This window comes from Lepisosteus oculatus, unplaced genomic scaffold (genome assembly GCF_040954835.1).
Source record: "Lepisosteus oculatus isolate fLepOcu1 unplaced genomic scaffold, fLepOcu1.hap2 HAP2_SCAFFOLD_78, whole genome shotgun sequence".
Taxonomy (NCBI): domain Eukaryota; kingdom Metazoa; phylum Chordata; class Actinopteri; order Semionotiformes; family Lepisosteidae; genus Lepisosteus; species Lepisosteus oculatus.
In genome coordinates, this window is record NW_027168341.1 from 467,402 (window position 1) to 538,666 (window position 71,265).

Sequence of the window (71,265 nt, forward strand, 5' to 3'; positions counted from 1 at the left end):
GCACCACGTCGCACTTGAAATAGCTCTTACATTAGTGGTAGACGCAGGAATCGCTTTTTTATTTACGCTCTTACCAACGCGATGGAAAGCAAAACAAAGCAAAGCAGAGCAAAACAAAACGAACAAACGAAAACCTTCCGTATAACGCCGTTACGTGCCCAAGCGGTATTGTACATCATCCTAGCACTGCACCCCGGGGCATACGGTATATGGGAACGAGCACACGCCACGAATCGTCTCGAATCACTCCCTACAGCTGTAAGGCGCCTTGAAGCGTGCACCCCCAACATTCTTCTTTGCGCATGTGTGAAAGGTAAACTCTTGAGCAGACTCTGAACCAGCTCTAAGGAAACTAATCCGATTAGACGTTACTTTGACTCATCTTTTTACGCTCAGTGCTGGATTGCTCAAACTCCAGCTAGGGTTAGGGTTAGCATTCCCACGCTACTTAGACACTTTGTTTACGCTCAGTGCTGGATTTTGGGAACTTCAGGATGAGTGGGAATTTTCTCCTATCTGTCAATTCTGTTTTGTTTTGGAGACTCTTGGCTGCCTATGTTGTACAGTGCAGCGTGAAGGAAACATTTTCCAAAACTGTGTCAGCTCAAAAGTTGTAAGAAAACCTCTCCAGCTGCTTTAACTCTCTTCATTTTTGTCATTTAATGTGACACTCGATGTATAACTGGAGCCTCACATATGCAAATGGTGAGGCTCCAGTTCGACACCCAGTTCGACACCACTTTACAGTATATGACAAAAGCATGGCAGACTGTGCCGGACCGGCAGATAACTTCCGCTTATTTTTACCATATTAAACATTGGAAATCCTCCCACTTGTATTTGTGACACTTGATTTTGGCTCCACCTAAGACACTCTTAAATCTTCAAACACTTTTCTCTTCTCCCGCAACACTCTTGTCTGTCGGCACTATGTGGCAGCGTTGCATGACAACCCCTCTCACCACGGAAAGGAACCTAACAGCTTTGTTAAGAGAGGAGAAAAGGACCTAGCCAGTACGGGGCTCGAACCCGTGACCTTGGCGTTATTAGCACCACGCTCGAACCAACTGAGCTAACCGGCCTCACAACAGCGCTCCTCTCTGTGCTGCAAAAAATCGAACTCAGGGAATTTCTTTTGTCCTCCTTTGAATAGAAAGCCGTGTAATTCAGTGTACGGGCTTTCTCATGCGGTTTCATGGTTTCACAGCATTATTCAGCTGATTTTAAATGTACCTAAAGGAGAAACATTATTGAAGACCATCAATTACCAAGAGCTTTTGTCAAAGGTTTTGGTGGTCATTTTTAATGACCACAGAGCACTATGACCTCGGTTTTACATCTCATCCAAAAGACAGCGCCCTTTTACAACACAGCTTCTCCGTCACTATATTGGGAGATTGGGACCCGCACAGACCTCAGGGTGAGCGCCTCCCCGCTGGCCCCATTAACACCACTTCCAGCTGGAAGCTTTGTTTTTCCCTGTAGCTCACCCTCATCCAGGTACTGACCTGGCTCACACCTGCTTAGCTTCAGTGGGTTTTCAGTTGCGAGTTGCAAAAGTTGGGATGCAAGTGATGGAGCCGTTCGCTGCAAAAGCCACTGCATTGGCCAGGAATCGAAACCAAGCCTCCTGCGTGGCAGGCGAGAGTTCTAACAATGAACCACCAATGCTCAATGCCTGTACCTTCAAAAAAGACGCTTTTTTGGTGCTGTGTGCAAAAAGCGTCTACATCTACTTCCAGCTGTAAAATGCCATCCGCGGACGCTGTGAATTTATTTATTTAGACACCGCTCAGAATCCCCTGTAAGATTCTCCTTCAATTCCGTTTTGCAGTGCTTTAGCTCTTTCAAAAGGCTTTGCTTTGCTAGTCACAATCCAAGGCTTGTGACAGCATTTGAAAACACTTGCCACTGCATTGGCCAGGAATCGAACCCGGGTCAACTGCTTGGAAGGTAGCTATGCTCACCACTATACCACCAACACATGCCCGGGGGAGCCCTCCAGGACACCACCAGAGAATGCTCACGATTTCAGAAGCTGTCTCCGGGACGTGCTGGTTCCACACATCCTGAATAAATCATGTTATTGTTAGTTGCTGTAGCTAGACGTTCAAATGAGTTTCATGGCCAGATGGACTGTTTCCTCAAGTGGTATAGTATTGCAGTAAGACAGCAAGATGCCTGCAAGACTATGTCACGCTAAACGCCACAGATTGTGTTTGTCCGATCGTGTCAGTCGTCCTGCAGCCACGGGAAGTGGGACACAAACATGCTGCAATGCTTTCAAGACATTAGGATTTGTTTGTGCAACATCCGAGAAGAGTACTTGTGGCTTGAATGTGACTGAGCAAGGTGTTTAAAGACAGAGACTGAAAACTGTTAAAGGATGAGTCAAAGTAACGTCTAATCGGATTAGTTTCCTTAGAGCTGGTTCAGAGTTTGCTCAAGAGTTTACCTTTCACAGATGCGCAAAGAAGAATGTTGGGGGTGCACGCTTCAAGGCGCCTTACAGCTGTAGGGAGTGATTTCAGACGATTCGTGGCGTGTGCTCATTCCCATATACCGTACGCCCCGGGGTGCAGTGATAGGATGACGTACAATACCGCTTGGGCACGTAACGGCGTTATATGCAAGTGCGGGACGTGAGGGTTTTGTGTTTGTTCGTTTTGTTTTGCTCTGCTTTGCTTTGTTTTGCTTTCCATCGCGTTGGTAAGAGCGTAAATAAAAAGGCGATTCCTGTGTCGACCACTAATGTAAGAGCTATTTCAAGTGCGCCGTGGTGCGGCTTTTCAAATGCTTAACAGGATGATTTTGCATGCACGCGTGCTTTCATGCAGTCGTGTGTGCAACCATGTCTGCTTACATGCAAACGGGCGTGGTTTCATGTATGCAAAAAACTTTCCTGGGCTCTTCTGAAGCACATACAATTATTTGGAGATATACATTTGTCTTAGTTTCCTCTTAGGCTCTAGAATTGATAACTTTTTTTTCATTTTTGGCATTTTTCATCATTTTCCAGAAAGTGGTTGCAAGCCCGATATCATGCGAAGAAACTTCAGGATTCGGGGATCAGTCAATGGATTTTCTTCAAAGTTGGATTTTTGCACTCTGTGGACCAAGAGATGTTGTTCTATAATGTTGTTTTTTTTTTCAAATTTAAAAATATCATTTTTTCATGGAGCTTTGAATGGGATGGATTCACCCTCCTTTAGCTAGGACAGAGCTCCAGGAGCCTGGGTAGGATTCTAGCTTTCTCCCCTTGCAGGCACCTGGCACAGAAGACAATATTTTTTTCCTTAAAATCTTTTTTTTTGTGTTCCTTGTTGTTCCAAACTTAATTTTAATCACTTTTAATTAGAGATTTTATTAAAAATAGTGCAATAAATGACTAATTTCACAAAAATTAATGTAATATAAAACGGATGTTTTCAACTTTATTGTAGTGTTTTAGAAACTAATATGTCTTCAAAAATGGTTGTTTTTCACACCTATGAATGAAAACTGTTGTTATATGATGTTTTTTTTTTCAAATTTTAAATGATCATTTTTTCATGGAGCTTTGAAGGGGATGGATTCACCCTCCTTTAGCCAGGACAGAGCTCCAGGAGCCTGGGTAGGATTCTAGCTTTCTCCCCTTGCAGGCACCTGGCACAGAAGACATCATTTTTTTCCTTAAAATCTTTTTTTTTTGTGTTCCTTGTTGCTCCAAACTTAATTCTATTCACTTTTAATTAGAGATTATATTAAAAATAGTGCAATAAATGACTAATTTCACTAAAAATACTAAAAGTAATATAAAACGGATGTTTTTAACTTTATTGTAGTGTTTTAGAAACTAATATGTCTTCATAAATTGTTATTTTTCACTCCTAGGAATGAAAGCTGTTGTTATATGATGTTTATTTTCAAATTTTGAAAAAGCAAAGGATTCTAGCTTTCTCCCCTTGCAGGCATCGGACACAGAGAACCTCATGGTTTTCCTAAAAATCATTTTTTATGTTCCGTGGTGTTCCAAACTTAGTTTTAATCAATTTTAATTTGTTATGTTACAAACAGGGTAATAAAGTCTTAATTGGACTATAACTAATGTCATATTGTCTGCTACAAAACTGATATTTTCAGCTCTATTGTAGAGATTCTAGAATCAACTAATAAAGAATTGAAATAAAAAAAGGGCATAAGAAGACATTACCAACAACGACCACAAGATGGAGATATTTTCCAAAGAGGCAAGAGGGGCAAAGCTGCGATAAGGTAAAATCATTTTTTGAAAGAGATTGTTGTCAGAATGCACATCCGTATCCCAAACAGAATCTCTAGTAAAATATGATCATTTGTGAAACAGGCAAATGAGTGTCAGCTACAATATGATTGCTACATATCTGCATTTGTTGGTATTTAAGGAGTAAGAGTGCAGGTTTAAACCTGCGATCCAGTGTGTTGAAGAATTTCACAACACTACCTCTAGCACATATGGAAATAAATCCTCATAATGATTATTGCCCTGGGCATGTACCAAAAAATCAGTGAGCATATATATATATATCACTGGGTTGAAGCTAGAAACACAGAATAACTGCAAACACATCCTAAATACAGTGTTCCAGCACCTTTGACCTCATCCAGAACGTATCATTTCTTGAAAAGGATTGCTGTCCGAATGCACATCTGAATCCCAAACAGAATCTCTAGTAAAATACGATCATTTGTGAAACAGGCAAATGACTGTCTCAGGGGCCCATTTCTCATTGTCAGACACATGTATGCAATGCTTTCACTGTGCATTGAGCAATAGGGATCAAAAACACCGCAGGTAAGGTTAGAAGTCATGTTCTATGATCATTTCTTTCAGCATTAGGGACTAAATATACTAAACGTATGATGCTAAAATGTTATTTTTACATATATTAATGTAATAAATGATTGCTTATGCTTTATAAACAAATCTAATTATAATAAAAGCTTAAGTTTTGTATTTATCTTGTACCATAGAACATGATTTTCTTTGTATTTCAAGCCCACAAAGTGTCCAAATGATGCACCTTTGATGCTCCAGATGATCTTTTTCTTTTTTTTCCCTCGTACTCGAGGGTCAATTTCCTGTTCCACACGCGATTTCAACATTTTCCTTGGGAGATGTCAAGCCAGCAAGCCACTGCTGTGGTTCAGTGGCCAGCGTGGAGTTCAGTGGCCCTGTTGTACACAGAAAGCACATTGAGCTCCTTGGACATGAAAAGTTCCAGATAAAAGCCATTTGTCATCCTTTCTCTTGGTGTCGATGTTGCTATTGTATGTAAAGGTGGCAACTTGCTCAGCGAGCAGGCAGAGCACACACCGAATGCAGATGTGTCTGAGTGGTGTGTCCAAGTGGCTGCAAAAGGACAGCACTCCTGGGGCGCTGCGGCTTAGTTGGTTAAAGCGCCTGTCTAGTAAACAGGAGGCCCTGGGTCTGAATCCCAGTGGATAACCGCCTACGGCTAGACTTAATTAAATGCAAGTATTCATTTCCTGTCTTTAACGCGACTTGTTTTTCTTAAAATTGATGGAATTTGCAAAACATGAAATACAAACATTGCTAATCAGCGCTAGCGGCTGGCAAAAAAAAAGAAGTCAGCAATGTTTTTTTTCTTTAACCTTAACCCTGCTAATGGAGAAGAGTTAAACGACCGAGTCTATGCAGCTTAAACGGTGCTCATGTCGCGTTCTTAGCTGAAAGGGTGGTAAATCACGCTCACCCCAGTCCTTAATCTTTTAAAGAGGATACAAAATTGAACCTAGTCGCCACATCACATACATCCTGTTCAACGATAAAAAGGTGACATCTATCCTCGATCCAGAGTAAATCCCACGTTGAGGGCATCTTTTTTTTCACTTTACCGTGAATCGGGCTCGGCTGCACAGAGGAGAGAGCAGAGCAATGAGGTCACGGGGACAGGGGAGTCACACGCTGGCGGTTTAAACACGCGGAAGAAAACTGAGGGATCCACAGTATGTGGACCCTCCGTGCGCCATCAGTCCACACTCTGGACTCTGAATCCTGCCATCCAAGTTAAGATCTCGGCGGAACCTGAGGCGCAGTTCCTTCTTAAAACGTAATCTGGTGAGCATTTCTAGAATCGTACTTGTATAGATGCAGCCTTTAATGTGTTGCTAGGTTAAAATTGATGACTTCTTGAACTTCAGTAGGCAACTGCCCTCTTGATTTCGGATTTAATTTCTTTATTACAGGGGCGCTGTTATGAAGACAGAGTCATGTTCAGGTACTTTGCTTGATGGAGGAAGCATATTTCGGACTCTGTGATCTGCTCACCTGGAAAGGTCTGCTGTACTACTACAAGAGAGAAGTAGAGTCTGGAAGAATGGACAATTTTATGATGCTTTGGAAGATAATGTTTTTTTTTTCTTTGAAATCGAAATGAATCAGAATATCAGTGCAAAAGACAAACTCTTGGTTTGGTTTAAAGAGATATGGTTTTAAAACAGACAAGATGTAGAAAACAGGTGTTTCTCACTTTTGGAAAAGAATGGACCGGGGGTAATATTTTACTAGTTGCAGTGCTGATCTCACTGGGTTACAGTCCTGCAGTGTCACACCAGGGCCAGTGGCGCAATGGATAACGTGTCTGACTACGAATCAGGAGATTGCAGGTTCGACTCCTGCCTGGCTCGGGTCGTTTTTAAACGCATCGGGCTACTCCCTAAGTAGTCTGTGCTACTTACTGCATTGTAATCGTACCCAGTAAGATATTTCCTTCATGTAAATGAACTGCAACTGACAGCTTTAGAAAAACACCTGGGCTCAGTACGGTGCTGAGAGCTCAGCGTTGCTGTTCTAATTAGCACGCACTGCATCGGCTATGAGCCCGAACCTTTCAATTATTCCGATCAGTAAGTCAACACGTAGTCCACATGAACGGTAGAAATATTCTCTTGTCTGTCTCTTGTTTGTATAGAACTGAATGTCCCTGACAATGTACTGTTAGTTTTAATTGAAGAACGGCATTTGTGTTCAAATATACCAGACAAGTTTACGTAACTGCTCATGCGACACTCAGTTGTAATTAGTCAAGAAATAAAGTCGAACAACAGCTGCGGGTTTGATTCTGAACGTATGAGATTGCAGCGCCTTTTACTTTCATTGACAAATGATAGAGATTCGAAGAGAGATCCTTCAGACCAGCAAGCAAACCCACGGCTATTTCGGTTTTCTATCTAGGCAACGTTGGTGTCTGCAATAGCATACATGAAAGCGTGATGCAATTTCTGTGGCTACATTTGTTGCACGTCATGCACAGTAAGAGTGTTTCTAACACCAAATAAAAAGTCAACAATTAGCGATCACGCCTTCTCCTCAGTTAACCCACTGAAACCCTTGCTGTTAACAGTTCTTTACTGCCTGCTTTACCAGCACCTACATATCGTGTCGGTTCTTTCAGCTTTATTCATTAGGTTTTCAAAGGCATAAGTAGAGCACCAGAGGTGCGAACGCAAAATGCGTGGTTATCTGAAGAATTGATTTCCACGGCAGCGGGTCCAAACGATTTCGCGTTTTTATAGTACCAGGAAAGGAGAAGCGGCACTTCGCCTCTGCCGCGCAGGCACAAGGCGACGTGCGGCAGACGCCGGAGTCGGCAGGTTTCGAACCTGCGCGGGGAAGCCCCAACGCATTTCGAGCCCATCACCTTAACCACTCGAGCACGACAAATGCGAGCTCAATGCCGCCGCATTCCTCCTATAATCAAACACGGACTGCGAGGTGGCTGCGGAAACCTTTTTAAAGTTGGTCTTCGTTAAAAAAAATACCTTTCCAAGATTCGTGCCGGCAGACAGACACGCCTCAGAGGGTTTAAGGCTGGCTTCACGTTCAAATGGTAAAGTCCCCCAGTCCGGATGTCAAAATGCAACTTTGGCAGACAGAAAAAACATCAACAAACCAAAAATGTGGACAAGGATTTTACAAGCTGCACCACACTGCACTTTCAAAAGCATTTACATTCGTGTTAGACGCAGGAATTGCCTTTGATTTGCGCGCTTACGATCGCCATGGAAAACGAAACAAAACTAAAGCCCTCAGCTCCTGCACTTGATTATAATCCCGTTACGTGTCGAAGCAGGAATTTACGTCATCCTACCACTGCAACACGGGGAATAGAGGGAAATGAGCACAAGCTACGAATTGTCTCTAATCAGTCCCTACAGTTGTAAGATGCCTGGAAGCGTGCACCCCCATCATTAATCTTTGCGCATCTGTGCAAGGTAAACTCTGGAGCAGTCTCTGAAACGGCTCAAAGGAAACACGTGATTGATTCCATGTGCATCTGGGGTTCATTTCTTATTTACATTTAATTCAAGGGAAAGGCTTGGGTCAGTTTCAGACGGCCTCCAACAGCGAGATTCAAGCGCCCCACCTTCAGCCTAATCTGCGCCGCCAGAACGCCAACGGCTCCTCTGGTCTCCGGGGTGCGGTTGTGACCCCGTAACCTAAAGTGTTGGTGGCAGACAAATGGAGACTAACAGGTGATGTCCTAGGACATGACTACATTGTGACACTCGGTGGGGATGGTGACCATTGCTTGGAAAAGAGTGCAAGGCCCCTTTAGAAAAACATTTTGTTAACAGGCATTCTGCCTCAGCCTAAACACCTATAGCTTGCAAAGCGCATGCTATTAGACAGGCACCTCTGCAAGACCTTAAGAGTCTCTTAAACTAGTGATAGTAAGGTGTTCCCAATGGGCGATGTTTGGCTTTCAAATCATCTCTCTGTGGAAGCGCCGCGATGCAGCTGTTTAAGGCTTAGAAGCAGCTGACTGTTTCACTACCTAGCTGATTACTGTCAGTCAGGGAGCTCAGAGGTGAAAAGCCTGTCTGAGAGACAATTCGCCGTCGATCAGTTCAATATGTTCCGTACCAACTCGGCGCACCTGAGATCATCTTGGTAGCTGTGTAGCTCAGATGAGTGAGAGCGTGTGTGTGTGTGTGTACCACCGTGATTGGATGCCGGTCCTTCTCAGGTCACAGTAAACCTTCTGCTGCCTAACTTTCCCCAGTGTGCCCCAGTGGCCTAATGGATAAGGCACTGGCTTCCTAAGCCAGGGATTGTGGGTTCGAGTCCCATCTGGGGTGCTCCTGTCCCATTTTGAGCGTACAAATGTCCTTGTGATTTGCAAAGCTGCAACCCCACCTTACTCAGTGAGCGTCTCTGCTTTTCTCTCACATACAGTTGGGAGAAAGACTTTTGTAAACAGCCCTTCGGAATGATGTGGATTTCTGCATGAATGGCTCCTAACATGTGATCTTATCTTTATCTAAGTCATAATAATTAATAAAGAGAGTCTGATTTAACAAACAACACACGCCCAACATTTGACATTGCTGTTTCTTTATTGACCAAATGGTTAAAACAATCAAGGTCATTGATGGAAAAAGTACGTGAACCCTTATATTAAGGAGCTAGTGGAACCTCCTTTATGACAAAAACCTCAACCCCTACTTTCTGTAGCGGCTGGTCAGACCTGAGCAGCGGTTAGGATGTATTTTGGCCTATTCCTCTATGAAAAACTGTTTCAGTCATGTATATTTTTGGGATGTCTTGCGCTGAACGGCCTGCTTCAGATCACGCCACAGTACTTCAATGGGATTGGGGTCAGGACTCTTACTTGGCCATCCCAAAATACGGAATTTCTTCTGTTTCAGCCACTCTGTTGTTGATGTACTCCTTTGTTTTTGTCATGCTGCATGACCCAGCGTCTTTCGAGTTTTAGATCACAGGCAGACACCCTGACATTCTGCTGTAGATTTTCCTGATACATCTTGGAATTCATCGGTCCCTCGATGATTGCAAGCCGTACAGCCTCCGCCATGCTTCCCAGGTGGGATGAGGTTTTGGAGTTGGTATGCAGTGTTTTGTTATCTCCAAACATAACGCTGTGCACATTTACCAACAAGTTCAACTTTTGTCACGTCTGTCCACAGAACATTGTTCCAGGAGTTGCTGTGGAACATCCATGTGGTCTTTAGCAAACTTGAGAGGGGCAGTGGTGGTTTTTTTGGGGGGGAGAGCAGTGGTTTCCTCCATGGTGACCTCGCATGATCACCACTCCTGTTCAGATTTCTTCTTATGGTGGACTCATAAACACAGACATAAGACAAAGTCAACCACCTGTTCGCTAGATCCCATCCCCACTCAGCTAGTCAAAGATTCCCTCGAAGGACTGGCAGGACCTATAATTAGTATGATGAATGCATCGCTTGCGTCAGGCGTTGTACCTGATCAATTTAAGGTAGCGGTTGTTAGACCGCTCCTTAAGAAGTCAAATTTGGATCCACAAGTTCTTAACAACTACAGGCCTGTCTCAAAGGTCCCATTTCAATCTAAAAGTCTTGGGAGAATAGTTGTTGCCCAACGTCAATCGTATCTGGATTCAAATAATATACTTGAGAAATTTCAGTCTGGTTTCTGAAACTGCATTAACAAGAGTCGTAAATGATATTCTCTTAGCTACTGATGCGGGGAATGCAACAGTGCTTGTGCTTCTAGATCTTAGAGCTGCCTTTGACACGGTTGACCTCTCTGTTTTGTTACACAGGCTTGAGTTTGAGGTTGGCTTATCTGGAACCGTCCTTCAGTGGTTTACTTCACATTTTACTCATCGTTTTCATTATGTTCAAATATCTAATAATTGTACTGCTTCATCAATGTCACCAGTTCAATTTGGGGTACCAGAAGATCAGTGCTGGGACCAATATTGCTCTCTCTCTCTACATGCTGCTGCTAGGTAGGATAATCCGAAAAAATAATATGAACTTTCATTCATATGCTGATTGCACTCAAATAAACATTTTGTTTACACCAAACGACAGCTCTTCTATTATCACTTTAGTTAAATGCATTAATGAAGGAAATACTTGGATGTGTGAAAACTTTTTGTTACTCAACTCTGAGAAAACTGAGGATCTGTTGATCGGAGGCAACAATACTGATAGGACTACTATAACTTCAGCACTTAACTCAGAGGATTTAAACATTTGCCTCAAAGAGACAGCACGTTACCTAGGTGGAATATTAGACACAAGGTTCTTAACAACTTGCATTGTTAAGTGCCTTGGGAAGCCCTTGTTGTGAAAGGCGCTATATAGAAATACATTGATTTGAACTGAATTGACAATGTAAAATGTTGTGTGTGTTGTTTGTTAAACAAGACTGTCTTTATTTATAAAAAAATAAAAGGAATTTGCTAGGAATGCAAACGTTAGGTTGCGCTTCTTCATGCTGCATCGTCGGCATGAGTGGAGCTTTTTAAACGTCTGTACTTACTGCGCCCCATAAGAAATCGTTTGTCCCCGTTCAAAAGCGATTGTGCGATGTCCTGCAGTGTTCGCAAAGCAAACCTTTGACAGTTTGAAAAGAGGAATTTATTCTGCTTCCTGTGCGTGCGTGCAGTAGTTACAAAGTTGAACGTCTTTACATGATCTGCTGCAGTTTTCAGTGGGAGGGCTTTGTCAGATGGCTTGGAAAAACGCACTGTGTTTCGGCTCGGGAAACATCATGAGAAGTGTCCTGCATGTTTTCTGTGTATAGCTGTCTTTTAACGCATACAGAATTCATTCGAAATCATTGGATTCTCCAATTAACAAGGGTCCCTTAAAGGATGAGTCAAAGTAACGTCTAATCGGATTAGTTTCCTTAGAGCTGGTTCAGAGTTTGCTCAAGAGTTTACCTTTCACAGATGCGCAAAGAAGAATGTTGGGGGTGCACGCTTCAAGGTGCCTTTCAGCTGTAGGGAGTGATTCGAGACGATTCGTGGCGTGTGCTCGTTCCCATATACCATACGCCCCGGGGTGCAGTGCTAGGATGACGTACAATACCGCTTGGGCACGTAACGGCGTTATATGCAAGTGCGGGACGTGAGGGTTTTCGTTTGTTCGTTTTGTTTTGCTCTGCTTTGCTTTGTTTCATGGTCAAGAGGCGTAAGGTAAGTCGTAATCCAGGGAGAACACTGGTGGCAAACAGTCCGAGGTGAGAGGCGAGGTCCAAAGTCGAAAAGGCAGAAGGGGAGTCCAATATCCAGAATAAACGAGGTAATGGAAAAAACGCCAGGTAGAGCTCTCAAGGAGTAGACTCAATACCAGCGGGAAGCAGGTAAAGATGGTAAAAATAGCACTGCGTACCGCACGGTGGAGTGTGTGCAGGTGGGTTAACTCGTGCGGCGGCGTTTGTTAATAATCACCCACTGCTGGTGCTGATTAGATCGCTTAAGAGTTGGTCTTAACTGCCTGGCGGTCATGACAAGCTCCTCTTTAAGCTGTGGTTTAGTTTTGCATTCATGTGTTTCTAGAGCAGTTATTTATGGGGGTGGGTGGGTCTTTCACAGAGGCTCAGGACAAATCCCCTGCATGAAAGTCTACTGTGTGCGTTCAAACAGGTCAAGAGCCAGGCAGGAGGACAATGGACAGAAGCAGCAACGAACTAAAAATAAAAGAACGAATATGAAAAAGCCACCATCTTTTTCTTTTTGACATTTTCCGACTTTCATGCAAGCCAGGACAAAGTTGCTCGTAGCTACTTGTGGATTCAAATACTCTATCGAGTGCTTTGATGAGTTTTTGCAATTTGATTGTCGTCCTGTCAGCCTGTTTCTGTTTTTTTTTTCAATCTAGTGATGGAAAGTAAGAGGGAAATGATGGAGCAATCAATAACCGCTCCGGAAAAATGGCAGAAAGAAATGGCCCGTCACTAAGGACATTTGTGAAGCAGAGGAGTGACATCACCACAAAGGCGACTTATTCTGCTGATCGTTTTGGTGAATAATGATTGAGGCACGTTAAGAGAAAGGTAGCTGCGTCAGCATGCTTAGGCTGCAAAGGATAAAGCAAAGGTTTACTCCATGCTGAAAAGAGAAGAAAAGAAGCACAACGTTTCGGCTGTGGAGCCTTCTGCTCCATCTTCTTTAGCGATGGTGATGATGTTTACATTGGAAAAACTGAGACACGCATACTGGAGGGGCTTGAACCACCAACTTTTCAGTTAACAGCCAAATGTACTAACCGATTGCACCACAGAGTCTGACGGTCTTTTGTGCTCCCTACATTTGCAGGTTTATGGTCAAAGAAAACAATCGTTTGCGCTTCTTGTAGCCAGCAATATTTTTTCACTGACAACCAAGAAATTGATTTCATCTTTCACAAAATGTATGGATTTCTTCAAAAACAAGTTATTCCAGAAAGGAAATGAATTCTTGCATTAAACTGAACAAAGCTGTACATGTTTGTCTGAAATGATACATTTGGCACAACAAGACACGGAGAGAGGCACCGCTGGTATTCAGACCCAGGATCGCCTGCTTACTAGGCAGGCACTTTAAGCCACTAGGGAGCACCGCACTTTTACAGACACTTGGACACATCTGCGCTCGGTGTGCACTTAACATAATCTCTGAGCCCGTTGCCTCTTTCCCGTTTAATAGCAGAACTGACGCCAAGAGAAATGATGAGAAATGGCATTTATCGAGCACTTTTCATGTCCAAGGAGCTCAATGCCCTTGACACCTCCCCAAGGCGACGGAGCTGTGCATTCTTTGGCGACACCATTTTTTCTTTTGTTTAATTTCTATACTTATTGGTAGAATAAAAACGATATGTCATGTACTGTAAGGTAAATGTCTCTTTTCATGGGGAAAGCTAGCACCAGAAAATGTTGTGTTTAGAAGAAGTGATTTAACATGACACGTGACCTAATTTACCGGAGCAAAAGCTCACCCAGCAAGCCCTGCTTTACTTCTACAGGAGAGAAGTACTGTAGAGTCTGCAAGATGTTCAGCTGGGTAGCTACGTCAGCATGCCTCGGCTGCAAAGGAACAAGTAATAGGTTTATTGCATGCTGAAAAGAGAAGAACGGAAACACAGCGTTTCAGCTGTGAGGTCTTCTCACACCTGAAGAAGCCTCACACCTGTAAAAGGCTCCATGGTTTTCTTTCTTCTCTTTTCAACATGGAATACACCTATTGTCTGCAAGATGTGACAATTTAATGGTGTTTTGGAAGAAAACCTTTTTTCTTTGAATTCAAAATCAATCGGAATTTCAGCACGACACAACACTTTTTCTGTTTTAAGGAGATGATATTTTAAACCTGATAAAAATAGTAGGAAACACAAGTTTCTTGCTGTGAAAATTTAGATGGGGAAGTGTACTACTAGTAGCAGTGTAGAGCTCTCTGTGGTGGAGTCCAAGCGCATGTTCTATGGGCCAGTGGCGTAATGAATAACGCGCCTGACTTTGGATCAGAAGATTGTAGGTCTGAGTCCTGCCTGGCTCGTAAGGCTTTTAAACCTCTCAGGTTCCTCGGTAACAGGTTGCCGTCATGTATATGAACTATAGAAAAGCATTTGCCACAACCCATAAATTAGCACGCAAGTGCGGGCTAGTTAACACAGAACTGTATGGAGATCATCTCCAGCTCCGAGCTCAATTGCAATGAAAAAACATGCAGAACAGAACTGGAGAGCAGCTGAATTTGTGCTCAGTAGGGTGGGGAGGACTCAGCATTGCTATTGTTCTAATTGGCATGAACTGCAGGGGATCTGAATCAGAACATGTCAGTTAGTTCGATCATTGCGTCAATATGTAGGCCACGTTAATACAGAATTATTACTTTGTCTGTCTCGTCTTTGTATATAGCTGAATGTCCCTGACAATTTCATGTTAGTTTTTAAGAACGACATTGGTGCTAATATATACATATATAGCATATAAGGAACACATAAACGTTTAGTCCATGCTGAAAAGATAAGAAAATCGCCACAACGTTTCATCTTGGAATAAATCTTTACTTGTTGTTTTGCAGCCTACCCATTCTGACCTAACTCCTCCCTTGAAATTCCCTAACAGATAAGGGTACGTAACGGCTCATGCCATGCTCAGTTGCAATTTGTCCCAAAACAAACAAGAACAGCAGCTGAGGGTTTGAGTTTGAACATGCACTGTATTAAAGCAGCTTTTATTTCCATTGATAAATGCTAGATATTCCTACAGAGATTCTCCAGGTGAGTAAGCGATTCCTGTTTCTGTTTCTATTTCTGTTTCATATATATATACAGTATATATATATGTTACATGTGTCTCTGCAATAGTATAAATGTGTTATACACTATCAGGGGCTGCTTTTTTGTGCACCTCATCTAGAACAAGGGTTTTTTTCATTTATGTTTGTGGACCTTCACCATTTGAGGAAGTTACAGGTATGGTGAGCAATGACTGACAATGGCACGTACTGCGTATTCCTCACAGAAGTGTAAGCAATTTGTTCTAAAAAACACCGGCTAAACTCCAACATCGTTAGCAATCTTATTACTTAAACAGAATTAACATCAATAAACTGTAAGGTGCTGGTACATGCGAGTAGATTTGATTTTCTATTAAACAAAAATGCAATTACAGCTCTAAAAAGGTCAACCTAGACTTCTGTAACAGATCTGTTCAGGTCATCGCTGTTCCTCTGACCTTGTGAGTCTTTGGAATTTTAAAAGTGTATTTTGCTTGCCTTTCATGTGGTCTGTGTACAAGTCACTGTGGCGTATGCGGTCCTACACAGCCTTGCTATAGACGTGACGAGCCTCCGCTATGTTGCAATGGAGAACAGGTTCAGTATGGAGCTGCCGAGAAAATTCAGCTGGAAAGCTCGTTGCAGAAAAGCATCGTTATCTGCGTCCAGCTGCAAAGCGTCACTAGTGGGTGCTGAAGAATCGATTTCACAGGCTGCGGGTCCAGGCGATTTAGAGTGTTAAAGGTCCCAGCGAAAACAAAACAGCGCTGGTCCTTTTACACGCACGCACGAGAGCAAATGCAAAGGACACCGTAGTCGGCAGGATTTGAACCTGCGCAGGGAGACCCAAACAGATTGCAGGTTTGTTGCCTTAACCACTCGGCCACGATTACAGCGAATACTGCAGCTGTTGGCGTCTTGCTACAATCGAACAGGGAGTGCGAGGCGGCGGCGGCGGCAACTTTTTTCAAGTTCGCTCTCCGTTTAAGAAACCTTTTACGCCATACGTGTAAGCAGACACACACACCTCAGAGGACTTAAGGGTGGCTTCAAGTTGGAATGATAAAGTCTCCCCGTTCGGACATGAAAATAGAACTTTCTTAGACAGAAAGAAATCAACAACGGAGACATGTGGACGACGATTTCAGTCACTGCACTTTGAATAGCATTTTTACTCGAGTTACAGGAGATGCACGAATGGCCCTTGACCTACGCTCTTACGAATGCCTTGGAACATTCAAAGAGAACAGCCCTCAAGTCTTGCGGTTTATTATAATGCTGTTGCGTGTCGAGGCAGTATTTGACTTCGTCCTACCGTTGAGACACGGGGCGTACTGTAAATGAACTGCACCTGACAGCTTTAGAAAAACACCTGGGCTCAGTACGGTGCTGAGAGCTCAGCGTTGCTGTTGTTCTAATTAGCACGCACTGCATCGGCTATGACCCGAACTTTTCAATTATTCTGATCAGTAAGTCAACACGTAGTCCACATGAAAGGTAGAAATATTCTCTTGTCTGTCTCTTGTTTTTATAGAACTGAATGTCCCTGACAATGTACTGTTAGTTTTAATTGAAGAACGGCATCTGTGTTCAAATATACCAGACAAGTTTACGTAACTGCTCATGCAACACTCAGTTGTAATTAGTCAAGAAATAAAGTCGAACAACAGCTGCGAGTTTGATTCTGAACGTATGAGATTGCAGCGCCTTTTACTTCCATTGACAAATGATAGATATTCGAAGAGAGATCCTTCAGACCAGCAAGCAAACCCACGGCTATTTCGGTTTTCTATCTAGGCAACGTTGGTGTCTGCAATAGCAGACATGAAAGCGTGATGCAATTTCTGTGGCTACATTTGTTGCACGTCATGCACAGTAAGAGTGTTTCTAACACCAAATACAAAGTCAACAATTAGCGATCACGCCTTCTCCTCAGTTAACCCACTGAAACCCTTGCTGTTAACAGTTCTTTACTGCGTGCTTTACGAGCACCTACATATCGTGTCGGTTCTTTCAGCTTTATTCATTAGGTTTTCAAAGGCATAAATAGAGCACCAGAGGTGCGAACACAAAGTGTGTGGGTATCTGAAGAACTGATTCTTCTGATGACTACAGAGAGCTCGCCGCTGCCGCATTCCTCCTTTAATCTAACACGGAGTGCGAGGTGGCTGCGGAAACTTTTTCTAAGTCGCTCTCCGTTAAAAAAAAAAATTCCTTTCACAAAATACGTGCCGGCAGACAGACACGCCTCAGAGGGTTTAAGGCTGGCTTCACGTTCAAATGATAAAGTCTCCCCGTCCGGATGTCAAAATGCAACTTTGGCAGACAGAAAAACATCAACAAACCACAAATGTGGACAAGGATTTTACAAGCTGCACCACACTGCACTTTCAAAAGCATTTACAATCGTGTTAGACGCAGGAATTGCCTTTGATTTGCGCGCTTACGAACGCCATGGAAAACGAAACAAAACTAAAGCCCTCAGCTCCTGCACTTGATTATAATGCCGTTACGTGTCGAAGCAGTAATTTACGTCATCCCACCACTGCAACACGGGGAATAGAGGGAAATGAGCACACGCTACGAATCGTCTCAATCACTCCCTAGAGTCGTAAGGCGCATTGAAGGGTGCACCCCCATCATTAATCGTTGCGCCTCTGTGAAAGGAAAGCTGTTGAGCAGTCTTTGAAACAGCTCGGATGAAACACTTGATTGCTTCCATGTGCATCAGGAGCCCATTTCTTATTTTCACTTCACGCCGCCCAAAGCATTTCTAACACAGGAGATTCGCGTTTGGGAATGCTCCCTGCCCTACAAATAAAACAGGTCTACGGGTCTGAAACCTGCTCCACGGAAAACAGTTCTGTTGCGCTTTTGATCAAAGGGAGATTCGCTGTTCTTACTTTTTGATGACATAACACCCAAAGGGGCTTCTTTGGAGCTGGATTCCAACCAGCATCCTAAAGTTTCTTGGCGGTACCCTTTACAGTCCTCTGTTCGGTCGACAAGGGACAGAAGGGGGCAGCTTTCCTCACACATACAGTGCAATGTACTGTAGTGTTGCCGTTCATTGAATTCGCAGTTCTGCATCAGACCTCTAACTCGTTTCCTTAGCTTGGATTTAAGCCACGAAGCAGGCTTCTAGTGTATAAACGTCTAGAGGAATCACAAACTATTTGAGAGGCCATCATCCCAGGGGGAACTGACAAAGTCTATCCCTAAACACCTAGCGCAGTCTCTCGAGAGACTGTCAAAAATCGCTTTCTCCGTTTCTCCGTGCAAGTAAGTGAAAACGCGGTCTCAACCCAGAGCCACTTGGCAGCAGCGGCACGTAAATACTGTTACTGCCACTGCTCGATACCGACGTTAGCCTACTATACCATGTTCAGCCACCGCTAGAAAATGTACGGCTCTAGTACCGGAGCAAACAACAGGAGGACCAACGTCGAACAGGCACACATATCAGACATGGAAAGCGACGAGGACGGGATTCGAACCCATGCGTGCAGAGCACAATGGATTAGTAGTCCATCGACTTGGCCACTCGGCCACCTCGTCGAAACTTGATAGGTAATGCGCTCCTGTCTAGTAAACAGGAGATCCTGGGTCCGAATCCCAGCGGTGCCTTCTTTGTTCTGTCTTCTCGAACAGAACTGGTCCTTACGGACAACCGCCTACGGCTAGACTTAATTAAATACAAGTATTCATTTCCTGTCTTTAACGCGACTTGTTTTTCTTAAAATGGATGCAACTTGCAAAACATGAAATACAAACCTTGCTAATCAGCGCTAGCGGCAGGCAAAAAAAAAGTCAGCAATGTTTTTTTTCTTTAACCTTAACCCTGCTAATGGAGAAGAGTTAAACGACCGAGTCTATGCAGCTTAAACGGTGCGCACGTCGGGTTCTTAGCTGAAAGGTTGGTAAATCACGCTCACCCCAGTCCTTAATCTTTTAAAGAGGATACAAAATTGAACCTAGTCGCCACATCACATACATCCTGTTCAATGATAAAAAGGTAACATCTATCCTCGCTCCAGAGTAAATCTTACGTTGAGGGCATATTTTGTTTCACTTTACCATGAGTCGGGCTCTGCTGCACAGAGGAGAGAGCAGAGCAATGAGGTCACGGGGACAGGGGAGTCACACGCTGGCGTTTTGAATACGCGGAAGATCACTGAGGGATCCACAGTATGTGGACCCTCCGTGCGCCATCAGTCCACACTCCGGACTCTGAATCCTGCCATCCGAGTTAAGATCTCGGCGGAACCTGAGGCGCAGTTCCTTCTTAAAACATAATCTGGTGAGCATTTCTAGAATCGTACTTGTATAGATGCAGCCTTTAATGTGTTGCTAGGTTAAAATTGATGACTTCTTGTATTTCAGTAGGCAACTGCCCTCTTTATTTCGGATTGAATTTCTTTATTACAGGGGCGCTTTTATGAAGACAGAGTCATGTTCAGGTACTTTGCTTGATGGAGGAAGCTCATTTCGGACTCTGTGATCTGCTCACCTGGAAAGGTGTGCTGTACTACTACAAGAGAGAAGTAGAGTCTGGAAGAAGGGACAATTTTATGATGGTTTGGAAGATAATGTTTTTTTTTCTTATGCTGAAAATGAAAGGTAGTTGTTTCTATATGGACTCAGTCTTTGGAATTTGTATATATATATATTTCAGTGATCCCTCAGCCATTGCTTCTGTATTGTAATTCAATTTCTCTTTTAAAATTCCTTCCCCACTCCTAGGACATGCAGTTGCTGAACTCCACAATGGCTTCTATTGGAAAGTCTGTGACTGAGACCAAGTAAGTGTTCACTTTTTTATGAAACCATTATTTATTTTGGAGCAATGAGCAATTCTTATATAAATGCAATAAAATCATTATGCTCAAACTATGAGAGAGAATTTTAAGGATAATTTAAGAAATCAGTCTAAGCTTGTTTCTATACAAAGATGGTATTATTTATTTTCAAAGGAAACCCGCGAGGATTCCCCTGGTGTGCAAGATGTGCCTGAATACTCTTGATCAGCTTCCTGCTCACTTGAAGAGGGCGTGTATGAAGCACGCCACGGCAGAAGAGATCAGGATGGCCTCTCAACAGGCGAGGGAGGACATGATGAATCACCTGAAGAACGGGGTCATCGTGGATTACCACAGAATAGAGATCGTGTCTGGTGAGGCAAACAGGATAGTGGTTGTAAGACTGCTAGAGTCCTTGGGCCTTTTTGTACATGGGAAGCCTGAAGACACATCGGCAAGGTGAGATATTTTTAATCTGTAAGGCTTCTGTAGTTTCTTTTTGAAATCATTGTTACAACATATTATGTAAAAGCATGTTGAAAAGAATCTACCTGCATTCCAGCGGCCCTGAGCAAGAGGCCGCTGTCCAGGAGGAAGAGATGCCAGAGGCTGCTCTAGAAACTGAAACAGAAACGGATAAGGAAGGGGAAGATGTGAGCTCTGAAGAACTCTATCAGCAGTAAGACTTTTTATTTTTCAGATGTATGTATTTTTTACTAAAATTCTAATTTGTCTTATAGGTATAAAATGTTTAAACCGGTGTTTTATATCCTTACAGGCCCTGAGTAGTTAAAAAGTATCAGCAGGCCGGAAGAGAGTGGCCCAAGCTGGACTCTATAGAAAGCACTCCCTGGATGCTCCTCTCCTGATTGGATTCAAACAGTACCTTACCAAGGATCTGGGAGTGGCAAATTATTCTCAGGAGGTATTTATTTTTTAAAGGCATTAAAAATTAAGCAATGGTATCTTCATTGTAAATGTTTTTATTTCTTAGCTTAAAATTCACCCATGTGAAATGATGTCAGCCATAAACATCATGACTCTATATTTCCTACCTGAATCTATTCTACTTAAATTATTACATTATACACAATTTGAGTTCATTTTAAAAAGTAAAAGGTAATGAAAGGAATGCATTTTTATAAGAAAGATAATACCGATATGCATGTGATAATCTTCCTTATATCATGTAGTGCGTCATTTGGACACTTTGTGGGCTTGAAATACAAAGAAAATCATGTTCTATGGTACAAGATAAATACAAAACTTAAGCTTTTATTTTAATTAGATTTGTTTATAAAGCATAAGCAATCATTTATTACATCGCTTCTTGAATTAAATCTTTTGACAAGAGGTAAGACTTCTATTTTACATTTAAACCCATGTTTAGCTGTGTTTTTTAGATTTAACTGAACCAATTTCTGTGTGTGATAATGTCCTTGAATTCTGACAACATCACACTAAATTACATGATATAAAACAGCTAATGTTTCTAGAGATAAAGTTTCTGGGATGCTTCTAATTACTTTTTATTACCAGGGACAGTTTAATTCACCTTGTACAGTACTGAAAGACCAAGATGCTTTTTTTTAAAGTTATTTAACATTTTATAGAACTTTGTCTACTATGGCAACATGATGAGCTTGGTGAAACTTGGAAAAATACTGCTTGGCCACTTATCTTAAGATAAAGATAGGATAAAGGTTTATCTTTTGCACCTACCTGACCCCCAGGGAAGGCCAATGCTTTCTCAGTTGATGGTTCCCTACAGTAGACTGTACCTTATCTTCAAAGGTAATGTATATTGACCCAAATCAGTTTTGGAATCCAATCTACTGACGAGATGGAGCACATCCTTTTTTCAGGATTTTAGCATCATACGTTTGGTATATTTAGTCCCTAATGCTGAAAGAAATGATCATAGAACATTTGGACACTTTGTGGGCTTGAAATACAAAGAAAATCATGTTCTATGGTACAAGATACATGTGTCTGACAATGAGGAATGGGCCCCTGAGACAGTCATTTGCATGTTTCACAAACGATCGTATATGACTAGAGATTCTGTTTGGGATTCGAATGTGCATTCGGACAGCAATCCCTTTCAAGAAATGATATGTTCTGGATGAGGTCAAAGGTGATGAAACACTGTATTTAGGATGTGTTTGCAGTGATTGTGTGTCTCCTACTTCAACGCAGTGAAATATAGATGTGCTCCTGTAATTCATTGGTACATGCCCAGGGCAGTAAGCAGTCTGAGGATTTATTTCCAGACGGCATAGAGCAGTGAAGCAGTGAAGTAGTGCAACACACTGGATCATTATATTATTAGAATCTATTCTACTTAAATTATTACATTATACACAATTTGAGTTCATTTTAAAAAGTAAAAGGTAATGAAAGGAATGCATTTTCATAAGAAAGATAATACCGATATGCATGTGATAATCTTCCTTATATCATGTAGTGCGTCATTTGGACACTTTGTGGGCTTGAAATACAAAGAAAATCATGTTCTATGGTACAAGATAAATACAAAACTTAAGCTTTTATTTTAATTAGGTTTGTTTATAAAGCATAAGCAATCATTTATTACATTAATATATATGAAAATAAAATTTTAGCATCATATTATTACATACAGGTCTCTAGCTTCAACACAGTGAGATATATATATATGCTCAGTGATTTATTGGTACATGCCCAGGGCAATAATCAAAATGAGGATTTATTTTCAGATGGGCTACAGGTAGTGTTGTGAAATTCTTCAACACACTGGAACGCAGATTTAGACCTCCTGCACTCTTACTCCTTAAAAACCAAAGAAATGAAGATATGTAGCAATCACATTGTAACAGGGGTGACAGTGACTTAATGCTTATACTAGTGGACTTCTGGTACCTTTAGGGTACGGTGTTCCCTGAAGGGCTCTCAAACCCCGCATTTCAGATGCCTAGCTGTATCGCCGATGTGTTGCACCTCAGAATCACTTTTAAACCTTACCTCTGGTATCTTTAATCCCTACTGCTCAACGCATGGTGAAAGTATTGCATAATTGTGTCTGAAAATGAGCAATGTGCACCTGAGAGACTCATTTGCCTGTTTCACAAATGATCATATTTGACTAGAGATTCTGTTTGGGATTCAGTTGTGCATTCTGACAGCAATCCCTTTCAAAAAACGATACATTCTGGATGAGGTCAAAGGTGCAGGAACACTGTTACTTGTTCCTTTATAACCCGGTTATTGATGTCATTAACAACATTAATCCCAAACAGAGCTGTTGGACTCCCTCCTCTGGCCGTTTTCCACCAGTTGATTATTTCATCAACCAATGCACTAATCAAGCTCCCAAGGCACTCTCTATACCCAGTAAACATAGGTCTAACCTCACCCAAGGAGAAAATCAGGCGCTCCAGTCTCTCCGCAACAGGGATGATATCGTCATCAAACCAGCGGACAAAGGAGGTGCTGTTGTGGTGTGGCGTAAGGATCTATATATCTTTGAAGCCTCTAGACAACTAACTGACACTTCTGCCTACCTCCCTCTCCAACAGGACCCTACCACTGACTACCAAAAGGAAGTGGTATCCACCATTTCCCTTCTTATCAGCAGTAACGAGCTCCCCCAGGAGGCGAACCGGCTCATCATGGAACATCCACAGGTATCTCAATTTTACCTCCTCCCCAAAATCCACAAACCGGACACCCCTGGACGCCCCATCGTATCAGCATGTAACTGTCCAACTACTTACATCTCAGCCTTTCTCGACAGCCTCATGAGACCGCTGGTTGAAGATCTTCCCTCATACATCAAAGACACCAACCACGCGCTCCAACTTTTCAATGATTTCCAATTTCAGGGTACCGAATGCCACATTTTTACCATGGACATCACATCTCTGTACACCGTCATTCCCCATAATGACGGCCTTACAGCCCTCAAGCACACGCTGGACAAACACACAGTGCTTGATCCACCCACCCACACCCTGGTACGCCTTGCAGAATTGGTCCTCACACTGAACGCATTCTCTTTCAATAATCTTTTTTACCAACAGGTCAGTGGAGTTGCCATGGGCACCAGAATGGGACCCAGCTATGCCAACATTTTTGTCGGCTGGGTAGAAGAACGCTTCTTCGCTTCCTACACTGGCTATGTCCCTGACCTCGGCTGGGTAGAAGAACGCTTCTTCGCTTCCTACACTGGCTATGTCCCTGACCTCTACAAGTGATATATTGATGACTGCGTCGGTGCCGCCACATGCTCCAGCGATCAGCTTGAGTTCTTCCTGCACCATTTAACCAACTTCCACCCGTCCCTCAAATATACGGTTAACATATCTTCCACCACTCTTCCGTTTCTAGACATCCACTTGTCTATCAACTACCCCCGACTGTCCACTTCAGTTTATTACAAACCCACGGATTCACACAGCTACCTCCTGTACAGCTCATTTCACCCCAACCATACTAAAAACTCTCTTCCTTTTTCACAGTTCCTTAGGTTACGATGACTATGCAGCGATGACATCGACTTCGAGAACCAAGCCCTCGAAATGTATTCATTTTTCATCAACAGAGGATACCCCAGCAGTGTGATTGACAGGGCCCTTGCCCCAGCCAAAAACACCCCCTGGACCATCAACCCGATCAGGAACTCCCGCCGTAACAACCACATTCCTTTGGTGCTTCCTTACCACCCTAACACACTTCCTATCCCCAGGACCATTAACCACAACTTTTCCATCCTACAGGATGATCCCTCCATTGGGGCCCTCTTTTCTGATCACCCTATCATCTCATATCGCCGACCACCTAATCTGCGTAACCTCCTTGTTCACAGCTCCCTTGACCGCCCTCAACAACCATCCACACCAGGCACTTTCCCTTGCAACAGAGCTCGTTGTATCACCTGCAAGTACACAGCCACCACCACAATCATTCAAGGCCCCTCAGGACAATTCCGGATCACCCAGACAGCATCTTGTACTTCCAGCAACCTCATTTACTGTATCTCTTGCAGTAAATGTCCAGCCATCTACATTGGAGAAACAGGAAGGAGACTCGGAGACCACTTCAGAGAACACGTCAGGGCTGTGAAGATTAAAGATCTCTCCAAGCCCATTGTTTCTCATTTCACCTCTGACGGCCACGACCACTCTAATCTCTCCGTCTTTGTTCTCAAAAACGTTTTTCCGAACTCATACATCAGAAAGACCACCGAAACTAAAATTATTCTTCAGCTAGGATCACACATTCTCCCTTCCCTTAATAACAGACTACTGTTCTTTTAAATTTTCTCCATTCATTGGAAGTTTCATTTCACACCTCTCTGCACCCATTCTGACTTCACACCTCTTGATTGGCCTCTCTTTCTGTCCCCTGCTCCCGCCTCTCACTCCTCCTCCCTCCCAACCTTTGTTCTCCCGCTACTTTACCTCTGCCTACTGCCCTGTCTCTCTCACACCTGAAGAAGGCTCCACGGCCGAAACGTTGTGTTCTCTTTCTTCTTTTTTTCAGCATGGAATAAACCTATTACTTGTTCCTTTGCAGCCTACGCATGCTGACGCAGCTACCCACCTGAACTACACTGTAGCTAGGATGTGTTTGCAGTTATTCTGTGTCTCTAGCTTCAACACAGTGATATATATATATATATGCTCACTGATTTTTTGGTACATGCCCAGGGCAATAATCATTATGAGGATTTATTTCCAGATGTGCTAGGGGTAGTGTTGTGAAATACTTCAACACACGGGATCGCAGGTTTAAACCCCCTCCACTATTACTCCTTAAAAACCAACAAATGCAGATATGTAGCAATCATATTGTAGCAGACACTCATTTGCCTGTTTCACAAATGATCATATTTTACTAGAGATTCTGTTTGGGATACGGATGTGCATTCTGACAGCAATCTCTTTCAAAAAATGATTTTACCTTATCGCGGCTTTGCCCTCTTGCCTCTTTGGATAATATCTCCATCTTGTGGTCGTTGTTGGTAATGTCTAGACACTATCTCCATCTTGTGGTCGTTGTTGGTAATGTCTTCTTATGCCCTTTTTTATTTCAATTCTCTATTAGTTGATTCTAGAATCTCTAGAATAGAGTTGAAAACATCAGTTTTATAGCAGACAATATGACATTATTTATAGTCCAATTAGAAATGTATTACCCTGTTTTTAACATAATAAGAAATTAAAACTAAGTTTGAAACACCAGGGAACATAAAAAATGATTTTTAGGAAAACCATGAGGTTCTCTGTGTCCGATGCCTGCAAGGGGAGAAAGCTAGAATCCTTTGATTTTTCAAAATTTGAAAATAAACATCATATAACAACAGCTTTCATTCCTAGGAGTGAAAAATAACCATTTTTGAAGACATATTAGTTTCTAAAACACTACAATAAAGTTAAAAACATCTGTTTTATATTACATTATTTTTTGTGAAATTAGTCATTTTTTGCACTATTTGTAATATAATTTCTAATTAAAAGTGTTTAAAATTAAGTTTGGAACAACAAGGAATACAAAAAAAAAAAGATTTTTAGGAAAACCATGACGTCCTCTGTGCCCGATGCCTGCAAGGGGAGAAAGCTAGAATCCTACACAGGCTTCTGGAGCTCTGGCCTGGCTAAAGAGGCTGAATTTATCCCCTTCAAAGCTCCATGAAAAATGATCATTTAAAATTTGAAAAAAAACCCATCATATAACATCATACAGATGCAGCCATTCAAAATGCGCTATAAAAACCCGCGGTACAGTAACCTACCCACAAGCCACTGCAGGGCACCGGAGGGCACCGCGGTAAGTGATTGGCTGGCCAAAATGACCGACAGGGGCACTGGTGGTGTATTGGTTAGTAGTGAAAAGATTTAATCATTTAATGACTTTACTGTGCACATTTTAATCCGCTTAGTTTTGAATATTTATATGGATTTTACCACTAAAGGGAAATTTTAGTAGCTGAGCATAAAGAGAAGAGGAGCATAACGCATCTGAAGGTCATAAACGATATTAATTTAGGAACATAAACATTACTGTATTACATAAACTGTACTGTGTATGGCTGGTCTTGGTAGTTTAAAGAAAAAATACACACCAGTCTTCCATTTCTCCCTAAACATTTTAAGCATGAAAGTTTTATGAAACGGTACCCAAATATGCGATTGCTGTATAGAATGAATTTTAATTTTAAAAAATGATTTAACACGAACATTAAGCTGTTTACATCTTCCGCCTGAGAACAGTCACCCGTTGCTACCCAACGCAGAAACACAGCCACTAACTAGCAAAGAGAGGACATTAGCTAGCCAATATGATAAAGAAATAAATGATTATTTTGTTTATTTCTTTTGCAAAATTATTTGAACATTTCCATCGATTGTACAAGCACTTGGAAACTGTCCAATCCCTAGTTCATCTGGCATTTTACCGGTCTGGCGCCGGTCTGTGTTTTCTAAGATATAATGCCAGCGAACTCTTGTTTTTATGTCCACTATAACAGACAATCTCCTTTGCTTTTAACCGAGCGTTTAATAATTTCCTAAAATGAAAATGATTTACTTTATTTCCCTCACGGGATCAATAAAAGTATCTATCATCTGTCTAAACTATGGGACAGAATTCTGGTGTCACGGACGTCCAAAGGGACTAACTGTGGGGAGCAGGAGAGCGGAAAAAGACCCATATGCGTAGCGGCGAGACGGGAAAAAGGCCCGGGCTCATAGTGCAAAGAGTTCAGGAATGCCGTATAGAAACCTATGCCCTCAGGGAGCGGACGTGGGGCGCCCTGGTGCTAGGCGGGTCTCAGGACATCCGAACGTCAATGCTGATCCAGGACAGAGTGCAAGACCCGGGAATATATAGCCCAAGGGACAGAGAGGGACAGGAAGGACAGCAGACCGGAAACTAGGGACAGGACAGAGAAGGAGCGCCCTCAGGCTGCAGAGGGCATGACATCTGGGGTCTCCCCATACCAGAGTTAATGGTAGGGCTTCAGAATGGTGATTGGCTGACACCATCTGACACCCCTCTGATTGGAGAAAAAAGACGTGCTGGTTTGCTATACATACTGTACCAGGAAGAGGATTTCTTTCTATTCGAAACGTGTATTTTAAGTTTAAGAAGTAAAAACCTTACAGCGTACACAGATTTCTAAACTGATCAGGATCGTTATCTTTGTCTTATGCATAATAATGTTCACCGCTCTGTCCAGCAAATTAATAATAAACTTTATTTTATATAGCGTTTTAAACGAATAAGTAATTAGATTGCTCATAAACTTAATCATGAACCATGTTGATTTCCATAGGATCCCCGCGGTTGCCTGGCAACCGTCAGCTTTGCGCAGTGGCAGTATCGTAGCCTGTGACGTTAAGCCGAGGCGCGATTATTGCTAGTTGAAAACTTTTCCCAATACCCCGCTTCCGCCGGTTTGCAATACAATCGGCGAAAGCAATTTTTGACAGTCTCGTCAGAGACTGAGCAAGGTGTTTAAAGACAGATTTGGTCATGGTGACATCATGGTAGAAAGAAACGAGCTTGTTACGTCTCAACAGAAACGCTCTTTAGCTCTTTCAGCGTTATGCAGAGAACAGCGTCTGTCGAGATCACTTTTGAGTCAGCGCGAACCGCCGTGTGCTGTCAGTTTGATTTCATATTGCTCGTAGCGGCGCCCGGCTTTTATCTGTCAAACGTTAGGTTGCGCTTCTTCATGCTGCATCGTCGGCATGAGTGGAGCTTTTTAAACGTCTGTACTTACTGCGCCCCCTAAGAAATCGTTTGTCCCCGTTCAAAAGAGATTGTGCGATGTCCTGCAGCGTTCGCAAAGCAAACCTTTGACAGTTTGAAAAGAGGAATTTATTCTGCTTCCTGTGCGTGCAGTAGTTACAAAGTTGAACGTCTTTATACGATCTGCTGCAGTTTTCAGTGGGCGGTTTGTCAGATGGCTTGGAAAAACGCACTGTGTTTCGGCTCGGGAAACATCATGAGCAGTGTCCTGCATGTTTTCTGTGTATAGCTGTCTTTTAACGCATACAGAATTCATTCGAAATCATTGATTTCTCCAATTAACAAGGGTCCCTTAAAGGATGAGTCAAAGTAACGTCTAATCGGATTAGTTTCCTTAGAGCTGGTTCAGAGTTTGTTCAACAGTTTACCTTTCACAGATGCGCAAAGAAGAATGTTGGGGGTGCACGCTTCAAGGCGCCTTACAGCTGTAGGGAGTGATTCGAGACGATTCGTGGCGTGTGCTCGTTCCCATATACCGTATGCCCCGGGGTGCAGTGGTAGGATGACGTACAATACCGCTTGGGCACGTAACGGCGTCATAGGCAAGTGCGGGACGTGAGGGTTTTCGTTTGTTCGTTTTGTTTTGCTCTGCTTTGCTTTGTTTTGCTTTCCATCGCGTTGGTAAGAGCGTAAATAAAAAGGCGATTCCTGCGTCTACCGCTAATGTAAGAGCTATTTCAAGTGCGACGTGGTGCGGCTTTTCAAATGCTTGTGGGCATTTCTCTGTTGTTGATTCTTTTTTTGTGTGTAACAAAGTGGCATTTTCATGTCCGGACGGGGAGACTTTATCATTCCCACATGAAGCCACCCTTAAGTCCTCTGAGGCGTGTCTGTCTGCAAGGCTTGTATTTTGGAAATGTTTTTTTGAAACGGAGAATGACTTTGAAATAGGCTTCCGCCGGCGCCTCGCGATCCAGGTAAGATTGTAGCAAGAACCCAGCGGCGGCGGGGCTTGCTGTAGTCGTGGCCGAGTGGTTAAGGCGATGGACTAAAAATCCATTGGGGTCTCCCCGCGCAGGTTCGAATCCTGCCGACTACGTTGTCCGCCTCCAGTCGGTGTGTTCCGGCGCACCACTCGGTGTGTTCCTGGTGGTTTTAAAACGCCAAATCGCTTGTACGTGCTGCCTTGGAAATAAATTCTTCAGCGTCTGCGAATGGCATTTTGTAGCTGGAAGCAGATGTCGACGCTTTTTGCACAGAGCACCAAAAAAGCGTCTTTTTTGAAGGCCCAGGCACTGAGCATTGGTGGTTCAGTGGTAGAATTCTTGCCTGCCACGCGGGAGGCTTGGGTTTGATTCCCGGCCAATGCAGTGGCTTTTGCAGCGAGCGGCTCCATCACTTGCATCCCCTTGCAACTCGCAACTGAAAACCCACTGAAGCTAAGCAGGTGTGAGCCAGGTCAGTACCCGGATGAGGATGAGCTACAGGGAAAAACAAAGCTTCCAGCTGGAAGCGGTGTTAATGGTGCCGGCGGGGGGGCGCTCGCCCTGAGGTCTGTGCGGGTCCCAATGCCCCAGTATAGTGACGGAGAAGCTGTGTTGTAAAAGGGCGCTGTCATTTGGATGAGATGTAAAACTGAGGTCATAGTGCTCTGTGGTCATTAAAAATGACCACCAAAACCTTTGACAAAAGCACTTGGTAATTGATGGTCTTCAATAATGCTTCTCCTTTAGGTACATTTTAAATCAGCTGAAAAATGCTGTGAAATGGGGGGGCACTTCAGGCCAGTGTAGGATTTGGGTTACAAGAACCATGAAACTGCACGAGAAAGCCCGTACACTGAATTACACGGCTTTCTATTCAAAGGAGGGCAAAATAAATTCCCTGAGTTCGATTTTTTGCAGCACAGAGAGGACTGCTGTCATGAGGCCGGTTAGCTCAGTTGGTTAGAGCGTGGTGCTAATAACGCCAAGGTCGTGGGTTCGAGCCCTGTATGGGTCAGGTTCTTTTCTCCTCTCTTACCAAAGCTGTTAGGTTCCTTTCCGTGGTGAGATGGGTTGTCATGCAACGCTGCCACATAGTGCCGACAGACAAGAGTGTTGCGGGAGAAGAGAAAAGTGTTTGAAGATTTAAGAGTGTCTTAGGTGGAGCCAAAATCAAGTGTCACAAATGCAAGTGGCAGGATTTCCAATGTTTCATATGGTAAAAATAAGCAGAAGTTATCTGCCGGTCATGGCACAGTCTGCCATGCTTTTGTCAGATACTGTAAAGTGGTGTCGAACTGGAGCCTCACCATTTGCATATTTGAGCAATCCCGCACTGAGCGTAAAAAGATGAGTCAAAGTAACGTCTAATCGGATTCGTTTCCTTAGAGCTGGTTCAGAGTTTGCTCAAGAGTTTACACAGTGGGCATTGATTCGTCGAATATACGTATATTCACGGCGAAAATACGGCTATACGTATATATACGTCGCCTCGACGTATAATCAACGTCGAATTGCAACCGTAAAATCGACGACATTAATAAACGCATATATAACGTCGAAAACACATCTAACACAGTGCCTGAGGCTTTTTACTGTACGTATCGTGTGTGCCGCAACTAGGAGTATACGGCTCTCTGCACAGTGTACGAAGTAAATTATTTTCGCAGTAATTAATTTACACGTGTATAATAAATATAGTAAATATAATAAATTAATTACTGCGAAAATAATTTTCTTCGTAAATCCTGCAATCCAGATGATTGGGGCATTGGTGCATGGCTACAGTCTGTGCTAGGAACATGGAGAGGGTCTCTGGTTCAATACATATTTGTGGGTCTGGTATTATTCGTTATGATCATATCGTTAATATCCTGTTTGAAAAACATGTGGACTAAAGCTGCTGCTTCTGTGCTAATTGTACGCCCTGAAGGGATCATGAAGGTCAAAAAATGATTTCATGGGAAAGGTTCTCTTATCTAGTGGCAGAACCTGATGGGTAGAACAATATAGTTTTAAGGGGGGTTACCCTTGGGAGTGATTCCCCTAGATGCAAATGATTATTGTGGTTTGTTTGTTCATAATAAGATGTTTTGCAGGAACGGAACAAAGAGAAATTTTACAACTTCAGCTAGAATTGTTCTGCAAAACGTCACAGCTGAGGCAGGGGAACAATGTGTAGATTTTTCTAAGAGTTATTACCCAGTTGTTGACCAATCTGTTGACCAAAGTTGACCAAAAAAGCCTAAGATTATGCTGGGCTCCAGCCCACAGGGATTTACCTGTGCTGTAAGAACTAATGAGTGAATAAGGAGACTGGATTCTGGTGAAAGACTTCAGGAAAAAGAAATGGTGTTCACTCAGGTGGAGGGGGCTGTACCAGGTGCTGCTGACCACTGCCACTGCTGTGAAGGTCACAGAAATGGTGCCCTGGATTCATGCTTCCCACTGTAAAAAGGTCACAAACGAACTGAGCAAAGCGCAGGAGTGATGTCTCCACAAGGACAGATGGGGATAACCTGCTTGGGACTGATGTGCACAGCCTTTTTCCTTTTTATGTAGAAGCCTGTCACCACCCCAAAAGAGGAAGAATCTAAACACGAAGCCTCTTTGTATACAAACTGGCTGAATGAAACTGATAATGAGGGGGACATGAGTAATTTGTGGTATAAATTTATAAATCATACTGTAAAGTTAAAGAAATTTAATGCATCTTGTTATATATGTGCTTTAATGCCTCATTCTACAGCCTCACCCATGCGACTTTTTATGAAATGTACTCTTTTATTAATATCACGTTAGAAGGCTTAGACGCTATCAAACAAGAATTAAGGGGAGTTAGATTAATGGCACTTCAGAACAGGTTCGTGCTGGACCTTCAAAATGCAGCATCTGGAGGAGTCTATGCTTTAGTAGGAGACTCCTGTTGTACATATATTCCAGCTAATGACGATGATTATGGAAATCTTACGCTCGCTATTCAGCATTTGAAAGAACTAAAAGACAAGGTGAATAAAGAGAGAGGCATAAAAGATACACCGGCTTTTCTCTCCTGGTTAGAATCACAGTTTGGGCCAGGGGGAATGTTTTTCTTTTAAGTTACTAACACCGATTATAGGGGCTGTGATACTTGTCTTCCTGTTTTTATGTTGCTGTATGACATGTATTATTCCAATGCTTCGAAATATGGAAATATGGTACCTAGGGGGATAAACTGTTCATCCTTCCAGTCTGGAGAATTGGCAGCTGTCTGACGTCAGTAAGTGATCCTTAAAAAATTAATAGTTCCATGACAGTGTGCATCACCAGAAAATCAATTTCAATGCATTAAAACTCTTGTTATCCTTCTGATCATTGAAGTGTCATTGCCCCAGCACTGTATACTCTTACTTTTGACGCCTGTCTGAAGTTGGATCCATTTCTAAGAATGGTGACTCACATATCCTCATGCTCAACTTTGGCTCAACCACACAAACTATGAAGTTAATCATCTGCTTTTGCTCCAAGATTTATGTTACTAGGCTCTCTCCTGGGGATCCTCGTGTTCAAACATTGCCCTTATTGTGGATGATCCATGACAGAATTCAGGGAATTCAGAATTCTGATACCTCAGCTCAGATTCTGACTGGGCAGACTGTCATTGCCTGGTGTGAATGTGTGCATATCTGTTTTTGTGCATGTTCTGTGGCCTGTTGTACAGTACATCACAAATGAAAGGGAAATGGAAAACTAAAATAAGACTCAAGTGTTTTATCTTTCATTAACAGTGTTTCATTAGTATCTGTGCTAGATCCTGTCATCCACTGCTTACCACGACAGGCTCTAACTCAGGATAGCAGCTAATACATTTAACAATCTCACTGCACAATGTTGTATATTCAAGGGCTGATCTTCTGTACTTTTTCTTTCACTTTTCATTTCCTAGAAACTCAGTCCTGCCAGGAATAATCTGAGAACAAAATCAATCTGAGTGAAAATCTAAGCAGAGGAAGATTGTTTTACAGAGTCAACAAGGTCTAATTCAAGGTCATCAGCACTAACAACATTCTCTCTGGAGACAGGCGATAAGAAAATTGAAAGTGTGTATTGTTACACAACAGCAGAGACTATGAGTTATGCTATCATGAGAGTGGTGATGGATTTTTTTCATTGCTTAGTTTTGCAGGTTCTGTACATTTGAACATTCAAAGTGACTAAAGTAAAGGAGTTTTCCCTTTTTACCACATAATTCCCAAAGATCAACACTAATAGAAAGCCTAATTCCAGCCAAGATTCAATTACTGTCTCTCAGGCATCCCAGCAGTGGATTTCATGACTTCAGACAGCCATCTTTATCAGTGGAGAACTCAATGCTCTGAGGTTTACTGGCAGAGTCTCACACTGGGTAATATGTTGGTAAATAATGTCCTATGGAATTCTACTATTGATAAATTCTACTATGGAACTGCGATGTGTCCTGAAAAAATCTTCTATGATAGTGGTACAGTCCATCACACCCCACCTACAGCCTTTAAAAGAGAAAAAAATATTCTGATATTATGGTGGAAAAAGAGCCCTGGAATCTTTGTAGAAGGACAAAAGACGGAAAGAACGGGCAGTGTAACCATGGCGAAGAGAAGGGAAATATTGGAGAGAGCTTTTTTCATACACTTTTTATCATTGTTTTTCCAGCCCAACAATGATCAACAAATATGGGCAGGCGTCCTGTGCCAAATCCAATCTACCTTTCTTCCAAGCATACAGGAATGTCAGTGAATTAAATATTGACATATGAAAATACCCAAAAATATGCAATCACACATATGCAGTTTGAGCAAACATAAGACAATACCCAAGTACCACAAACTACCAGGCATCATTAGCAGTTCAGGTGGGGAGCTGTGTCAGCATGCGTAGGCTGCAAAGGAACAAGTAATAGGTCTATTCCATGCTTAAAAGAGAAGAAAGAAAACACAACATTTCAGCCGTGGAGCCCTCACACCTGAAGAAGGCTCCACGGCCGAAACGTTGTGTTTTCTTTCTTCTCTTTTCATCTAGTGTCATTAGCCAGTTCCTGTCAAAATAAAATAGAAATGGATAACATTCTAGAGAGAGTTTGAAATACCAAGGTACAATTTAAACCATATTTCTTCCACTACAACCACAATATTTTGGAGAGATCGCTGAGCCTAACTGTTCTGGCATGCCCGTTAGCCTCCGTCCTGCTTCAGCAATGAATGCAACGGGGCACATTCTGAGGGAGATGCGGTCAATCAGGTTGCAGGAAAACCACGCTATGCTTTTTTTTGAGATCCTGAAAAGGACAGAGGGGCCATGTATATGTGTGCAGCTGGATATGTAATTGCAGGTGGCGTAGCAAATTCTGCTGAAGCCCCACTGCCTGGTGTGGACGGTAGCTGTGCATGTTGCAGCAGAATTGTGCATGTGAGATCAAGGGGGCATGTCATGTGTTTGAGCACTTCACTCCCTTCCGGAAGCACGTGATTCCCTGAGTCCAAAAAATTTGTAAATTCTTTGGATGACCTGTGGACCGATCTTTCACGATGAAGAATTCCTTAAGAAGAATAGATCTCGGCCCACCATCCCAATGCCTCCATCTCAAAACAGCAACCTCCCACTGCCCTTAGTCTGCAAGGCAGTCCTTTCAAGTGCGATGATGACGCCGGGACCTTCGTTGCCTATTGTACGAGCTGAACTTTTGTGCTCATCAATTCAACGCTCTTTCCATCAACTCATCTTCTCTTTTGACGCTTCGTGTTTTGTGCTCCTTTGACTATCGGCATATCGGGTGACTGCAAACACTGAAGTTCTTGCTTACGGAGTGTGGAATAGTGTTTTCAAGTGATCGCTGTTCTGTCATGTTGACGCCGAGTGAATCTTTCTTTGGCAACATGGGCAGGCTGACAGCAGCGCGAGCGAAAGTAATGGCAAATTTCTTGACTTATTTCTGAATGTGAATGTTCTTTAGAAAAGGGATGCGGCGTTGCTTCTCCCCCGTGTAAAGGTCACGCATTCCAGACGTGGTTATGAGCGAACAGTTGCCGCAAGTGTTTGAAAAGAGCAAGAGAGGAAGTAGCCCTGCCCCGTGTGAGGATCAAACTCAGGACCTTCAGATGATGAGACTGACGCGCTACCAACCACGCCAACGAGGCCACCTGCAGTACACAGCCGGAAAGTTTGCCTCATGGATTTCAGTCGCCCGTTCCCTAATCTTTAGACGCCCTCTGCTGGATGGTGCATTTGCCTTTTGAGCTCACCGATACTTTTTTGGTCTGTTTCTGTTGCGAGTCTGTTTTTCAGATCTCACCTAGCACAAGTCTCTCTGGCTGAAGTGGCCTCTCTGCTTCAGCATCGTGCCCTCACTCAGCCATTAAAAACGTCACTCGGACTTCTGACATGCTGACATGAAATGTCAAGAGAGAGTGGCGGAGACGCTTAAGGCAGAGAGAAGATGAAGAGGGGGCGTGGCTGCGAAATGATTGACAGCTGCATGACGCTCTCCATGCAAGGCGTGACCACAGGCTAAAGGACACCTTTCGGCACATCAAGCTCTAAGCACACACCTGGAGGACGTGGGAAATGATCCCGCTACCTCTCGCATGCAAAGCGAGCGCTGTACCATGCAAGCTAACCCCCCTCCCTGGGGCTCATGCCTCGGTGTCGCCTAGTGCCGCTTGTTCCCCTCTTACCGGGTGCAGTTCACTGCCCTTCGTCTGCAAGGCAGTCGTGTAATTGCGGCTTTCTTGACTTATTGATGAAGGTCTGACTGGACGAGCGAATGACGCCTCTCCCCCGTCCTCAAGCTGGCTGACAGAATAAAATGGAAAGTGCTGCCGTGGCTCATTGGTTTAGGGGTATGATTCTCGCTTAGGGTGTGGGAGGTCCTGGGTTCAACTCGTGGATGAGCCCTTGTGTGTTCTTTTTGTCCTCGTCCACAAGACTGGGAACTGATATCCACATCACCTTGCAGCATCTGCTTATGGCAAACGATGGAATGTGACTAATGACTGAACGAGCCTGGTGAATACTCATCACGTGGCACAATGAGAGCGTGCAGTCAGCTGTCCAAGGCAGCAACCTCATTGCTCGTTCAAAAGAACACGTACTGAAAACTCATCACCACTATGTCGTAAATGAGCACCGCGATCGCTTGTTGTCATGCGTCCTTACTTGGGAAATGCAGAAGCAAAAACTGCCCTCTCTCAGCCACCGAAACGTGTGCGGCTCGCCTTGCACTCTCTGCGCCTCGCATATTTATGGAGCTGTCTGCTCTTCTTTCTGTTGAAGTACGCAAGTTACGGGGCGTACTGCAGACTATGATGTGCTCAATGACAGCTTTCAAGATTTGAAAACTATGAGCTTGATGGCTCAAGTCGAACGAATGTGGTTGTTACGCAATTGATGATCAAACGCACGTATTCTAACGATTCGTGAGAGTATGTTCTAAAGGTCCCTGGCTCGATCCCGGGTTTCGGCATTTTGTTTCATCGCGCCCTTTGTTCCTCTCTCCAGCGCCCTCTGCCTAAAGTGACGCGTCCCTTTCTCAGCCCGAAACGCAAGCGAGAAACCAGCAGCAGTCCCTACAGGTTTCCGTAGTGTAGCGGCTATCACATTCGCCTAACACGCGAAAGGTCCCCGGTTCGAGACTGGGTGCAAACAGCCTCTTCTTGCACGCTCCTGCACTTCACAGAGGTCTTGAACCACCAGTCATTTGTTCCCAATGTATTTCCGGTGCCTTCATGCACTCTTGTACCAAACGCACGTTTTTTCTGTACCTGGAGCCGATCATTTGCAATTGGGCTGTCCCGACAGACCACGACGAGCTCTGTCGGCTCAAAAGCAGCGCAGGACCTGCAAGAACAACAGAAAGATTAGCATCCAGCAGGGGCTTCTTAGTGAGCCCAAGATCTCATCAAGAATCGGCTCCAGCAACAGGGCTGGGCGCATTGTTCCATTCTCCGACCACTCTCGGTGTAAACAAGTCCCTCCTGGTCTCTGCTTGAATTGCACTTTCCTGCGTTTGCTTTGGTGTAACTGGCTTCCCCTGCATGGGCGAATGTGAAGAAGATCCTTAGTAAGTCATTGAAGAAACCCGAGAAGAGGTCGGAGTGGTCTCTGTCGTTCATCAACGATCCAGTCAGGCAGTACTCCTCTGTAAAGCGCCGTTCGTTCACATCAATTGGCTTTTTTTTGCCTTCATTCGTGCAAGTAGTAAAAGCAGACGCCCCTACTCTGCCGTGACCCGGATTCGAACCGGGGTTGTTGCGGCCACAACGCAAAGTACTGACCACTATACGATCACGGCGAGTTACCGATACACACGTGGCAGGGCGGAAAAGGCTGTGCTCTCTTCGTGTGACATAATTCGGGAAAGTCCTGACGTTGCATTTCAACTGAGCCCCAGTATACATCGACCCTTCGACACTCTGAGTGACAACTCTCTTGCGTGTTTTCTCATATTTATGTAGTTTGCTTGCATGATGCCCGGAACAGCAGGGTGGTGCACTCCCATATGGTCTAGCGGTTAGGATTCCTGGTTTTCACCCAGGTGGCCCGGGTTCGACTCCCGGTATGGGAACGTGTCAATTTTGCCTCCTGCTTTCCAAAAGATCAGCACTGTGTACGAAGGAGCCGCATTAAAACTACTCAACGTGCAAAACGTGCGAGAAGAGGGGGCGCTAGTTTCCAGCCGAAACTTCTCGCGTGTGAGACGAGCTGACCATCGCTGCAGGAGGTGGGAGGGTCACTCTGGTAGACAGGGCTGACCTTCGGCAATAGGATTTATACTCTCCAAGATGATATTTGCACTTTCTGGAGAGGCGATTTTCTCCACTTCAGTAGCCCGATTTCGTCGATTGCGTGGAGAGGGCTGTAGAATGTGGCGCCGTCTTTCCTGCTCCGTCCATGACAGGCGTGCTGGTCTCTGGAGAGAGAGCACGGTCCATCAGCGCACCCCAATAAAGGCACTGGAAGCAGCTGAATCGCATTGGCGAAGCTCAGCGCTGGGCCGCTGGGCACATCTGACCACAGTTTCCGTAGTGTAGTGGTCATCACGTTCGCCTCACACGCGAAAGATAACCGGATCGAAACCGGGCGGAAACAGACCAGACTTCTTCTGTCGCCACGCACAAAAGGGGATTGGGGATTCGCCTAGTGCTGTGATCGAACAGACCCACTCACCTCTTAGTGTGGCGGGATCTGCACAGTGCATGTCGCAGCGCATCCTGCTTTCACTTCAATGCGCGTCCTGATGTACCCCGGTCTCCCGCGTGACAGGTGGGGACAGGTGACAGGTCCACGTGACAGGTCCTATACTAACGAGGAAGACATCACTCTCTCCGACCCCCGGCATCGTGTCCCGACCCACCGTGCTGGAAGCCGACTCGTGCTGTGATTCCTTTACGGAGCAGAAATGACAACCGAGGAGCCGAGAGATCATTTCAGCATTTCGCGTCTGAACGGAAAACACAAACGACCAACTCGGAATGACTTGCCTTTGACGCTTATATACCTCTTAGTGTGGCGGGATCTGCACAGTGCATGTCGCAGCGCTCCCTGCTTTCACTTCAATGTGCTTCCTGATGTCGAGTCGTGTGCCGTGCGGAGGCTCTGAAAGCGAGAGCAATGAAAAGGTGCACGACACTGTGAAATAAACATTAATAAACGCATATATAACGTCGAAAACACATCTAACACTAGGAGTATACAGCACTCTGCACAGTGTACGAAGTAAATTATTTTCGCAGTAATTAATTATATTTACTATATTTATTATACACGTGTAAATTAATTACTGCGAAAATAATTTACTTCGTACACTGTGCAGAGTGCCGTATACTCCTAGTGTTAGATGTGTTTTCGACGTTATATATGCATTTATTAATGTCGTCGATTTTACGGTTGCAATTCGACGTTGATTATACGTCGAGGCGACGTATATATACGTATAGCCGTATTTTCGCCGTGAATATACTGTAACGCTTACGGCCGACAGGCGCTGTGTAAGAGCCGGCGTACCAGAGCGGGTGACGTCACCGCCCTTCCCTGTGATAGCAGGACCACAGCTACTGGGCTGTGGAGAGATCTCTCTTTAGCTCACGGGGCTAGGTCGCTGCAGAGAGACGCGGAAGTCCCGGGTTCGAGCCCCGGACGGTGCAGGGGCCGACCTAATGCGGCAAGGGCGCCCGCCTGAGCCCCCGTTGTGTTACATTGGTGTCAGAAGCGGGGTGGGATAGCCCTTCGCCGGGGACGGCGATTTAAGCGGGGGAGAGTGTAACGCTTACGGCCGACAGGCGCTGTGTAAGAGCCGGCGTACCAGAGCGGGTGACGTCGCCGCCCTTCCCTGTGATAGCAGGACCACAGCTACTGGGCTGTGGAGAGATCTCTCTTTGGCTCACGGGGCTAGGTCGCTGCAGAGAGACGCGGAAGTCCCGGGTTCGAGCCCCGGACGGTGCAGGGGCCGACCTAATGCGGCAAGGGCGCCCGCCTGAGCCCACGTTGCGTTACAATACGTATATTCGACGAATCAATGCCCACAGCTTGGCATACAAGGGTTTTGCGGAGGGGTCTTGCCACCTGCCTGAAAAAAAACAGTAAAATGTTTGAGTGCCTATAGAGTTTCTATTTTTATTTTCTTGAGAAAAGTTGATACCATTTCCTGGAAACCCCGTCCCCCATCAGTGCGCGGTGCCCGGGGAAAAATCTGTAGGGGGGCGTCTGAAATTCTGAGTGGGGGTGATATTTCGGTTGAAACGGAGCTGTACGGTGCAGCTACCCAAATGAAATCTCGCAGCTATGCCATTAATTAGTGCTTTATGATAGAAGATATCGACTAGCAATCTGGTATTTGCGATGAAGTTCAGTTTCACATTTTTCGTCACTCTCACTGGAGAGTATTGCCTGGAGCGAAAAGTACCATAAGCGTTCATTTTTGCAGCTACATGGACGTTCTGAATCGTTAAGAAAAAATGTTGTAAAACCAACAGAAAGCACAGACTGCTATAACTAGTCCTAGTTATATAACGATTTTAAGTATAATGATAAACTACTGCAAGGAATCGGTCCACCTGAGCAAACAGGATCGTAATGTTGACACTCAATAACGACACTGATATGTGCAGTTCCTGGACGGATAGCCCTCCTGCCCATCAAACAGACTGAGTGACTGTTCCTGTCATTTAGTGTTGTCTGACCATTGACAAAGTACAACTATTTTTTTAGGGCGCAAATTAAGTTAGGTAAATCTTTTTGCCCAAAACTGAAGGGGCAACATTCCCCCCTCCTCCCGTGATGCCAGGCCTGTCCCCATCCTATTCCATAATGTCATTATATATAATACCATACAACAGTGACCGATCCTTACTAACTACATGCGTTAAAATTGCACATCAGCTCATAGCAGGGGGCACATAGCCGCGATGTATTATCAATGTTATATTTCAACCATAATATCGACAACATTAATAAACGCATACGTTGAGAAAATATCGAACCCAGCATATTTTCCGGTTATATACAACAATGCATTGCTAGTATTCGTTGGTCACAATTTTGGACACGTTTTTCAAACGTAGAAGTATATCCGCAAATATTTCAGCAATCCTCTTTTGACGAGTAAGTATGAACAATAATAATACTATCTGAATACATACAGATCTTTCTTAATATTATTTTGATTAAAATAGTACGTGAATAAGCAAAAAATGGCACATAAAATAGTGTGAATGGGGAAGATGACACAAAATCGTTTTGCCGTTTCTCTATTCTTATTCTATGTTGTACTTTCAAACTTTGGGTACTCTTTAATTAGGACAGACTTTATTGCTCAACTGCTATGATGCAAGCCAAATTTTATACATTTATTTCAGTTTTGAGCTTAGTAAACCGTTCACTTTTTAGATTATACTAAAGAAGATATTAATCATCATTTATTTGGGAAGTAATATTATATAATTTTCTCCTAGCTGCGGTGCTGAAGTCCCACCCTACATCAACAGAAAAAGAAATAAAGGAGCATGCAATGTGTTACTTGAAGAATGCATATGAAAGACAGGGGGCCAGGAGATCTGGACACTGAAAATAATAGGTTTTTGGTTCTAACTGTTAGGACAATTAGACAGGGTTTGCAAATAGTGGAAAAAAATCATCTTAACTTCCATTGTAATATTTTTTTTTCTTGGAAATATAGAAGTTGTACATTTTAAAATGTATATTTGAATCAAAATGTGGTTTTGAGTTAGTGTGTTAATGTAATTAGTTTTGTGTTTGTCATTACTATACTGTATATTGCCATGTTACCAGAATTTGTAGCTGAAGTTTAAGACTAGTTGTGTTTTTTTATGATTATTGCCCATATGTTGATTGTTGATTGATTGTATACAATGTATAATTTGAAATACATATGTTTCAGGTGTGAATGTGTATTTTCAGAATACATTTCTAAATCTAATCATTGGCTTGGTTTACTTGTTTCTACACCTATAAAATCTATCTTTGATGTATAATAGACCTCTACCCATATACGTATAATAGTCCTCTAAAGTTATCCGTATAATAGACCTCTAAAGTTATCCGGAACTCCAACCATATATGTATAATAGTCCTCTAAATTTATCCGTATAATAGAACTCCAACCATTTATGTATAATGAACGTCTAAACATAGACGTATAATTGACGTATAACTTTAGACGTATATTAGAATTTCATTCTACACGAATTGTAGACCACATTTAGACGTATAAGGTATGCGTTTAATAGACGTATATTATACGTCTTTTGCCCACTGGGTGGGCTCCAGATGCACATGGAAGCAATCAAGTGTTTCATCCGAGCTGTTTCAAAGACTGCCCAAGAGCTTTCCTTTCACAGAGGCGCAACGATTAATGATGGGGGTGCACCCTTCAATGCGCCTTACGACTCTAGGGAGTGATTGAGACGATTCGTAGCGTGTGCTCATTTCTCTCTATTCCCCGTGTTGCAGTGGTAGGATGACGTAAATTACTGCTTCGACACGTAACGCCATTATAATCACGTGCAGGAGCTGAGGGCTTTAGTTTTGTTTCGTTTTCCATGGCGTTCGTAAGCGCGCAAATCAAAGGCAAGTCCTGCGTCTAACACGAACGTAAATGCTTTTGAAAGTGCAGTGTGGTGCAGCTTGTAAAATCCTTGTCCACATTTGTGGTTTGTTGATGTTTGTTCTGTCTGCCAAAGTTGCATTTTGACATCCGGACGGGGGGACTTTATCATTTGAACGTGAAGCCAGCCTTAAACCCTCTGAGGTGTGTCTGTCTGCCGGCACGTATCTTGTGAAAGGTATTTTTTTTTTAACGGAGAGCAACTTTAAAAAGGTATCCGCAGCCACCTCGCAGTCCGTGTTTGATTATAGGAGGAATGCGGCGGCAGCGGGCTCGCTTTTGTCGTGGTCGAGTGGTTAAGGCGATGGGCTCGAAATGCGTTGGGGACTCCTCGCGCAGGTTCGAAACCTGCCGACTCCGGCGTCTGCCGCATGTCGCCTTGTGCCTGCGCGGCAGAGGCGAAGTGCTGCTTCTCCTTTCCTGGTACTATAACAACGCGAAATCGCTTGGACCTGCTGCCATGGACATCAATTCTTCAGATAACCACACACTTTGCCTTCGCACCTCTGGTGCTCTGCTTATGCCTTTGAAAACCTAATGAATAAAGCTGAAAGAACCGACACGATATGTAGGTGCTGGTAAAGCACGCAGTAAAGAACTGTTAACAGCAAGGGTTTCAGTGGGTTAACTGAGGAGAAGGCGTGATCGCTAATTGTTGACTTTTTATTTGGTGTTAGAAACACTCTTACTGTGCATGACGTGCAACAAATGTAGCCACAGAAATTGCATCACGCTTTCATGTATGCTATTGCAAACACCAACGTTGCCTAGATAGAAAACCGAAATAGCCGTGGGTTTGCTTGCTGATCTGAAGGATCTCTCTTCGAATCTCTATCATTTGTCAATGGAAGTAAAAGGCGCTGCAATCTGATACGTTCAGAATCAAACCCGCAGCTGTTGTTCGACTTTATTTCTTGACTAATTACAACTGAGTGTCGCATGAGCAGTTACATAAACTTGTCTGGTATATTTGAACACAAATGCCGTTCTTCAATTAAAACTAACAGTACATTGTCAGGGACATTCAGTTCTATACAAACAAGAGACAGACAAGAGAATATTTCTACCGTTCATGTGGACTACGTGTTGACTTACTGATCGGAATAATTGAAAGGTTCGGGCTCATAGCCGATGCAGTGCGTGCTAATTAGAACAGCAACGCTGAGCTCTCAGCACCGTACTGAGCCCAGGTGTTTTTCTAAAGCTGTCAGGTGCAGTTCATTTAGATGAAGGAAATCTCTTACTGGGTACGATTACAATGCAGTAAGTAGCACAGACTACTTAGGGAGCAGCCCGATGCGTTTAAAAATGACCCGAGCCAGGTAGGAGTCGAACCTACAATCTCCTGATTCGTAATCAGACGCCTTATCCATTGCGCCACTGGACCTGGTGTAACACTGCAGGACTGTAACCCAGTGAGCTCAGCCCTGCAACTAGTAAATTATTACCCCCGGTCCATTCTTTTCCAAAAGTGAGAAACACCTGTTTTCTACATGTTGTCTGTTTTAAAACCATATCTCTTTAAACCAAACCAAGAGTTTGTCTTTTGCACTGCTATTCTGATTCATTTCGATTTCAAAGAAAAAAAAAACATTACCTTCCAAAGCATCATAAAATTGTCCCTTCTTCCAGACTCTACTTCTCTCTTGTAGTAGTACAGCAGACCTTTCCAAGTGAGCAGATCACAGAGTCCGAAATGAGCTTCCTCCATCAAGCAAAGTACCTGAACATGACTCTGTCATCATAAAAGCGCCCCTGTAATAAAGAAATTAAATCCGAAATCAAGAGGGCAGTTGCCTACTGAAATACAAGAAGTCATCAATTTTAACCTAGCAACACATTAAAGGCTGCATCTATACAAGTACGATTCTAGAAATGCTCACCAGATTACGTTTTAAGAAGGAACTGTGCCTCAGGTTCCGCCGAGATCTTAACTCGGATGGCAGGATTCAGAGTCCGGAGTGCGGACTGATGGCGCACGGAGGGTCCATATACTGTGGATCCCTCAGTGATCTTCCGCGTATTCAAACCGCCAGCGTGTGACTCCCCTGTCCCCGTGACCTCATTGCTCTGCTCTCTCCTCTGTGCAGCTGAGCCCGACTCACGGTAAAGTGAAAAAAAATATGCCCTCAATGTGAGATTTAGTCTGGAGCGAGGATAGATGTTACCTTTTTATCATTGAACAGGATGTATGTGATGTGGCGACTAGGTTCAATTTTGTATCCTCTTTAAAAGATTAAGGACTGGGGTGAGCGTGATTTACCAGCTACGAACCCGACGTGCGCACCGTTTAAGCTGCATAGACTCGGTCGTTTAACTCTTCTCCATTAGTAGGGTTAAGGTTAAAGAAAAAAACATTGCTGACTTCTTTTTTTTTTGCCAGCCGCTAGCGCTGATTAGCAAGGTTTGTATTTCATGTTTTGCAAGTTGCATCCATTTTAAGAAAAACAAGTCGCGTTAAAGACAGGAAATGAATACTTGCATTTAATTAAGTCTAGCCGTAGGCGGTTGTCCATAATGACCAGTACTGTTCAAGAAGACAGAACAAAGAAGGCACCGCTGGGATTCGAACCCAGGATTTCCTGTTTACTAGACAGGCGCTTTAACCAACTAAGCCACAGCACCCCGGGAGTGTTGTCCTTTTGCAGCCACTTGGACACACCTTTAGAAAAACATTTTGTTAGGCATTCTGCCTCAGCCTAAACACCTATAGCTTGCAAAGCGCATGCTATTAGACAGGCACCTCTGCAAGACCTTAAGAGTCTCTTAAACTAGTGATAGTAAGGTGTTCCCAATGGGTGATGTTCGGCTTTCAAATCATCTCTCCGTGGAAGCGCCGAGATGCAGCTGTTTAAGGCTTAGAAGCAGCTGACTGTTTCACTACCTAGCTGATCACTGTCAGTCAGGGAGCTTAGAGGTGAAAAGCCTGTCTGAGAGACAATTCGCCATCGATCAGTTCAATATGTTCCGTACCAGCTCGGCGCACCCGAGATCATCTTGGTAGCCGTGTAGCTCAGATGAGTGAGAGCTTGTGTGTATTTACCACTGTGATTGGATGCCGGCCCTTCTCAGGTCACAGTAAACCTTCTGCTCAAAAAAAGTGAGGTAAAACCTCACTCTGCACAGTAAAACCTAAAAAAGTGAGGTTTTATTTAATCTCTGACCAAGGGAAACGTTTCATTTTTTCAAAGAAATGTTTGTTAAAAAATAAAGTCATAGTTCCATGGGATTCAATCATAGACCGTGTGACATGGAAGTCAGGAACCTAACCCACTAAAGCACTACAGAAACATTATCGACAGACAATGTACAGCGTGTACTATTCTTGTGTTGCGGTACATGAATATAATTATATCGTTATTAATTTCTAATTTATAACTTTATTAACTTTATAAATTAACTTTATAAATTTATTAACGTTATTAATTAATTTCACGACGCACAGACAGAGCGTGGGGAGCCGCCGCCTGCAAACACGGCTCCAGGCAGGACTCCGCTCTGCAGGAGCCGCAGAGCAGAGGAGATGGGGGCAGCTTAGCTCCTGTGCAGAGACCTGAGCTGTTGTTGCTGCGGACGCTGTCTTTTCTGCACTCGGGGTAGGAGTGAATGTTGAGTTGCCCTTAGAAATGAAGCAGAGCACTTCAACGGCACGGGTGTGTGTGTGTGCGCCCTGGTGATTCTGGGAGACAGATCGAACCTGGGCTAAAAGAGAGGGGGCTTAGCCCTCTTCCATTTACTAGTTCAAAGTTGTACAACCCATTTGTATCTGCTAGGCGGCGCAGTCGTCGTGCACAAAGAACGCTTTGAAAAGCGTCAAAGGCAAGCCATTCTGAGTTGGTCGTTTGTGTTTTCCGTTCAGACGCGAAATGCTGAAATGATCTCTCGGCTCCTCGGTTGTCATTTCTGCTCCGTAAAGGAATCACAGCACGCGTCGGCTTCCAGCACGGTGGGTCGGGACACGATGCCGGGGGGTCGGAGAGAGCGATGTCTTCCTCGTTAGTATAGGACCTGTCACCTGTCCCCACCTGTCACGCGGGAGACAGGGGTACATCAGGACGCGCATTGAAGTGAAAGCAGGATGCGCTGCGACATGCACTGTGCAGATCCCGCCACACTAAGAGGTGAGTGGGTCTGTTCGATAACAGCGCTAGGCGAATCCCCAATCCCCTTTTGTGCGTGGCGACAAAAGAAGTCTGAAGTCCGTTTCCACCCGGGGACCTTTCGCGTGTGAGGCGAACGTGATAACCACTACACTACGGAAACAGTGGTAAGATGTGCCCAGCGGCCCAGTGCTGAGCTTCGCCAATGCGATTCAGCGGCTTCCAGTGCCTTTATTGGTGTGCGCTGATGGACTGTGCTCTCTCCAGAGTCCAGCACGCCTGTCATGGACGGAGCAGGAAAGGCGGCGCCACATTCTACAGCCCTCTCCACGCAATCGACGAAATCGGGCTACTGAAGTGGAGAAAATCGCCTCTCCAGAAAGTGCAAATATCATCTTGGAGAGTATAAATCCTATTGCCAAAGGTCAGCCCTGTCTACCAGAGTAACCCTCCCACCTCCTGCAGCGATGGTCAGCTCATCTCACACGCAAGAAGTTTCGGCTGGAAACAAGCGCCCCCTCTTCTCGCACGTTTTGCACGTTTGAGTAGTTTTAATGCGGCTCCTTTGTACACGGTGCTGATCTTTTGGAAAGCAGGAGGTAAAACTGACACGTTCCCATACCAAAGTCGAACCCGGGCCGCCTGGGTGAAAACCAGGAATCCTAACCGCTAGACCATATAGGAGCGCACAACCCTGCTGTTCCGGGCATCATGCAAGCAAACTACAGAAATATTAGAAAACACGCAAGAGAGTTGTCACTCAGAGTGTCGAAGGGTCGATGTATACTGGGGCTCAGTTGAAATGCAACGTCAGGACTTTTCCGAATTATGTCACATGAAGAGAGCACAGCCTTTTCCGCCCTGCCACGTGTGTATCGGTAACTCGCCGTGATCGTATAGTGGTCAGTACTTTGCGTTGTGGCCGCAACAACCCCTGTTCGAATCCGGGTCACGGCAGAATAGGGGCGTCTGCTTTTACTACTTGCACGAATGAAGGCAAAAAAAAGCCAATCGATGTGAACGAACGGCGCTTTACAGAGGAGTACTGCCTGACTGGATCGTTGATGAACGACAGAGGCCACTCCGACCTCTTCTCGGGTTTCTTCAATGACTTACTAAGGATCTTCTTCACATTCGCCCATGCAGGGGAAGCCAGTTACACCAAAGCAAACGCAGGAAAGTGCAATTCAAGCAGAGACCAGGAGGGACTTGTTTACACCGAGAGTGGTCGGAGAATGGAACAATGCGCCCAGCCCTGTTGCTGGAGCCGATTCTTGATGAGATCTTGGGCTCACTAAGAAGCCCCCGCTGGATGCTAATCTTTCTGTTGTTCTTGCAGGTCCTGCGCTGCTTTTGAGCCGACAGAGCTCGTCCTGGTCTGTCGGCACAGCCCAATTGCAAATGATCGGCTCCGCGTACAGAAGGAACGTGCGTTTGGTACAAGAGTGCATGAAGGCACCGGAAATACATTGGGAACAAATGACTGGTGGTTCAAGACCTCTGTGAAGTGCAGGAGCGTGCAAGAAGAGGCTGTTTGCACCCTGTCTCGAACCTGGGACCTTTCACATGTTAGGCAAACGTGATAACCACTACACTACGTAAACCTGTAGGGTTTGTTGCTGGTGTATCGCTTGCGTTTCGGGCTGAGAAAAGGACGCGTCATTTTAGGCAGGGGGCGCTGGAGAGAGGAACAAAGGGAGCGATGAAACAAAATGCCGAAACCCGGGATCGAGCCAAGGATCTTTAGAACATACTCTCACGAATCGTTAGAATATGTGCGTTTGATCATCAATTGCGTAACAACCACATTCGTTCGACTTGAGCCATCAAGCTCATAGTTTTCAAATCTTGAAAGCTGTCATTGAGCACATCATAGTCTGCAGTACGCCCCGTAACTTGCGTACTTCAACAGAAAGAAGAGCAGACAGCTCCATAAATATGCGAGGCGCAGAGAGTGCAAGGCGAGCCGCACACGTTTCGGTGGCTGAGAGAGGGCAGTTTTTGCTTCTGCATTTCCCAAGTAAGGACGCATGACAACAAGCGATCGCGGTGCTCATTTACGACATAGTGGTGATGAGTTTTCAGTACGTGTTCTTTTGAACGAGCAATGAGGTTGCTGCCTTGGACAGCTGACTGCACGCTCTCATTGTGCCACGTGATGAGTATTCACCAGGCTCGTTCAGTCATTAGTCACATTCCATCATTTGCCATAAGCAGATGCTGCAAGGTGATGTGGATATCAGTTCCCAGTCTTGTGGACGAGGACAAAAAGAGCACACAAGGGCTCAGCCGGGAGTTGAACCTGGGACCTCCCACACCCTAAGTGAGAATCATACCCCTAAACCAATGAGCCACGGCAGCACTTTCTATTTTATCCTGTCAGCGAGCTTGAGGACGGGGGAGAGGCGTCATTCGCTCGTCCAGTCAGACCTTCATCAATAAGTCAAGAAAGCCGCAATTACACGACTGCCTTGCAGACGAAGGGCAGTGAACTGCACCCGGTAAGAGGGGAACAAGCGGCACTAGGCGACACCGAGGCATGAGCCCCAGCGAGGGGGGTTAGCTTGCATGGTACAGCGCTCGCTTTGCATGCGAGAGGTAGCGGGATCGTTTCCCACGTCCTCCAGGTGTGTGCTTAGAGCTTGATGTGCCGAAAGGTGTCCTTTAGCCTGTGGTCACACCTTGCATGGAGAGCGTCATGCAGCTGTCAATCATTTCACAGCCACGCCCCCTCTTCATCTTCTCTCTGCCTTAAGCGTCTCCGCCACTCTCTCTTGACATTTCATGTCAGCATGTCAGAAGTCCGAGTGACGTTTTTAATGGCTGAGTGAGGGCACGATGCTGAAGCAGAGAGGCCACTTCAGCCAGAGAGACTTGTGCTAGGTGAGATCTGAAAAACGGACTCGCAACAGAAACAGACCAAAAAAGTATCGGTGAGATCAAAAGGCAAATGCAACATCCAGCAGAGGGCGTCTAAAGATTAGGGAACGGGCGACTGAAATCCATATGAGGCAAACTTTCCGGCTGTGCACTGCAGCTGGCCTCGTTGGCGTAGTTGGTAGCGCGTCAGTCTCTTTATCTGAAGGTCCTGAGTTTGATCCTCACACGGGGCATGGCTGCTTGCTCTTTTCAAACACTTGCGGCAACTGTTCGCTCATAACCACGTCTGGAATGCGTGACCTTTACACGGGGGAGAAGCAACGCCGCATCCCTTTTCTAAAGAACATTCATATTCAGAAATAAGTCAAGAAATTTGCCATTACTTTTGCTGTCAGCCTGCCCATGTTGCCAAAGAAAGATTCACTCGGCGTCAACATGACAGAACAGCGATCACTTGAAAACACTGTTCCACACTCACGCTGGTACGGAACATATTGAACTGATCGACGGCGAATTGTCTCTGAGACAGGCTTTTCACCTCTGAGCTCCCTGACTGACAGTGATCAGCTAGGTAGTGAAACAGTCAGCTGCTTCTAAGCCTTAAACAGCTGCATCTCGGCGCTTCCAAGGAGAGATGATTTGAAAGCCAAACATCGCCCATTGGGAACACCTTACTATCACTAGTTTAAGAGACTCTTAAGGTCTTGCAGAGGTGCCTGTCTAATAGCATGCGCTTTTCAAGCTATAGGTGTTTAGGCTGAGGCAGAATGCCTGTTAACAAAATGTTTTTCTAAAGGGGCCTCGCACTCTTTTCCAAGCAATGGTCACCCACCGAGTGTCACAATGTAGTCATGTCCTAGGACGTCACCTGTTAGTCTCCATTTGTCTGCCACCAACACTTTAGGTTACGGGGTCACAACCGCACCCCGGAGCGCAGAGGAGCCGTTGGCGTTCTGGTGGCGCAGATTGGGCTGAAGGTGGGGCGCTTGAATCTCGCTGTTGGAGGCCGTCTGAAACTGACCCAAGCCTTTCCCTTGAATTAAATGTAAATAAGATATGAACCCCAGATGCACATGGAATCAATCACGTGTTTCCTTTGAGCCGTTTCAAAGACTGCTCCAGAGTTTACCTTGCACAGATGCGCAAAGATTAATGATGGGGGTGCATGCTTCCAGGCGCCTTACAACTGTAGGGACTGATTAGAGACAATTCGTAGCGTGTGTTCGTTTCCATATACGCCCCGTGTTGCAATGGTAGGATGAAGTCAAATACGGCTTGGACGTGTAACGGCATTCTATCCAACTGCAGGACTTGAGGGTTTTTTTGTGCTTTGTTCTGTTTTCGTTGACATCGCATTCGTAAGAGCGTCAAAAAAAGGCAATTCCAGCATCTAACACGAATAAAAGGGCTATTGAAACTGCAGGGCTGCGCAGCTTCTAAAATCCTTGCACACAATTCTCCGTTATTGTTACTTCCTTCTTTCTGTCTAACAAAGTTCCCTTTTCCTAACCGGACGGGGAGACTTTATCATTCCAACTTGAAGCCAGCCTTAAGTCCTCTGAGGCGCATTTGTCTGCTAGCATGCTTTTGTGAAAGTTCAAATTCGGACAAACACAATCTGTGGCGTTTAGCGTGACATAGTCTTGCAGGCATCGTGCTGTCTCACTGCAATACTATACCGCTGGAGGAAACAGTCCATCTGGCCATGAAACTCATTTGAACGTCTAGCTACAGCAACTAACAATATCATGATTTATTCAGGATGTGTGGAATCAGAATGTCCCGGAGACAGCTTCCGAAATCGTGAGCATTCTCTGGTGGTGTCTTGCTGGGATCCTGTGGGCGTGTGTTGGTGGTATAGTGGTGAGCATGCAAAAGCCACTGCATTGGCCAGGAATCGAACCCGAGCCTCTTACTTGGCAGGCAAGAATTCTTCCACTGAACCACCAATGCTCAATACCTGTACCTTCAAAAAAGACGCTTTTTTGGTGCTCTGTTCAAAAAGCGTCGACATCTGTTTCCAGCTGCAAAATGCCATCCGTGGACGCTGAAGAATTTATTTATTTAGACACCGCTCAGAATCCCCTGTAAGATTCTCCCTCAGTTCTTTTGAGCAGTGTTTTACCTCTTTCAAAAGGCTTCACTTTCCTAGTCACATTCCAAGGCTCATTGAACCCGGGCTGTTTCCTCCAGCGGTATAGTATTGCAGTGAGACAGCACGATGCCTGCAAGACTATGTCACGCTAAACGCCACAGATTGTGTTTGTCCGTTCGTGTCAGTCGTCGTACAACCACGGGAAGTGGGACACAAACATGCTGCAATGCTTTCAGGACGTTAGGATTTGTTTATGCAACATCCGAGAAGAGTACTTGTGGCTTGAATGTGAACTGTACGTGCCCGCCCCCTTTCCTCTGTAGTGCATGAGTTCCTCCTGGCATGCCCTTCGTCATTGTTCTGTCATCTTGTATTTAAAGGGTTGTATTCCTGCTGCTGAAAATAAGCAACGATTTTCTCACAACGCCCTTTGTTTCCGACGGAGCCCTTGTCTGTCATGAAATTCTTCAAAACCTCAAGCTAGAAGAAGAAGACGACAAATATGAAGCGTTACAGCAACGACATGCCATGAGACGATTGATAACGATTTCCGTAGGATCCCCGCGGTTGCCTGGCAACCGTTAGCTTTGCGCAGTGGCAGTATCTTAGCCTGTGAGGTTTAGCCGAGGCGCGATTATTACTAGTTGAAAACTTTTCCCAATACCCCCCTTCCGCCGGTTTGCAATACAATCGGCGAAAGCAATTTTTGACAGTCTCGTCAGAGACTGAGCAAGGTGTTTAAAGACAGATTTTGTCATGGTAACATCATGATAGAAAGAAACGAGCTTGTTACGTTTCAACAGAAACGCTCTTTAGCTCTTTCAGCGTTATGCAGAGAACAGCGTCTGTCGAGATCACTTTTGAGTCAGCGCGAAACGCCGTGTGCTGTCAGTTTGATTTCATATTGCTCGTAGCGGCGCCCGGCTTTTGTCTGTCAAACGTTAGGTTGCGCTTCTTCATGCTGCATCGTCGGCATGAGTGGAGCTTTATAAACGTCTGTACTTACTGCGCCCCATAAGAAATCGTTTGTCCCCGTTCAAAAGAGATTGTGCGATGTCCTGCAGCAAACCTTTGACAGTTTGAAAAGAGGAATTTATTCTGCTTCCTGTGCGTGCAGTAGTTACAAAGTTGATCGCCTTTACACGATCTGCTGCAGTTTTCAGTGGGCGGGCTTTGTCAAATGGCTTGGAAAAACGCACTGTGTTTCGGCTGGGGAAACATCATGAGCAGTGTCCTGCATGTTTTCTGTGTATAGCTGTCTTTTAACGCATACAGAATTCATTTGAAATCATTGATTTCTCCAATTAACAAGGGTCCCTTAAAGGATGAGTCAAAGTAACGTCTAATCGGATTAGTTTCCTTAGAGCTGGTTCAGAGTTTGCTCAAGAGTTTACCTTTCACAGATGCGCAAAGAAGAATGTTGGGGGTGCACGCTTCAAAGCGCCTTACAGCTGTAGGGAGTGATTCGAGACGATTCGTGGCGTGTGCTCGTTCCCATATACCGTACGCCCCGGGGTGCAGTGCTAGGATGACATACAATACCGCTTGGGCACGTAACGGCGTTATATGCAAGTGCGGGATGTGAGGGTTTTCGTTTGTTCGTTTTGTTTTGCTCTGCTTTGCTTTGTTTCGTGGTCAAGAGGCGTAAGGTAAGTCGTAATCCAGGGAGAACACTGGTGGCAAACAGTCCGAGGTGAGAGGCGAGGTCCAAAGTCGAAAAGGCAGAAGGGGAGTCCAATATCCAGAATAAACGAGGTAATGGAAAAACGCCAGGTAGAGCTCTCAAGGAGTAGACTCAATACCGAGCAGCGGGAAGCAGGTAAAGATGGTAAAAATAGCACTGCGTACCGCACGGTGGAGTGTGTGCAGGTGGGTTAACTCGTGCGGCGGCGTTTGTTAATAATCACCCACTGCTGGTGCTGATTAGATCGCTTATGAGTTGGTCTTAACTGCCTGGCGGTCATGACAAGCTCCTCTTTAAGCTGTGGTTTAGTTTTGCATTCATGTGTTTCTAGAGCAGTTATTTATAGGGGTGGGTGGGTCTTTCACAGAGGCTCAGGACAAATCCCCCACATGAAATTTTACTGTGTGCGTTCAGACAGTCACAGGTCAAGAGCCAGGCAGGAGGACAATGGACAGAAGAGCCAACGAACTAAAAATAAAAGAACGAATATGAAAAAGCCACCATCTTTTTCTTTTTGACATTTTCCGACTTTCATGCAAGCCAGGACAAAGTTGCTCGTACAGATGCAGCCATTCAAAGTAAGCGGTACAGACACGTACCGCAGGTAAGATGACACGCGATACCGCGGTGCGTGATTGGTTGACCGACAGGGGCACTCGTGGTCCGTTGGTCTGTCGTAGAAAGACTTACCGTAAACTTCTTTACTGTGCCCGTTGTAGATATTGAATTTTACCACTGAAGGGAAATCTTAGTAGCTGAGCATAAAAAGAATAGGAGCATACTGTAACGCGTGTGAAGGCCATAAACGATATTAATTTTGGAACGTAAACATACAGTATATAGCTGGTCTTGGTACTTTAAAGAAAAAAATACACACCAGTATTCCATTTCTCCCTAAACATTGTAAGCTTCGAAGTCTTTAACTAACGTGATACCGGAGTCAACAAGCATACTTTTAGAATTTGATTAAAAGGGAATATAATATGGAATCGCGTATCTAAAGAATTTAATAACGGTATGATTATATCCGTGTACTGCGGCAGAGCTATGTAGGGCTGTTTCGCCTGCCTGATCATGCGAGCTATCTTGTAGCCTACTGGTCTAGGTGCGTGACTACCAACTGGCAGGTTGTGTGTTCGAATCCAGCTGCTGCTGGACTTTTCATTTTTATTTATTTATTTTTTAATCGCGTAACATAAACATATTACCGTATGCAAACTGTACTGTATACAGTATGTATATGTATATTTAATGTCTTAACTGTGCCCGTTTAATTGAATTAAAAAAAAATATTTAACACGAACATTAAGCTGTTTACATCTTCCGCCTGAGAACAGTCACCCGTTGCTACCCAACGCAGAATGGTGATTGGCTGACCCCTCTGATTGGAGAAAAAAGATGTGCTGGTGTGCTATACCAGGAAGAGGATTTCTTTCTATTCAAAACGTGTATTTTAAAAGTTTAAGAAGTAAAAACCTTACAGCGTACACAGATTTCTAAACTGATCAGGATCGTTATCTTTGTCTTATGCATAATAATGTTCACCGCTCTGTCCAGCAAATTAATAATAAACTTTATTTTATATAGCTTTTTAAACGAATAAGTAATTAGATTGCTCATAAACCTAATCACTTGCTTTTTCTTTTTATTTAGGCTCAGATTTCAACTATAGATCGTATTATTAATAACCATAATAACAACCAACCAACAAAAACAACCATATAAACATAATACCAACCAAAAACATAGATAACAACCACAATACAAAATCAAATAATCAAACCATTTTACACTCGCAAAGTCCTCCAATTATCATAATCCCGCCCCTTATGCAAAACCAAACCTTCCTCCCATCCCAGTTTATCCTGTTTATCATAAACAAAATCCACCTCAATTTTCAACATAAAGCATTACACAAAATCAATACCTCAACACTCCATACTCAACAACGATAATTCACAAACAGCCAGAACATGTAACTACACATTCCCAAACATACCTACTTTCCATAGCCCCGCCCCTTATGCAAACCCAACATCCCTCCCCTGTTCTCTCTTTCCCCTGGCGGTTGTAATTGTTTTTATTTTCAAATAAATTTTAGCAAAGTCATGTATTTTAAAAATCTTAAGATTTTTCTATTTATGTCTTTATTTAGTGGTTTCATTAGTGACAAAGGCTAAACTTTCTTGGAAAAATGTCTTTTATGTAAACCATGTTTGCTATTAATTCATTCAGGGCTAAAATATGTTCATTGTCTTCTAATGAAAGAAGGGTTCCTTTCGCCGTAGTCGGGAGCCTAGCCTTTAACTAGTAAGTACTGTATTTACTGGGTTTTTGAGGGGGTGTCTTTCGCTGGAAATCTCGCCTCTTACTTTGAAAATACCCGTGAAACCGGTTCAATTCGTCACAGCCAGCACTCCTGCAGAGAGTTGGGTTGTACAGTACTTGCAGTGTATACAGTACACGCGTTATGCTCTTCGTTAATGTCTGTGAAGTTTTATTTAATCTCTGAGCCATACTGATTCTTCTGGAAGCACACCAGTATTCCACTTTCTCCCTAAACATTTTTAGGATCAGAGTCTTACATGTGGTTATTTCAAAAACGTTTGTACGTGCTCCTTCTTACCATGTTACTGTTTACCGTTACTGACCATATTAAGTTTAAGTGCCTGTGGGCACTTTTCCTGTCCGTGGGGGGTGGACCGTCTTTCATTAGAAGGTTAGTCTGTTCTACTCTGAGAATGTAGAGGGGGTGGGAAGTGCCCGCGGTCATTTAATTAGTATTAAAATCTTAGTTATCTTTCTAGTTCACAGGTTTGCATGCATAATTTAATTTTGAAAGCCACTGAGACATCAGGTACTACTGTTGTATTTATGAAAAAGAAACAAAACAAAAAACATACTAACAACTGTGCCATCCTACTCCTTAGTTAATACATTTTATTATTCATAAACAGTTAACATTGTTAGCAAAATATTTTGAATTATATTTAACCCTATTTTTTCTTTAGTTTTGTATTTAACTTATTATATGATAGTCAGACTTAATGTATATTAATGTATATTTGAACAATGAAAATATATTTTTACAAGATTTTACATTAAGCACTTAAAATTAATATGGTTAATAATAGTAAACTGTAACATGCTGTAACAAGATCGGTTAAACTTCGAAGAAAATCCTTTCAGAGAAAATGTTTCAGGTGTGAAGAACAAACCTGTTCCCACACACCCTGCCCCCACTACCATTAGAATATACACAAACATTTTAGCGTTTCATTCTGAGCAGAAGACCCTCACACCTGAAGAGTGCTGGCTGTGACGAATTAAACCGGTTTTACAGGTTTCAATCACAGATTGGGACTCAGTAAAGTAACACACAGCGCCACTGGATTTGATAATACTGTACCTAACCAAAATCAGCAATATGGAAACAGAACCTGTGTAATTGTTGATAGATGATGTACTCATAACATTTTTTCAAGACGAACTACAACATTTAAAAAATGACTTGTATGTACTTGATATTTCTAATCAATCCACGGGTTCCAGCACAAAACGAAACTAAAACGCATACCGTTTCGCGCTTCTTATTAGTTGCTCAAAAGTAATTTGACCGTATGAAATGCATAATATAAACCTAGAAACATATACGTGAGCAGTACTTAAGCACTGTAGTATCGGTGTTAAGACATACCTCTCAAATACTGTAAATCAAGTTAAAAATATCTCAAGACCGATTCTGGTCGTAATGAAACCATGTTTCGTGTATGTTTTCTTTTTCATCTTGAAATAACTCATTTCTAAATACCTTTTTCACTGTTAACATCTTGTAGCAACTTTGCGACAAAATATACACTCTGACAGTTCATCCTGCTACCAACATTAAATAAAACAAATCTTAAGATTTCTATATTTATGTCTTTATTTAGTGGTTTCATTCGAAGCTTACAATGTTTAGGGAGAAATGGAATACTGGTGTGTATTTTTTTCTTTAAAGTACCGAGACCAGCCATATACTGTATGTTTATGTTAAGATTTCCCTTCAGTGGTAAAATTAGATATGAATATTCAATACTTAAACGGGCACAGTTAAGACATTAAATATACATATACATATTGTATACAGTACAGTTTGCATACGGTAATATGTTTATGTTACGCGATTAAAAAATAAATAAATAAAACTGGAAGGTCCAGCAGCAGCTGGATTCGAACACACAACCTGCCAGTTGGTAGTCACGCACCTAGACCAGGAGGCTACAAGACAGCTCGCATGATCAGGCAGGCGAAACAGCCCTACACAGTTCTGCCGCAGTACACGGATATAATCATACCGTTATTAAATTCTTGAGATACGCGATTCCATATTATATTCCCTTTTAATCAAATTCTAAAAGTATGCTTGTTGACGTATCCGGTATCACGTTAGTTAAAGACTTTGAAGCTTACAATGTTTAGGGAGAAATGGAATACCGGTGTGTATTTTTCCTTGTGATATTTTAAGCTCTAGTTGAATGATAGGTGTCGCATTTTAAATCATTCTCGTAGTAGAAATTATGAAACGCCCTGTTAAAAGCAAGGAAGTTTTTATGCCCCGTTGAAGTAAAACAAAATGCCTGACAAAGTATGGCTTGGACAGATTCCAAGTGCTTGTACAAATGTGCTAAAGAAATTATACTTTGAGTATACAGCTTGTCCAAAGTCATCCATTATTAATACTATTAGTAATATCTTCAGTAAAGGCTTTGATGCATAAATATTTCTGATAAAGGTAGGTTGTGTACTTTTGTCCAACTGAGCAATCTTGCTTTCATAAAATATACCAACATTTGAATGACTGATGATTAACATGCTGTGATACACAGTTCAAAATTAAAGGCTCGAATGCTGTACATGAGAGGTTAAGCTCCCCCTGGCGGTTTTACAAGGCGACGCCGGATAGCTAGTCACGTGACACACGTGATACCGCGTGATACCCCGGTGGGCGTGTCGCGGTATGCCGTGAAATACCTCACCCATTTTGAATGGCTACATCTGTAGCTACTTGTGGATTCAAATACTTTATCGAGTGCTTTGATGAGTTTTTGCAATTTGATTGTCGTCCTGTCAGCCTGTTTCTGTTTTTTTTTTCAATCTAGTGATGGAAAGTAAGAGGGAAATGATGGAGCAATCCATAACCGCTCCGGAAAAATGGCAGAAAGAAATGGCCCGTCACTAAGGACATTTGTGAAGCAGAGGAGTGACATCACCACAAAGTGACTTATTCTGCTGATCGTTTTGGTGAATAATGATTGAGGCGCGTTAAGAGAAAGGTAGCTGCGTCAGCATGCTTAGGCTGCAAAGGATCAAACAAAGGTTTACTCCATGCTGAAAAGAGAAGAAAAGAAGCACAACGTTTCGACTGTGGAGCCTTCTGCGCCATCTTCTTTAGCGGTGATGATGTTGGAAAAACTGAGACATGCGTCTCTGGGTGGGCTTGAACCACCAACCTTTCGGTTAACAGCCGAACGCGCTAACCGATTGCGCCACAGAGACTGACGGCCGCTTGTGCTCCCTACATTTGCAGGTTTATGGTCAAAGAAAACAATCACTTGCGCTTCTTGCAGCCGGCAATCTTTTTCCACTGACAACCAAGAAATGGATTTCATCTTTCACAAGCTGTATGGATTTCTTCAAAAACAAGTTATTCCAGAAAGGAAATGAATTCTTGCATTAAACTGAACCAAGCTGTACATGTTTGTCTGAAATGAGACATTCGGCACAACAAGACACGGAGAGAGGCACCACTGGTATTCAGACCCACGATCGCCTGCTTACTAGGCGGGCACTTTAAGCCACTAGGGAGCACCGCACTTTTACAGACACTTGGACACATCTGCGTTCGGTGTGCACTTAACATGCTCTCTGAGCCCGTTGCCTCCGTCCCATTTAATAGCAGAACTGACGCCAAGAGAAATGATGAGAAATGGCATTTATCGGGCACTTTTCATGTCCAAGCTGTGCATTCTTTGGCAACACCATTTTTTCTTTTGTTTAATTTCTATACTTATTGATAGAATAAAAACGATATGTCATGTACTGTAAGGGAAATGTCTCTTTTTTTTAATGGGGAAAGCTAGCACCAGCAAATGTTGTGTTTAGAAGAAGTGATTTAACATGACACGTGACCTAATTTACCGGAGCAAAAGCTCACCCAGCAAGCCCTGCTTTACTTCTACAGGAGAGAAGTACTGTAGAGTCTGCAAGATGTTCAGCTGGGTAGCTACGTCAGCATGCCTCGGCTGCAAAGGAACAAGCAATGGGTTTATTGCATGCTGAAAAGAGAAGAACGGAAACAGCGTTTCGACTGTGAGGTCTTCTCACACCTGTAAAAGGCTCCATGGTTTTCTTTCTTCTCTTTTCAACATGGAATACACCTATTGTCTGCAAGATGTGACAATTTCATGGTGTTTTGGAAGAAAACCTTTTTTCTTTGAATTCAAAATCAATCGGAATTTCAGCACGACACATCAACACTTTTTCTGTTTTAAGGAGATGATATTTTAAACCTGATAAAAATAGTAGGAAACACAAGTTTCTTGCTGTGAAAATTTAGATGGGGAAGTGTACTACTAGTAGCAGTGTAGAGCTCTCTGTGGTGGCGTGCAAGCGCATGTTCTATGGGCCAGTGGCGTAATGGATAACGCGTCTGACTTCGGATCAGAAGATTGTAGGTTCGAGTCCTGCCTGGCTCGTGAGGCTTTTAAACCTCTCAGGTTCCTCGGTAACAGGTTGCCGTCATGTATATGAACTATAGAAAAGCATTTGCCACAACCCGTAAATTAGCACGCAAGTGCGGGCTAGTGAACACAGAACTGTATGGAGATCATCTCCAGCTCCGAGCTCAATTGCAATGAAAAAACATGCAGAGCAGCTGAATTTGTGCTCGGTAGGGTGGGGAGGACTCAGCATTGCTATTGTTCTAATTGGCATGAACTGCAGGGGATCTGAATCAGAACATGTCAGTTAGTTCGATCATTGCGTCAATATGTAGGCCACGTTAATACAGAATTATTACTTTGTCTGTCTCGTCTTTGTATATAGCTGAATGTCCCTGACAATTTCATGTTAGTTTTTAAGAACGACATTGGTGCTAATATATACATATATAGCATATAAGGAACACGTAAAAGTTTAGTCCATGCTAAAAAGATAAGAAAACCGCCACAACGTTTCATCTTGGAATAAATCTTTACTTGTTGTTTTGCAGCCTACCCATTCTGACCTAACTCCTCCCTTGAAATTCCCTAACAGATAAGGGTACGTAACGGCTCATGCGATGCTCAGTTGCAATTTGTCCCAAAACAAACAAGAACAGCAGCTGAGGGTTTGAGTTTGAACATGCACTGTATTAAAGCAGCTTTTATTTCCATTGATAAATGCTAGATATTCCTACAGAGATTCTCCAGGTGAGTACGCGATTCCTGTTTCTGTTTCTATTTCTGTTTCATATATAAATATATACAGTATATATATATATGTTACATGTGTCTCTGCAATAGTACAAATGTGTTATACACTATCAGGGGCTGCTTTTTTGTGCACCTCATCTACAACAAGGGTTTTTTTTTCATTTATGTTTGTGGACCTTCACTATTTGAGGAAGTGAGTTAGATAAGAAAGTTACAGGTATGGTGAGCAATGACTGACAAAGGCACGTACTGCGTATTCCTTACAGAAGTGTAAGCAATTTGTTCTAAAAAACACCGGCTAAAGTCCAACATCGTTAGCAATCTTATTACTTAAACAGAATTAACATCAATAAACTGTAAGGTGCTGGTACATGCGAGTAGATTTGATCTTCTATTAAACAAAAATGCAATTACAGCTCTAAAAAGGTCAACCTAGACTTCTGTAACAGATCTGTTCAGGTCATCGCTGTTCCTCTGACCTTGTGAGTCTTTGGAATTTTAAAAGTGTATTTTGCTTGCCTTTCATGTGGTCTGTGTACAAGTCACTGTGGCGTATGCGGTCCTACACAGCCTTGCTATAGACGTGACGAGCCTCCGCTATGTTGCAATGGAGAACAGGTTCAGTACGGAGCTGCCGAGAAAATTCAGCTGGAAAGCTCGTTGCAGAAAAGCATCGGTATCTGTGTCCAGCGGCAAAGCGTCCTTCGTGGGTGCTGAAGAATCGATTTCACAGGCTGCGGGTCCAGGCGATTTAGAGTGTTAAAGGTCCCAGCGAAAACGAAACGGCGCTGGTCCTTTTACACGCACGCACGCAACCAAATGCAAAGGACGCTGTAGTCGGCAGGATTTGAACCTCCGCGGGGAGACCCCAACAGATTTCAAGTCCGTCACCTTAACCACTCGGCCACGACTACAGCGAGCGCCGTGGCCGCTGCCTTCTTGCTACAATCGAACAGGGAGTGCGAGGCGGCGGCGGCAGCGGAGGCAACTTTTTTCAAGTTCGCTCTCCGTTTAAGAAACCTTTTACGCCATACGTGCAAGCACACACACACACACCTCAGAGGACTTAAGGGTGGCTTCAAGTTGGAATGATAAAGTCTCCCCGTTCGGACATGAAAACAGAACGTTCTTAGACAGAAAGCAATCAACAACGGAGACATGTGGACGACGATTTTAGTCACTGCACTTTGAATAGCATTTTTGCTCCAGTTACAGGAGATGCACCAATGGCCCTTGACCTACGCTCTTACCAATGCCTTGAACATTCAAACAAAACAGCCCTCAAGTCCTGCGGTTTAATATAACGCTGTTACGTGTCGAGGCAGTATTTGACTCTGTCCTACCGTTGAGACACGGGGCGTATATGGAAACGAACACATGCTACGGATCGTCTCTAATCGGTCCCTACAGTTGGAAGGCTCCTTGAAGCGTGCACCCCCATCATTCATCTTTGCGCATCTGTGAAAGGTAGACTCTTGAGCAATGTTTGAGCCAGCTCTAAGGCAACTAGTGCTATTGGATAGAGACCTCTGGAAGATCCTAAGAGTCTCTTAACACCACTTCCACAGCAAGCTTAATTGTTCGCTGGAGGTCTCCCACCCAGGTACTGACCAGGCAAAGAATCACCACTACATTGAATGAGGAAGTTAATCCTGAAATCCAATTACATATCTCAAGGTAAGACAAATCCATAAGAACATGTCTTAGTATTACTTCGTTTATCCTATTCCATAATGTCATTATATATAATACCATACAACAGTACGATCCTTACTAACTGCATGCGTTAAAATTGCACATCAGCACATAGCAGGGGGCACATAGCCGCGATGTATTATCAATGTTAAATTTCAACCATAATATCGACAACATTAATAAACGCATACGTTGAGAAAATATCGAACCCAGCATATTTTCCGGTTATATACCACAATGCATTGCTAGTATTCGTTGGTCACCATTTTGGACACGTTTTTCAAACGTAGAAGTATATCCGCAAATATCTCAGCAATCCTCTTTTGACGAGTAAGTATGAACAATAATAATACTATCTGAATACACACAGATCTTTCTTAATATTATTTTGATTAAAATAGTACGTGAATAAGCAAAAAATGGTACATAAAAATAGTGTGAATGGGGAAGATGGCACAAAATCGTTTTGCCATTTCTCTATTCTTATTCTATGTTGTACTTTCAAACTTTAGGTACTCTTTAATTAGGACAGACTTTATTGCTCAACTGCTATGATGCAAGCCAAATTTTATACATTTATTTCAGCTTTGAGCTTTCAGCTTTGTCCAACCTTGAACTCACCGGCCGTGGTTAACGCGTGTTGGATTTTAACGGGCTCTGTGTGTTCGATGTACATAAGCCACTGAATGCTGGGTGTAGAAAATCGTTTTTGCTGGTGGTGGTAATTGTCATGGGGTAGCAACGCTATCGTCTCTTCCTGTAAAAACATAAGTCTGAACATGGCCATGCAGACACTAGCGATGGTCACAAACTGAAAGGGGTCGATGCACACAACGCAGGCGGCCCCTGACTCAGTCACGCGTGTCTGTCTGGTCATATTCATGACCTTGTCCCAAAACCTGACACAGCCTTCTCTTAGAATTGCCACATCCAACTGGCAGTAACGTTTCAACTCTCTCTGTAAGTTAAACACACTTCCCTTGCATTCTTCATACCAAACCAAAAACTCGGCTTTCTCCCTCTGCAGCATGTAGTTAACGCCGTAAAGTTCTGGCGGCGGCATCGGGCTGACATAATTTTGGTTTTCTGAAGTGTTCATCAAGTGTGGAAAATGACCCTTACCCCCGGGGAACCCCATGGCGGCCGACAGTTTGCTTAATTTCATAGGTAGAAAGTTTGAAGAATCGATAAATCTGATGTTCAGAGCTTTTACGGTCATACACATTATCTTACCACCCTGATTAATTAGTTCAACGTCCATCTTTTCATCTTACAACTGTCTGATTACTAGGTAATTGTCATATCCCTTGCCATTGTGCGATATGAATGTATGGTTTTTGAAACGTCTGTCGATAAATTTACACACAAAATCCTTTAGACAAGTTTCACCATAAAATTCCCAGCTTCGTTTATTGTTAATATGAAGGGCATGGATGTAATTTGGTATGTGTGTCCCCGTTTCTTGCATGCATTCAAAGTCGAAAAAAATGTACTTGTTTGAAATTTTGGGGTTGTCCAAAGGCAGTATGTAGCACAAATGTGTGTCAGGGGTGTCGATCACGTTGTTACAATGCGAGCACAGTTTCTCTTTACATTTGTGACTAGAGAGGTTATAAACCTCACATTTCTCACAAAAGACCCTGCGCTCACACTTACTAACACCCGTCGCTGCATTCCGAAAGTGTCTCGCCAAACATTGAGAGCTACGACAAAAGACCTTACAGGCCGGACAATTCTGAATTTCTGCATCAATTTCGCAACACTGGGGATCTAAACAGGTTTTACAAGTTTTAACACAGGCGTGTGCGTTCTTGTGGCTATACGCCGCATGGTAGTTAGTGCAAAAATATGCCGCCCCCACAAAAGCTTTAAAATTTAAAACCCCATAAAAATGCTCTTCATGCAGTAGAACAAAAAGTATTTTAGAATTAGGTGGTGTGGGCCCCGTTGTAAAATATTTCCAATCACCCTGGTCATGGTACAAAATTTTAATGACCACCTTTAAATGTTTTTCAAAAGCAGTAATGTCTGACAAACTAATTTTCTGATTCTCTGAAAAACCCAACTCTTTGTGCATTCGTTTAGCGCCCTGTAACATTTCCCCATTGGTACAACCTTCATTCAACAAACCGTACACACTCCCGGTGAAACACAGATTACCGCCCGTGTAATGTAAGTCGATAAGGTGCGTTTTTTTCTGAGCAATTACCCAGAACGGATTTAAATCTTCGACGGGCACCCCCCTGCATATTCCTAACTATCGTCACCACTAATCGGAGGCTGTCATCGGTGAGAATTTCTGTGTGGCTCTGTAAGAGGTCTGAGATGTGGCTTAAAAAATCAGCAGCATTTAATTCTCCGGGTTGTCTCCTGCGTGAGAACAAGGGTTTGTTAAAACCACCCGCAGTCAAACGCAGCTGTACAAAATCATTCGCCCCGATGTTTGGAGAAAGTTCATCCAATATTCTCTGGACTGCACCATGCACATGTTTAGTCATTTATCCCGGTGGGTCTTCGCCAGTGCACCATGAAATAGCATTATCAGGTAACGAAATCCAGAGGTTAGATCAGCATCTTCTTTAGAAAAAACGTCTAAGAGTCTAGCGGCGTAAACCTGGATCAGTTTTGGAAACACTGAATGTACACTTGCTAAAGCGGCTCTTAGATTCTCTAAACCCCGCTTTTTATCCACCTCATTAGTGCCCACCTTTGATACTAACTGTGCAATATACCGCACTGAGTCTCCCACATCACCAAACACCAAGTCTTTAGGCGTGTTATTATTTCTCTCCGAAGGCTTGACACGTTTGGTTTTGATCAGCGTCTTAACAGCCGTCTCCGATGCAGTCACCACCTTAGGGTCCGACGTTTCCACCACACTTTTTTCACCGCTCGTCGATACAGCTGCTGTGTGAATAACGCCAATGCTCCATATCTCAAAATCAGAAAACTACACTGTGATAAAAATAAAAGACTTTTCAACACAACAATCAATTAAATCTAAATGGTCAAAATCAGAAAACTATGATAACTATGATAAAAACGCCACATATGTGGCACATCCTTACACAAAGGGCTGCGGGTGAATGGAAAAAGTTACCCGGACATGTTGTTACACCGGTTTCCTTTAAGACTGTGGTGGTGCTACTGGGTTAAGCGGCATGGTTAACGGCATACAGACCCCTGGCACAGACCACTTGTGCCAGGGGTCTGTATGCCATTCCCAAAATCCACCTGCTGGATTTTGGGAACTTCAGGACGAGTGGGAATTTTCTCCTATCTGTCAATTCTGTTTTGTTTTGGAGACTCTTGGCTGCCTATGTTGTACAGTGCAGCGTGAAGGAAACATTTTCCAAAACTGTGTCAACTCAAAATTTGTAAGAAAACCTCTCTAGCTGCTTTAACTCTCTTCATTTTTGTCATTTAATGTGACACTCGATGTATAACTGGAGCCTCACATATGCAAATGGTGAGGCTCCAGTTCGACACCACTTTACAGTATCTGACAAAAGCATGGCAGACTGTGCCATGACCGGCAGATAACTTCCGCTTATTTTTACCATATTAAACATTGGAAAACCTCCCACTTGCATTTGTGACACTTGATTTTGGCTCCACCTAAGACACTCTTAAATCTTCAAACACTTTTCTCTTCTCCCGCAACACTCTTGTCTGTCGGCACTATGTGGCAGCGTTGCATGACAACCCATCTCACCACGGAAAGGAACCTAACAGCTTTGGTAAGAGAGGAGAAAAGGACCTGGCCCGTACGGGGCTCGAACCCGTGACCTTGGCGTTATTAGCACCACGCTCTAACCAGCTGAGCTAACCAGCCTCACGACAGTAATCCTCTCTGTGCTGCAAAAAATCGATCTCAGGGAATTTCTTTTGCCCTCCTTTGAATAGAAAGCCGTGTAATTCAGTGTACGGGCTTTCTCGTGCATTTTCATGGTTCTTGTAACCCAAATCCTACACTGGCCTGAATTGCCCCCCCATTTCACAGCATTTTTCAGCTGATTTAAAATGTACCTAAAGGAGAAGCATTATTGAAGACCATCAATTACCAAAAGCTTTTGTCAAAGGTTTTGGTGGTCATTTTTAATGACCACAGAGCGCTGTGATCTCGGTTTTACATCTCATCCAAAAGACAGCGCCCTCTTACAACACAGCATCTCCGTCACTATACTGGGGCATTGGGACCCGCACAGACCTCAGGGTGAGCGCCCCCCCCGCCGGCACCATTAACACCGCTTCCAGCTGAAAGCTTTGTTTTTTCCTGTAGCTCACCCTCATCCGGGTACTGACCTGGCTCACACCTGCTTAGCTTCAGTGGTTTTTTTGAGTTGCGAGTTGCAAGGGGATGCAAGTGATGGAGCCGCTCACTGCAAAAGCCACTGCATTGGCCGGGAATCGAACCCGAGCCTCCCGCATGGCAGGCGAGAATTCTACCACTGAACCACCAATGCTTAGTGCCTGGGCCTTCAAAAAAGACGCTTTTTTGGTGCTCTGTGCAAAACGCGTCGACATCTGCTTCCAGCTGCAAAATGCCATTCACGGACGCTGAAGAATTTATTTCCAAGGCAGCGGGTACAAGCGATTGGGTGTTTTAAAACCACCAGAAACAGCAAAGAGGCGCGCTTCTTTGCTTGCGCCGGAACACACCAACTGGAGGCGGACAACGTAGTCGGCAGGATTCGAGCCTGCGCGGGGAGACCCCAACGGATTTCTAGTCCATCGCCTTAACCACTCGGCCACGACTACAGCAAGCCCCGCTGCCGCTGCGTTCTTGCTACAATCTTACCTGGATCGCGAGGCGCCGGCGGAAGCCTATTTCAAAGTCGTTCTCCGTTTCAAAAAAACATTTCCACAATACAAGCCTTGCAGACAGACACGCCTCAGAGGACTTAAGGGTGGCTTCATGTCGGAATGATAAAGTCTCCCCGTCCGGACATGAAAATGCCACTTTGTTACACACAAAAAAAGAATCAACAACAGAGAAATGCCCACAAGCATTTGAAAAGCCGCACCACGTCGCACTTGAAATAGCTCTTACATTAGTGGTAGATGCAGGAATCGCCTTTTTATTTACGCTCTTACCAACGCGATGGAAAGCAAAACAAAGCAAAGCAGAGCAAAACAAAACGAACAAACGAAAACCCTCACGTCCCGCACTCGCATATAACGCCGTTACGTGCCCAAGCGGTATTGTACGTCATCGTAGCACTGCACCCCGGGGCGTACGGTATAAGGGAACGAGCACACGCCATGAATCGCCTCGAATCACTCCCTACAGCTGTAAGGCGCCTTGAAGCGTGCACCCCCAAAGTTCTTCTTTGCGCATCTGTGAAAGGTAAACTCTTGCGCAAACTCTGAACCAGCTCTAAGGAAACTAATCCGATTAGACGTTACTTTGACTCATCCTTTAAGGGACCCTTGTTAATTGGAGAAATCAATGATTTCGAATGAATTCTGTATGCGTTAAAAGACAGCTATACACAGAAAACATGCAGGACACTGCTCATGATGTTTCCCGAGCCGAAACACAGTGCGTTTTTCCAAGCCATTTGACAAAGCCCGCCCACTGAAAACTGCAGCAGATCGTGTAAAGGCGTTCAACTTTGTAACTACTGCACGCACAGGAAGCAGAATCAATTCCTCTTTTCAAACTGTCAAAGGTTTGCTGCAGGACATCGCACAATCTCTTTTGAACGGGGACAAACGATTTCTTATGGGGCGCAGTAAGTACAGACGTTTATAAAGCTCCACTCATGCCGACGGTGCAGCATGAAGAAGCGCAACCTAACGTTTGACAGACAAAAGCCGGGCGCCGCTACGAGCAATATGAAATCAAACTGACAGCACACGGCGTTTCGCGCTGACTCAAAAGTGATCTCGACAGACGCTGTTCTCTGCATAACGCTGAAAGAGCTAAAGAGCGTTTCTGTTGAGACGTAACCCAGTGGGCAAAAGACGTATAATATACGTCTATTAAACGCATACCTTAGACGTCTAAATGTGGTCTACAATTCGTCTAGAATGAAATTCTAATGTACGTCTAAAGTTATACGTCTATGTTTAGACGTTCATTATACATAAATGGTTGGAGTTATATTATACGGATAAATTTAGAGGACTATTATACATATATGGTTGGAGTTCCGGATAACTTTAGAGGTCTATTATACGGATAACTTTAGAGGACTATTATACGTATATGGTTAGAGGTCTATTATACGTATAACTTTAGAGGTCTATTATACGTATATGGTTAGAGGTCTATTATACGTATAACTTTAGAGGTCTATTATACGTATATGGTTAGAGGTCTATTATACGGATAACTTTAGAGGTCTATTATACGTATATGGTTAGAGGTCTTTTATACGGATAACTTTAGAGGTCTATTATACGTATATGGTTAGAGGTCTATTATACGCATAACTTTAGAGGTCTATTATACGTATATGGTTAGAGGTCTTTTATACGGATAATTTTAGAGGTCTATTATACGTATATGGGTAGAGGTCTATTATACATCAAAGATAGATTTTATAGGTGTAGAAACAAGTAAACCAAGCCAATGATTAGGTTTAGAAATTTATTCTGAAAATACACATTCACACCTGAAACATATGTATTTCAAATTATACATTGTATACAATCAATCAACAATCAACATATGGGCAATAATCATAAAAAACACAACTAGTCTTAAACTTCACCTACAAATTCTGGTAACATGGCAATATACAGTATAGTAATGACAAACACAAAACTAATTACATTAACACACTAACTCAAAACCACATTTTGATTCAAATATACATTTTAAAATGTACAACTTCTATATTTCCAAGAAAAAAAATATTACAATGGAAGTTAAGACGATTTTTGTCCACTATTTGCAAACCCTGTCTAATTGTCCTGTTAGAACCAAAAACCTATTATTTTCAGAGTCCAGATCTCCTGGCCCCCTGCCTTGCATATGCATTCTTCAAGTAACACATTGCGTGCTCCTTTATTTCTTTTTCTGTTGATGTAGGGTGGGACTTCAGCACCGCAGCTAGGAGAAAATTATATAATATTACTTCCCAAATAAATGATGATTAATATCTTCTTTAGTATAATCTAAAAAATGAACGGTTTACTAAGCTCAAAGCTGAAATCAATGTATAAAATTTGGCTTGCATCATAGCAGTTGAGCAATAAAGTCTATCCTAATTAAAGAGTACCCAAAGTTTGAAAGTACAACATAGAATAAGAATAAGAGAAATGGCAAAACGATTTTGTGTCATCTTCCCCATTCACACTATTTTATGTGCCATTTTTTTGCTTATTCACATACTATTTTAATCAAAATAATATTAAGAAAGATCTGTATGTATTCAGATAGTATTATTATTGTTCATACTTACTCGTCAAAAGAGGATTGCTGAGATATTTGCGGATATACTTCTACGTTTGAAAAACGTGTCCAAAATGGTGACCAACGAATACTAGCAATGCATTGTGGTATATAACCGGAAAATATGCTGGGTTCGATATTTTCTCAACGTATGCGTTTATTAATGTTGTCGATATTATGGTTGAAATTTAACATTGATAATACATCGCGGCTATGTGCCCCCTGCTATGAGCTGATGTGCAATTTTAACGCATGCAGTTAGTAAGGATCGGTCACTGTTGTATGGTATTATATATAATTACATTATGGAATAGGATGGGGACAGGCCTGGCATCACGGGGGGAGGGGGGAATGTCGCCCCTTCAGTTTTGGGCAAAAAGTTTTACCTAACTTAATTTGCGCCCTAAAAAAATAGTTGTACTTTGTCAATGGTCAGACAACACTAAATGACACGAACAGTCACTCAGTCTGTTTGATGGGCAGGAGGGCTATCCGTCCAGGAACTGCACATATTATTGAGTGTCAACATTACGATCCTGTTTGCTCAGGTGGACCGATTCCTTGCAGTAGTTCCTTGCAGTAAAGATTTAATACTTAAAATCGTTATATAACTAGGACTAGTTATAGCAGTCTGTGCTTTCTGTTGGTTTTACAACATTTTTTTCTTAACGATTCAGAACGTCCATGTAGCTGCAAAAATGAACGCTTATGGTACTTTTTGCTCCAGGCAATACAAACCGTGAGAGTGACGAAAAATGTGAAACTGAACTTCATCGCAAATACCAGATTGCTAGTCGTTATCTTCTATCATGAAGCACTAATCAATGGCATAGCTGCGAGATTTCATTTGGGTAGCTGCACCGAACAGCTCCGTTTCAACCGAAATATCACTCCCCCCTCAGAATTTCAGACGCCCCCCTACAGATTTTTCCTCGGGCACCGCACACTGATGGGGGACGGGGTGTCCAGGAAATGGTATCAACTTTTGTCAAGAAAATAAAAATAGAAACTCTATAGGCACTCAAACATTTTACTGTTTTTTTTCAGGCAGGTGGCAAGACCCCTCAGCAAAACCCTTGTATGCCAAGCTGTGGGCATTGATTCGTCGAATATACGTATATTTACGGCGAAATTATGGCTATACGTATATATACGTCGCCTCGACGTATAATCAACGTCGAATTGCAACCGTAAAATCGACGACATGAATAAACGCATATATAACGTCGAAAACACATCTAACACAGTGCCTGAGGCTTTT

General features: G+C 43.5%; 17 non-coding genes across 17 annotated transcripts; 7 read left to right on the plus strand and 10 right to left on the minus strand.

Moving 5' to 3' along the window:
• Positions 1 to 1,008: 1,008 nt before the first annotated feature.
• trnai-aau (transfer RNA isoleucine (anticodon AAU)) lies at positions 1,009 to 1,082 on the minus strand. The gene has a single exon. It is a non-coding gene; the product is annotated as a tRNA-Ile (tRNA).
• A 5,514-nt stretch (positions 1,083 to 6,596) lies between these two features.
• On the plus strand, positions 6,597 to 6,669 carry trnar-acg (transfer RNA arginine (anticodon ACG)). Its single transcript has one exon. It is a non-coding gene; the product is annotated as a tRNA-Arg (tRNA).
• A 2,381-nt stretch (positions 6,670 to 9,050) lies between these two features.
• trnar-ccu (transfer RNA arginine (anticodon CCU)) lies at positions 9,051 to 9,123 on the plus strand. Its single transcript has one exon. It is a non-coding gene; the product is annotated as a tRNA-Arg (tRNA).
• A 6,726-nt stretch (positions 9,124 to 15,849) lies between these two features.
• On the minus strand, positions 15,850 to 15,931 carry trnaa-ugc (transfer RNA alanine (anticodon UGC)). The gene has a single exon. It is a non-coding gene; the product is annotated as a tRNA-Ala (tRNA).
• Positions 15,932 to 18,514: 2,583 nt separating this feature from the next.
• trnas-acu (transfer RNA serine (anticodon ACU)) lies at positions 18,515 to 18,596 on the minus strand. Its single transcript has one exon. It is a non-coding gene; the product is annotated as a tRNA-Ser (tRNA).
• Positions 18,597 to 28,181: 9,585 nt separating this feature from the next.
• Positions 28,182 to 28,323, plus strand: LOC138235135 (U4 spliceosomal RNA). Its single transcript, XR_011188020.1, has one exon. It is a non-coding gene; the product is annotated as a U4 spliceosomal RNA (small nuclear RNA).
• Positions 28,324 to 29,590: 1,267 nt separating this feature from the next.
• On the plus strand, positions 29,591 to 29,672 carry trnaf-aaa (transfer RNA phenylalanine (anticodon AAA)). The gene has a single exon. It is a non-coding gene; the product is annotated as a tRNA-Phe (tRNA).
• Positions 29,673 to 35,635: 5,963 nt separating this feature from the next.
• On the minus strand, positions 35,636 to 35,708 carry trnam-cau (transfer RNA methionine (anticodon CAU)). The gene has a single exon. It is a non-coding gene; the product is annotated as a tRNA-Met (tRNA).
• A 2,081-nt stretch (positions 35,709 to 37,789) lies between these two features.
• trnah-gug (transfer RNA histidin (anticodon GUG)) lies at positions 37,790 to 37,861 on the minus strand. Its single transcript has one exon. It is a non-coding gene; the product is annotated as a tRNA-His (tRNA).
• Positions 37,862 to 38,062: 201 nt separating this feature from the next.
• On the plus strand, positions 38,063 to 38,134 carry trnae-uuc (transfer RNA glutamic acid (anticodon UUC)). Its single transcript has one exon. It is a non-coding gene; the product is annotated as a tRNA-Glu (tRNA).
• A 7,108-nt stretch (positions 38,135 to 45,242) lies between these two features.
• trnat-agu (transfer RNA threonine (anticodon AGU)) lies at positions 45,243 to 45,316 on the minus strand. The gene has a single exon. It is a non-coding gene; the product is annotated as a tRNA-Thr (tRNA).
• A 7,033-nt stretch (positions 45,317 to 52,349) lies between these two features.
• On the plus strand, positions 52,350 to 52,491 carry LOC138235149 (U4 spliceosomal RNA). Its single transcript, XR_011188034.1, has one exon. It is a non-coding gene; the product is annotated as a U4 spliceosomal RNA (small nuclear RNA).
• Positions 52,492 to 58,914: 6,423 nt separating this feature from the next.
• trnan-guu (transfer RNA asparagine (anticodon GUU)) lies at positions 58,915 to 58,988 on the minus strand. Its single transcript has one exon. It is a non-coding gene; the product is annotated as a tRNA-Asn (tRNA).
• Positions 58,989 to 60,114: 1,126 nt separating this feature from the next.
• On the plus strand, positions 60,115 to 60,187 carry trnar-ucg (transfer RNA arginine (anticodon UCG)). Its single transcript has one exon. It is a non-coding gene; the product is annotated as a tRNA-Arg (tRNA).
• Positions 60,188 to 61,736: 1,549 nt separating this feature from the next.
• On the minus strand, positions 61,737 to 61,818 carry trnas-uga (transfer RNA serine (anticodon UGA)). The gene has a single exon. It is a non-coding gene; the product is annotated as a tRNA-Ser (tRNA).
• Positions 61,819 to 66,360: 4,542 nt separating this feature from the next.
• Positions 66,361 to 66,434, minus strand: trnai-aau (transfer RNA isoleucine (anticodon AAU)). Its single transcript has one exon. It is a non-coding gene; the product is annotated as a tRNA-Ile (tRNA).
• Positions 66,435 to 66,994: 560 nt separating this feature from the next.
• On the minus strand, positions 66,995 to 67,065 carry trnag-gcc (transfer RNA glycine (anticodon GCC)). Its single transcript has one exon. It is a non-coding gene; the product is annotated as a tRNA-Gly (tRNA).
• Between the last annotated feature and the right edge of the window lie 4,200 nt (positions 67,066 to 71,265).